Source organism: Gymnoscopelus microlampas (assembly GCF_963454915.1).
Source record: "Gymnoscopelus microlampas genome assembly, chromosome: 8".
Taxonomy (NCBI): domain Eukaryota; kingdom Metazoa; phylum Chordata; class Actinopteri; order Myctophiformes; family Myctophidae; genus Gymnoscopelus; species Gymnoscopelus microlampas.
This window is the reverse complement of record NC_139945.1, coordinates 11,348,515-11,420,603: the sequence shown is the minus strand read 5'-3', so window position 1 is coordinate 11,420,603 and position 72,089 is coordinate 11,348,515. Positions and strand designations below refer to the sequence as shown.

Below are 72,089 nucleotides of genomic sequence, written 5' to 3'. Positions count from 1 at the left end.
GTTTTTTATTTGTTGACAAAATTGTCAATATATTTATCATCGTAGCTTAGTTTTTATTTAGTTTTCGTCGGTGAAAAAAGGTAGTCGACGAACATTTTTCGTCATAGTTTTAGTCGACGAAATCAACACTGGCATGTTGTTATAGGCGGAGATTGAAAACAAAATAGGTCAAACAAGTCAACAAGTACAACAAGTCAATTACCCCCCCCCCCCCCCTCTCCTCCTCCAAAAAAACAAACACTAAAGCTACCTAAAGGAGCTTTGCCCTCATTTAGTATCCCATATCCTATGAATTATGCATTATGTTTGAACCTCCAGAATGTGGTTATCCAATGAGTATCCACCTAGAACATCCAAACAAACACCAAACCCACCGCGACCACGACCAAAACAACAAGCCAGGCACTCCCTCGTTGGGACCCACACTGGTGTTGGGATACGGGGGGAGTGCTTGTTTTGTATCACTGAAGGTCCGTGGCTCTTGACGCGTGACGTCGGAACTTGTCTGATTTGCGTACCCTGCGTCACTCCATGTTTTCAGTGAGTGCTAGTCTGAAGACACATTTAGTTAGTAAAAATATATTAATGCTTTGGAGATATGCATAGTCAAGAAACTACCAGGATTTGTATGGGTAAGCTTGAAAAACTAAACTAGAATTGTTAAGTGGTTAAGCTGTCATAAAACATTTACAGTTGGCAATAATAATGACTAATACAGGAGCATCACAGCACTACAGAGCCCAGGATACTTAAGCCATTCAATCCGGGAACGCAATTTTAGATACAGAAGCAGATCTACAAGCTCATAGCGCGGCACCGAGTGCCACACTATGAGCTTGTAGATCTGCTGTTTTTGAAAATCTGTGCAAATCTTTGAGTTTTATATTTTTTTAAGCGGACACTTTGAACTCAAATCTTTGCTTCTGGAGGTCCCTGGAACAAAAATATTTTCCAAATGTTCACTTTAAAAATATATATACAGATCTACAAGCTCATAGCGTGGCACTCGGTGCCGCGCTATGAGCTTGTAAATCTGCTACAGCCATCTAAGTAAAAAAAAAAAAAAGAAGCTGAGAAGTAACTACGAAGGTGAAAGAGGCTCCATGGGGTTCAGTGCTGCGATGGAACTGTCACACAGAGGTGGCTTGGCCTGGTGTTGGGGCTTCTGTACCCATTACCAGCATTGTGTAGAGGGTGGGGGGCTGGGGGGGCTCTGGTCCCATTACCAGGGCTGTCAGTGGTGCAGTGGAGTGAGACATGGTTACAGGGAGGGGAGGAGGTGTGTTATTAAAGCTGATTAGACACGCCTCACCTGGGCAACAACATTAGAGAGTGTGTGTGTGTGTGGGGTCTGTTAGGACGACACGCACGCACGCACGCACACTGTGATTGTGTTTTGCAAACCAGTTTGTGCATGCTGTTTCTTGTCGCTGTCGGTCGGGTGGAAACCTTGTACTGTATGTCCAAAACTGTTACTTTTAAGGTAATGGAAAAAAAAAGAACCTGTGTTTCATTGGATCCAATGTAGTTATTATTTAGTCATTGGTGAAATATTTATAAGATCCACAGACAGACCTTAACACTTTCAACCAGGCGATACTGTCACACGATAAGTTTAAACTAAATGGATAAAAGCGCTATATAAATGCACCATTTACCATTTTTAAACTAGGTTAAAAGATATGTATATATATTTATATAAAAATGGAGATGCAAGTTTTCCGCCCGGCAGTGACTTTATATTATTGAATATTGAACATTTATTTAGATTAAAAGAACACAATAACCATTAAAAGCGCCAAAATGGATAAAAATCACAAAAAGACGAAGCTTGTTCCCATTGTGGTGTGTGGGTGTATGCACGGTACACATGTGCCTGTTTGGGCACACACACACACACACACACACACACACACACACACACACACACACACACACACACACACACACACACACACACACACACACACACACACACACACACACACACACATTTCACGTGTTTCAGTGTGTCTCAGAGGAAGCTCCGTGTTTAACACCTGTGTGCTTTTGTGAGAGAGGAGATGAGAGTCAGCCACTGGGGAACATCCTCGTTATTTTTGTTTATTCATTTCCGCCTCCACGCCAGTCTCCGCCACGTCCGCTCTACGGAGCGGGCCAAGCCAGGCGGCATCCGCCGCCAGCTGTCAGCCCCCCCCCCCCAAAAAAGCATGCTGGGACACTACAGTCACCACCAGGTGTCTGTGGAAACCCAGCCAGCCCTTCTGATTGGTCTTTTGAGACACCCACCCCCCATCCATCCCATCCAGTCTTTCCTAACTGTAATTATTGCCAGACAGGGGCGAGCCAGCCTGGGTACCAAATATAACACCCTCTCTCTCTCTTTCTCTCTCTCTCTCTCTCTTCCAAAATTACAGTGAAGTGTAGGGAATGATGACTGCTATTCAGCTTGCCCTCCGAAAGCGTTCACTGCCATTGATATTATAATTACCATCTTCAGTAAGAAGATTCTAATCATAAGGCTTGGGAGTGAAACCTGAACATCGGTGCAGCTGAAGAGTAGAGTTCGACCCATGCCAGAGTTTTGGTTCCGATCCTGATTTTGGAGAGTCCTTAGAACACTGACTACCCATGTTTTAGTCTAAAAGTGCAACATCTGTTCTACTCAATTTGAAAAAAAAAAATTTGATTCAGTTTCTATTTGAGAACATTTAACTTATAAGGAAACAAAAAAAAAGAAAAATAAGCAAATAATTTATGAGAGATACAAAATGTACAGATACCTGAAATACATTTTATTTAACCACTTAAGCCCTATACCAATTTTATTTAGATGGTTAGATGCATGTAGGGGAAACACTGTTGTTGGAAGAGGGGCAGCCATGCGTGTTGACATTCATTTTGAGTCTTCCCCCCATCTGCAAGGAAATGCAGGGAACATCTTTGGATATTAGAGTTGTTTAATATTTAATTTAGTCATTTGAGGGGGGCTGTGTGTACCCCTCCCCACCCTGCCTTTAAGCCCTCTGGGTAATTGTCTAAGTGGCTGTCTGTTCTGTTCTGACTAACCTAGTAACCTTTTTGTGCCCTTGCGGTTGTTGTTATCGTGACAGTATGCTAAACATCAAACATAATGACATCAATGTCATTCTGTCCTGTTGGCTGCTGCTATTGATTTGTCCTTAAAGGAGCAATCTGGATTTTTTAAGAATAAAACATTTTAACCAAACTGTATGGCAGAGTGAGTTAATACAATATAAAGCTCCTTTAAAAAAACTATTGCAATAAAAAAAAACTATTGAGATTGTGTTGAAATCATCTTAGAAAAGCTATACAAACATAGCATGTAAAACAAAACATATTCCAGCCAACGGTCGAGCCCCCTAAACCTGTGACCCATAGAAAGGTGTTACCCAAGGGAAGCCGTTTCACACGAGACCCATAGTGAAAATGTGTGGGGGTTTTTTTTGTGTTTTTTTTAACTCATTCAGTGCCAGACTTATTTCTGGCTGTGTTGTCCCAGTGCCACAGCCAAAAATTCTTTATAAAAAAAAAAGTGCTCAGGAGCCGAGATACAGCCTTTTTCAGTAAGAAGTTAAACAAGAAGTGAATGGAGCAGCACATTTTCAAATCATTTTTTCCCAAAGTGTGACGTCTTAGACGCTGTAGTATGATCAAATAGGGCATTAATTAACGAAAAAAGTAATTTAGAAAAATAGATACGATATGCATTGCATATGCTTGGATTCTGTACTTTCATAATCTGTAAAAAACTGAAAAGTGACCATGGCCCCCTTGTGGCACAAAGCATTGTACCCATTCACATCATCATCATCATCATCATCCTATAATTCTACAAAGCTCTGTCTGTCTGTCCCCGTCTGTTTGTTTGTCCCCAAATTCTCTTCTGTCCGGTTCTCCTCAATGGCTGGAGCAATCGATCTGCATTTGCACACAGCCATAGACCATTACCATGTGCACTTTCCCCGAATGTCAGCCGTTTATTAGCGTTTTTGTGTTCGCTGGCTCCCGGGTTGCCAAATCATGTGCGTGCAACAAGCGCCGATGTTGCCACATCCGTGAAACAAGCAGACCATCCGTGAAACAAGCGGACCATGACGCACTTTGGGTGCTCATATCCCCACGGGTATGGTCTAGTATAGTATAATTACTTGAAAGGATTTGAAATGTTATGACATTTTCCGGTTATAATGACATGCCCAAAATAAAGACACCAGGTTGAAAGGTTTCTGATGCTTTCCTCACCGTTTATTTGTTCTGAGTTTGGGGAGTTAACTTATCACACACACACACACACACACACACACACACACACACACACACACACACACACACACACACACAGCCGGTTAATATACAGACTTTTTTTGTGCAGGTGGTACAGTTGCATGTTGGGGAAGAAATGCAGCCTGGCTCCCCTGAAGGAAGAGCTGAGAAAACAAGGGGTGAGTACTGTATGTGCACACTGCCATTATGTTGATGTTCCACGTGTACCTGTTGTGTGTGTGGGTAGCGCAGGGTCCTTCACACTCAAACGGGACACGGCCATTAACCACTTAAACCCTATATGGTTGACCGGAGTCCCTCAGGGCTCTATACTAGTGTTCGCTGAAAATAGCCGATCAACTAGCTATTTTCTGTGAAAGTCTTCCCCACAATAAGGATGCTTGGGTTTAAGTGGTTAAGGGATATGGAGAAGAAATCCATTCAGATATTATAATTTTTTTGTAGTGATTCTTGGGCAGCAGCTATCCATAATTTTTTTTGTGATTATTCTATTGATTACTTTTTCGATGAATGGAATTATCGGGAATCTCTCTCTCTCTCTCTCTCCTCTCTCTCTCTCTCTCCTCTCTCTCCATCTCACAATTTCAATATGAAAGGTAGGCTTCAATGACTGCTACTACTTTGTTTAGGGATGTTCAGCAATACAAATGCAATGCATTCCATGCACATGACAGTGGCCGCCTCCTCTCCCAAAGTTTCACTAAGCATATACTGCAAATACTTTGAGTGCGCACATCCCCGGGTATGGACTAGTTTTTTTTTAAACGATTAAACTGATTACTTTGACTAGATGTCTAGATTTGCGGCCCTCACATCTAGGCCCGATCCGAGATTGGTCCAGACAGAGTCCAAAACTCATCAGATGTCAGGGCCGCTGACACTTGCGCTTGGTGTTTCGGGTCCGACGGCCCAGAGATAGTCTTCTTTTCCGTGGCATGGCTCTGTAAGAGATATTTCTGAACCATGACGGCGACCTGGCCTAATTATAGCTCTGCACACACGTCATGCGAAGTCCGGCCTCTCTGGCCTCTCCTCTCCTCTTGGCTCCTCTCCTCCCCTCTCCTCCCTCCCCGCTTTGCTTTGCGGCCCTAACCTCTAGTCACATCCTCCCAACCATAGACATATAAAGGTAGACGCCTCCTCTGGCTCTGAAGCGTGTGTATCTCGGACGCACTTCCGCTTCCTCTATGCTTGTGGGGGCCAGCTGGAAACTTCCGTGTGCGTCACAGAAGGGGGCGTTCGGTAGGCCAATCAGAGGAAGGTGGGGGCGCGTCTTTTCCCGGAAAAGACGCACTGTGATTGGCCAATAGTCAACGTGCTGTGATTGGCCAGCAGTCAACGCGCTGTGATTGGCCAGTAGTCAACGCGCTGTGATTGGCCAGTGCCCGTTCCCCCCGGAAATGGCGGCCACCATATCAAGCACGTCGCTCCAATGAACTGCAGAGGCCAATGAGGTATCTAGGTTTCTATATCTATGCTCCCAACCTCCCAACCTCGGTCATGTGATAAAGAGGTCAGACTTCCTGTATCTGGTTGCTATGGCAACCTGCCAGATCAGGCTGAGTGTCTGATAGGCGAATCAGAGAATCAGTCAGACCGAGAGTCCGATCGCTGATCGAGGTGGGGTAAGATGCCTAAAACATAGCCATAGCTTTTATCAACAGTCTGTGACGGGTCTTGGTATTCCATACTCGGGCATTGCGACTCATTGCGACCTCATCATGGCGTCAAGAGCGCCAGCGCCTTATAAGCCACCGTGGTCTCTTTTTTTTTTTACTCTGGTAACTGTAGCTTTTCCCATTGATGTCTGTGGGATAGTTTAATTCACTAATTCATTCACTAAGTGATACGTCAGATCCAACTGTTTTGAAATTCCACTTCTGAGAGTCAATAATCCCCAGGAATTTGTCTTCAATAGCCTCCAGTTCTCACCAGAGTAAGCATCCTCCATCCACAGGGTCTTTTAAGTGTAACCTCTCCACACGATCGGTAAGACCCATACACAATATTCTGCTGCCAGTCAACCCATAGCCCATAGGGGGGGTTTCCAGAGCACTGGTAATCAATCATATTGGGAAGATCAAGGTAACCCAACCCATCGGCTTGGCAGATTGGCTAGACTCTGTGTGTCGTTTGTGCTGCTATAACACCATCTGTGTTAGTGTGCTCAATAGCACTCCATTCTTTGACATAGCAGACTTCATCCATCCATCCACAGTGGTGAGACATGTAGCGCTGGGCAGTATATCCGAAGGGACGGCCACAGGGTGTATACCATGCTGCTGTTGCAGTGGGACACAGTGTGTACTCCTTTGGAGATCAGATGGATGTGCAGGTCTTCAACACAGCTACTTTGCGCTGGATGAAGTTGCCCTCAGGAAAATGTCCCCTTGAGGTTCCGTGCATGAGCGGCGGCCATACAGCGGCGCTGATAGAAAGTCTAATCTATATTTGGGGGGGCATGAGTCACTATGCACTTCATGCATTCGATGTTGACACCCACAGATGGTCAAAACTCAAGGTGTCTGGGTCTGCTCCAGGGGTGATGCAGGACCACTCAGCCTGTGTCTTGGGGAAAGTCATGTATATCTATGGAGGTATCAATGGAGGTATCATCAATGGATTTTACACCCATCTGACTGGACCGACTAATAACATGTACAAGTTTGACACCATCACAATGGTCTGGTCGTTAATTAACGCCAGAGGGCCTCTTTACCATCATCGGGGCAAAGATGTTTGTAGTAGGGGGTCAGGGTAGAGGCCTGTTGAACAGACAAATCAGCCTGTTTGACACAGAGACCGACTCCTGGCTGAGCGTGCCTTCTGCACAGCTTCCAGAAGAACACCAGGGTCATTCAGCATTTGTCTGCAACGGAGAGCTGTACATATTTGATACGTTCACTGTCACTTAAGTTATCTGTGGAAATTAAATCCAGAGACCTTCTCATGGAAGAAGGTTAAGGAAACACAGGGACTGACACCCAGCAAAGGCCGTCAGGCTCGGGAATCGAACCTGCGACCTGCTTGCTGTCATGCTGCATTAGAGCCTATATGGTATGCGCCATAACCGTGAGTCCCACGTCGTGTTGTAAGCATGTAGGTCGGCTATTTACAGTATTTTTGTAAAAAGAGAAAAAAAAGGAATTGACCCCCAAAAGGATTTTTCAACACGTATGTATATCTACAGAGGATACCGGGTGACTCAATTGACTAATGACATCTACAAGCTGGACACCATCACAATGGTCTGTTCTTTCATTTACACTAGAGGCAGTGCCTGCTTCATCGGGACAAAGATGTTAGAATATGGGGGCCAAGGTGACCATGACAACTACATCTACATCAGAGTCTTTGACACGGTGACCAACTGCTGGCCGAGCATGCCTTCTACACAGATGAGATAGCTATGCGCCAAGGATTTGGAACTTACTCCCCCTGCATATCAGACAGGCAACCGTGGATGATGGCTTTAAGAGGCAGCTAAAAACCCACTTCTTTCACTGTTTTAATTTGACTCTGGACTAGATTATAACTTATTGCTTGTTGTTTAAACTGTGCTTTTAACTTGAAAGCACTTTGAACTACATTTATGTCTGAAAGGTGCTCTATAAATAAAGATTATTATTACTATTATTATTTCAGTGATCCGTGGAAGAAGGTTTAGCCCAAGGGGAAAGATAAGACCGAAAATCGGTCAGAGTTCTACCAGGGTCTTAGCTGTACAGTGTACATATGTTCTCTCTTGTCTGCTCAGGTTCCCAAGGTGACCCACACAGAGTTCTACCAGGGCCGCACCATGCGCTGGGCTCTGGCCTGGAGCTTCTACGACGACGTCATCGTACCGGTAAGCCTGTCATGCCACTATGCTTTGCTCTGTAGAGCAGGGGTCTTCAGGCCAAGGACCCCTTAGCTGAGAGAGAGATGAGGCAGGGACCCCAGTCCCCTACTACATATTGTATAAAATTGTGTTGCAAAATAAACGTTTTCATAGATTTCATAGATACCTAGCTTCATAGACTTCGTTTGACAGCACTTTCATGTTGGATTCGTGTTTTGTGCAAAATAGACGTTGTGAGCTTGTAGATCTGCTATTTTCGGCTAAAGTTCTCTATGGTTGCTATGGTTCAAGTGGCTAATGCAAAAACATTATCCTACCACACAAAGATTTGGCGTAGTAACTCTGAGGATCCCCTCGGGGTCCCGGACACCCTTTTTGAAGACCCCTGCTGTAGACCAAGCCCCCAGGGCTGCAGGGGATTATTGAAGCTGCCGTGTCCTGGTGGTCAAATCTGGTATTGCAATACCTCCGCATTTAAACCGCTACTCATCGGGCATTCATTTACAGAATAACATAAAAAGTTGTAATTTGGAGATGCAAGGTTTCTTCCTGCCAGCAACATTATACTCCTCATTTCCAGGCCATTCCATTAGACACTCTCATTCCACAGCCACTGGGGGGGGGGGGGGGGGGGGCTTTACGTCCTATTTAATGTGCTCCACTGCCGTATCCAGGCAACAGTTGCCGGGGCAGGAGTTATTACAGATGCACATGGTGCCATGGTGTTCACTGGGAACAAAAAGACAACTGAAGCGATCAGTAAACATGCAAACCGTCATAAAGAAAGAACTCAGTAAACCTTGAAGTGACATTAATGTAGAGCCAAGGGTCGGCAACCTTATTGACATGAAGTGCCATGTTTTTCTTTTCTTGATAGCGTGCCATATCAACATTAAGTTGGATTCTGACACCAAATCAAAATTTAATATTTCCAACAGTCCACATACATAACAACCTTTATTATATTTTTCTTTTTCTTTTGTTATATTTTCTTTTACATCCGGACAATGTAATGATCATTAGACTCACAGTAATGACCCTAACTATGTATCTCCCAGACTCACTCCTCAGAGTTTTTTTTTAATCAATGTAGAGGAGGGGACTTGAATTAATTGACTAAAATTCTCTCTCTCACACTTATGCTAGTGTGCCAGTGATTACCTGTGCCCATGTTGCCACCCGTGCCTAAGTTAGTCTACCCCTGATCTAGAACAGCGATTCCCAAAATATTTAGCAAATCACTAACATTTTATTGATAATTTACAATTAATATAAAAACATTCATGGGAAAAATAAAACCCTGGTCTTTTTCCTTTAAAACCTTGAAAAATTGGCTTTTGTTTTGATGCCAATAAATAGAATGTTAAAGCATACTACGTTAGTTCCATTTGATCCAAGCCGGAACACAGTCGATTGATTGATCATTAAAATAAACATGCTCTGAAAAAAAGCGATTTGGCTGCCGTGGTAAGTGGTCAGATGGGTGAGCCACGAAAGCTTTTAAGATATTCAAGTCGGCCCTGCTCTAGAAAAGGTTGGGAACCAACCACTGATGTAGAGATGGAATACAGGGGGAGATTGGGCTTTGGTTGTTGAAGATGAGGACGGTCACTGTTAGATGGGTTTGGTTGTTGAAGATGAGGACGGTCACTGTTAGATGGGTTTGGTTGTTGAAGATGAGGACGGTCACTGTTAGATGGGTTTGGTTGTTGAATATGTGGGCCGTCACTGTTAGATGATAATAATAATAATGTTTATTGTCCCCGAAGGTCTGAACGTCTTGAAGTCTGTTCAAAAACAACAACAAACTAGAATATTCGCAATTCTGGGAAATTGCAAGTGTGGTTGCACCGACACAAGTCACGGGTTGCGGCCGACGGGACATGACGAACGGTTGGGACTATCAAAATTCTGCGTACATATGTTTATCGCATGGGTCCAGAGATCGTGTGTACCGATTTTTGTGAGATCAGGACAAAAGCTGTAGGAGGAGCAAATAGTGTGTATTGAAGAAAATTCTAAATGGTGGACAATACTGTAGCAAATGGGCGTGGCCTACATGGGGAGTTGCGTCATGATCCAAGGAATCCAGGGGGGAAAACAAATCTACGACCTATGGTTCAAGAGTTCCAGGCCTAAACGTAAAGGGGGCTGTTACAGTGCCACCATGAGGCCGACTGGTGTAATTTCTTTTTTCGAAATTATGGCATTGGACTATGGACCTCCCCTCCGAGTGTTGTATCTGTAGCCCTTACAGTTTCAGAGAGAAAAATACTTGAATGGGAGTTTTCGTATTTCCCATAATAAGTCAACGGGGAAAATGTATTCACTAATACATTAATATCAATTAAACTATACAACATATCTCTTAACAAAATGTTAAAATGAAGCCGGTCGATTTGACATATGGCTCGAGTGTGTGCCGCAATAGTCCCTACTAGAGAGGAGTAGCGGGACAAAATAAAGTTATAGTATCTAGAATAAATAAAGTCAGACAAGTACTATAGTCTGGTTGCCCTGTTAGGGCAACCACACTAAAAAACAACACATAACCATATAGCACAAAACAACATACTGTATCACCAAGACAATACATGATGGGTTTGGTTGTTGAAGATGAGGACCGTCACTGTTAGATGGGTTTGGTTGTTGAAGATGAGGACCGTCACCCGTTTGTGGGATTCCTCCTCTGGTCTCTGTTGCCTTTCAACATGAAAGCAGTTGAGCAGAAACATTGGCCTACATTCTACTGCTGCTTCCTCCCACCACCCCTCCATCCTCTGGGTCTGCAGCGTGCGTGCGTGCTGCCCTCACAAGTATAGTGTTATGAACATGTGTGCGTGCGTTTGTTTGTGTGTGTGTGCATGCAAGAGAGACAATTCTATGGCAATTCTATGCATGACCGAATGCCTAATTCTGCCTCCAGATGTGTACGTGTGTGTGTGTGTGTGTGTGTAGCGGCATTCTTGAATGTTATATATAGTATATGTGACATCCATGCATATGTGGCCTACTTAACCACTTTAACCCCTTGCATGTCATTCTAGGTGAAAATGTACAAAAAATGTTCAAAACATTATTTGAAAATAGAGGATCTACAAGCTCGCATCGCAAGTTTGAAGTCGATAGGTTAGGCAAGGGTTTCTTGTTTGTGACATCAGTCCAGATCTCGATCAGTGAGAGAGGGAGGTTGTCTGTGACGTCAGACCAGAGCTCGATCAGTGGAGAGGGAGGTTGTGTGTGACATCACATCAGAGCTCGATCAGTGAGAGAGGGAGGTTGTGTGTGACATCAGATCAGAGCTCGATCAGTGAGAGCAAGGTCGTACATGACTTCAGATCAGAGCTCGATCAGTGAGAGAGCGAGGTCGTATGTGACTTCAGATCAGAGCTCGATCAGTGAGAGAGCGAGGTCGTATGTGACTTCAGATCAGAGCTTGATCAGTGAGGGAGAGGGAGGTCATATGTGACATCAGACCAGAGCTCGATCAGTGAGGGAGAGGGAGGTCGTATGTGTCATCAGCCCAGAGCTTGATCAGCGAGAGAGAAATGGGGGTGAAAAGAGAAAGAACTAAGAGAAATACCGACACAAAAAGAAACGATGGAGACAAAGGATTAAAATATGGAGGGCTTAAGTGGTTAAACACACGTTTGTCTTGTTGTAATCTGTGCATCTGTGTCTGTCTGATTGAGCGAGCATGATGTGTGTGCCTGCATGTATTCATGATGTGCGTGCATGCGTGCGAACGCGCGCGCGTGTGTGTAAATGAGGGGAGATGGATAATTGAATAATGACATCATATCTGGAGATTTGTCTCCTTGAACCAAGGCTTTTACTGGCCCGTTGGTTTAAAAAATTAGGCCAGGCTTTTAGGGGTTCTCACAAGTGGGCAACTTAGCTGTCACCGTAAAAGGCTGGTGCTCGCGCGTGTGTGTGTGTGTGTGTGTGTGTGTGTGTGTGAGTGAGTGAGTGAGAGAGAGAGAGCAGGCAATGATGAGGTGGTAGGTGAATCATATGAATAATGGAGGAACATGGTACAGAATGGTGTGATTCAGAGGAGAGGACCCAAAGTGTGAAACACAAATCCACACTTTGAGTATTTGAGCTCCTTCCTGTATTACTGTTGTGCTGGTTTGTCTGTGCATGTGTAATCTTGTATGTGTTAAGTTATACGATGTCTATACGACGGCGTCACAATACGAAAATAGCCGATCTATAAGCTCACACCGCATTGCATACGTTGCGTTGTGAGCTTATAGATTGGCTATCGGTACGCGGTGCCGCGGCATGACGCAGCATATATTAGGCATTAGGGTTGTCTAGAGAGTATCAATATTTTGATACTTTTCCAGTACCATGTGTTTAAAATGATACTATTCCATTATTCGACAGTATACAAAGCTCCAAAGCTATTAAAAAACAAATCTAGATTGACGCTGCACAGAATCACAGATCAAACTAAATCAACTGGCCCTCAACCTGTGGTTGAGGCTTTATCTGTGTAGCTTATCTGTGCAATTTTTCTCTTCCTTTTTCGGGCCAATCTTGCCAATGCTAATTCTTTTGTGTCCATCCATTCCGTTGTATGAATTAAATATGTGTTGCTTCAAAGACAAGTATTACATAAACGATATAGTGCTCTATATAACAATTAGACATTTCAATTGTATACAAAAGTAAGAACGATGCCCTCACTTCTAATTATGGACTTGTAGAAAAAATATTTTGTGTACCTTTTCTTTTAACATGGTATCAAAAGAGGTATTGGATATCGTGTGTTTTTTTTTCATATTAGTATTATATCAAGGTTTCAAATTCTGACAATCCTAGTATATTATCTCTGTCGGGTGGAAACCTCATATGTCCAAAATGGACTTTTCAGGATTCAAATTCAAAAGTAACAAAAGTAGCAGATCTCCGAGCTTGTAGATCTGCTACTTTTGATGCATTTGTGTGATGCTATAGTATGATCAAGTAGGTCATTAATTTACGAAAAAGCACACAAAAAACTATTAAACTACTAAACAAAAGATATGGAGATAAGAGGTTTCTGCCCGACAGCAACGACATGTAGGTTATAGGGCCTTTGTCAATCTATATGCATTGTGTGTTTCCATTGTGTTTGTGCATGTACACCTGTGTGTAGCATTGTGTTTGTGCATGTACATATCTGTGTCAAGGATGCACCGTATGGATCGTATTGATTGGTTCTCCTGCTCCTCCTCTCAGCCTGGGGGGGCTTTCAAGCTGCTGCCTGGGAAACCTTAAGAAAACAACAAAGCATTCACACCAGACACACTAGGTCATTGACCACTTCAGCAGACATGACAAGCCATTCATTAAAGAGGGTTCCTATTTTCTTAGTCTTGCGTAGCTAGACATCTATTCCACAATCTCTGAATGCTACTGTATGTAGAGTCTGGAACTACACATCCTGAAAGCCCAGAACGGAAGCTGCTATCTGTTCTAAAATATATTTTAAAACATCTTTACATTTTATTGTAGAATCTCAATGTCTGATAAGCAGCCAGCTATATATGCTTTGATTATTATAAAAAAATAATTCGCAACTGTAAAGACGAAACGGAAGCTGTGGAGGTGTCGCATCCGCTTTATCATTTTCAGAGCTTCCGTTGCTCCAGACTGTACGACGGAACGGAAGCATTTGAAAATTGTCGGAGGCAACAGTCTGGCTCCCGAGACTATTCTTTTCTAAACACCCTTTCACACAAAACACAATTATCATCTTTAACTATTTATTTAACTTTAGCTATTTTATTTATTTATATGGATTTGTGAGGCATCGGAGGACACAGTCTGGGTTTGTAGGTCAGTTGGCCATGCCGTCAACAATGAACTTAGCCCAGTGGTTGATTTTCATGTCAAGGAACCCCCAAAATGATATGTATTTTGCCACAGACCACCATCTGAACAGGTTTTGTGCTAGGGATCCCCAATAAGAGAAGACTTCAAAATGGTCAAAATGGTTCCACCACATTTTACAAAATGTTCCAAGATCAGTCAAAATGATTCTAAAATAGCAGATCTACAAGTGGTCTTGCAGATCGGCTATTTTTGATTAGCCTAAGCATGAAATAGGGTTAAAGTTGCAAAACTGTTATATTAACACAATTTGTTGAGGGACCAACCCCCCGGAACCCCCACCCCTGGAACCCCCCCCCCCCCCCCCCCCCCCCCCCCCCTCTGGGGTGGCCCCACACCCCACCTTGAGGACCAACTCCCTTTTACGGCAGCGTTTGTAGGTCAGTTGGCCACGTTGTCAGCAGTGTCACTGTATACTACGGTTCATCCCCACTGCAGAGTGCAGACCCCCTGTTGTGCTTGTTCCGCTCATTGGAGCCTGTACACGGATCATGTCTCAGCGGAAGAGCAGCTATTATTATGGAACATGGTTAGATAAGGATGTTTTCCGCCATCGAAGCGTGACGCTAGTAACCAGCGGTCAGAAGTGAACATACCACCATGTCCAATGTCAATGCATAGCATAGCATAGCAGGGCAGGGACGGGCGGATGGATGGATGGATGGGGGCTCAAATGGAGTGGAATAGAGCCATCGTGTGGTGTAGTAGTGAAAGTGCAGCCTGTTCTTATACCGTTGCTGTCCGTGGATGACTTGTCCTTCTCTCAATGACTTGTCTTGTCCAGGAAATACGCTGACACCACGTTTTCACTGCCAGTCCTTATTCCAAGGGGCAAACTTAACCCATTAAGACCGAGAAAGAATCTGTCATTTTAGATTTTAACCACTTTAACCATTATCTTATACTTTGGCTATTAAAAAATAGCAGATCTCTGCTATTTTACGCAGTGGAGGAGGCATTTTGGTTGCTATGCCTTCATTAAGGTTATGTTACACATGGCTGTTTGTAGCAGATTACAGTTTTTAGCAAATGTCTTCATTAACCCCTTAAGCCCTATATTTTTTTTGTACGATGTAGCGGAAATAGCCGATCAGCAAGCTCATGCGTTGTGAGCTTGTGTAGATCAGCTATTTTCACAATGTTTGGTGATTTGTGACAGTATAACATGCCCAAAATAGGGACAGACGGCATTAGGGACGCCAAATTTGACTGGTATTAATTCCTCCCCATACACATTTCTGTGTGTTGTCACTGCTGTTGTATCCTGCTGACTCACCTGCCAGCAAGGAACCCCCACCGGGAGGACATAGAGCCTTCGTCCTCCTACTCCTCCCGCCCAACACTCCCGCCCCCAGCCCATAGAGGCCCATAGAGTATGTGCAGTGACAAATATCACCACCTAGCGCCCGGCTTCCCTCCCCAGAACACGGGCCAATTGTGTTCGTATATAGATGCTGGACAAAGCCGGATGCGGTGGATTCGAACCCCCAGACTCTGCGGTGGTGGGTAGCTACTTTAACACTGCACCACCCGAGCGCCTTATTCTTATATTATTACCTTTCCCTTCAAAGAATATAGCGCCGCCTCCTCCCCGTTTCCATTTAATAAATACGTTTTAATCCATTCATCTGTGTCATTTTAGATTTGAGCTATAACCATTATTGTATACTTAAGATATTCAAAAATAGCAGATATACAAGCTCACAGTGCGTCACCGAGACAAAGACATCTAAAATGACACAAATGCGTTCCCGGATTGGATGGGTTAAAGATATTTTTTTAATATATTTGCGTGAACGGAAATTACGAACCAATGACAGCTTCCATTCTCAGCTTTTGGGAGGTGTAGTTCAGACTCTATTTACTCTACTGTTAGCATTCACAGACTGTGGAATAGTTGCCATGGAATGACATTTGGAAAGACAGTGTTCTAAAGACAGTGTTCTAAAGGCAGTGTTCTAAAGACAGTGTTCTAAAGGCAGTGTTCTAAAGACAGTGTTCTAAAGGCAGTGTTCTAAAGGCAGTGTTCTAAAGACAGTGTTCTAAAGGCAGTATTCTAAAGGCAGTGTTGTAAAGGCAGTGTTGTAAAGGCAGTGTTCTAAAGGCAGTGTTCTAAAGGCAGTGTTCTAAAGGCAGTGTTCTAAAGGCAGTGTTGTAAAGGCAGTGTTGTAAAGACAGTGTTCTAAAGGCAGTGTTCTAAAGGCAGTGTTCTAAAGGCAGTGTTGTAAAGACAGTGTTGTAAAGGCAGTGTTCTAAAGACAGTGTTCTAAAGGCAGTGTTCTAAAGGCAGTGTTCTAAAGGCAGTGTTCTAAAGGCAGTGTTGTAAAGGCAGTGTTCTAAAGACAGTGTTCTAAAGGCAGTGTTCTAAAGGCAGTGTTCTAAAGGCAGTGTTGTAAAGGCAGTGTTGTAAAGACAGTCTTCTAAAGGCAGTGTTCTAAAGGCAGTGTTCTAAAGGCAGTGTTCTAAAGGCAGAACGTTGTGGACTGTCCGATGGTACATGGTGTGACTCATCACTGGTGGAATGACAGAGGAGTCATCGCTGGGAATTCATGACTCTCTCCTTCCCTCTCCTCCTCTCTCCGGTTTCTCCCGTGCTCATTACCTCGGTGGTTCTCAAGCATTTTTAATTTCAAGGGACCCCCAGTTAGGATTGATTGATTGAATTGATTAAATACTTTATTAGTCATAAATGTAAACAGCACATGGTACAGTAAGACATTAAAGCTAAAAGGATAACACAAAAAAGTCCTGGGGATTTTTTCCCATTGTATTCAATTCATCAACAGAGCATAATACATGTACACAATAATACATGTCATCAACAAATACAAACTATAAATACAAAAACTATATGTACAAAAGAGAAAATTACGTTTACCTCCCCTTGTGGTCTCCTGATAGATCAGTGATCAGAAATCAGTGTTTCACATCCTTTAATGGATGGTGTCGGGGTATTCCACATTTAGGTGGTAGAATGAGAATTTCCCCCTTTTTGTTCTATATTTGGGAGGTACCAGATCATGGTTCCTCCCTCTAGTGTTGTGGCTGTCGGTGTCACTCACTTTGGGGAAGTAGTTCCACAGGTATGAGGGTCTTAGACCAGTGGTTCCCAAACATTGTGATCTTGTAGATCTGCTACTTTATTTTGTCTAAGCACTAACTTAAGTATATAGGGCATATACTGGTTAAGACCTGAGGCGATTCATAAAAAAATCTAAATCCTAACAGTTTTTGGAAAAAGATCTTAATTTTTTTTCCCAAGATTTTTCAAAAATAGCAGTATGAGCTTGTATATCTGCTATTTTTGAATAGCCAAAGACATCTAAAGTGACACAGATGCGTTCCAGGTATCAATGGGTTAAGCATTTGGGTGATTATAACTGATTATTACATTACGTGTCTGTTTGCACATGTGTGTGTTAGTGATGTTGGGAATGCAAGGTATGCGTTGTGCAGGGGGTGTGTCATCATGGCCACATGTGGGTGCTATGTCATAGTGACAGCTTTGTTTATTATAAGGTCATCTACACATCAAGAGAAACACTAGTACAAAACCAATCCAACCAAAACATTGATGTGCTGCTCTAACTGTACCCTTAAATAACTGTAAATGAAATTAACATTACCAGCTCCTTGTACAATGTCAAGTATTGTCCTTCGCTGCCCTCTATTGGCAGCTTCTTGAACATCATACTTGTGTTACTTCTGGGGGCATAACAGAGACGGTGGTATTATTACCACCAGGGGGACTTAAAAGATCTCATAGCATTAGAAAGTAGCACTTGCACTAGCCTTGACGTCCTTGCAGGCTTATGGCAAAGGTTAAAATGTAATTTAGATGGCATGCTATGTAGACAGATGCCAGGTTCATTTGTTGAACTGGCATTCTATATGTGTATATGTATAGATTTGGAATGCAGTACAAAGTCAAGGAACGGGTTTTACTAATTGCACACGATAAGTAACTATGTTGTACATTGTGCTAATTTGTAGATCTGATATTGTTTTAAATGCTTTAATTTATGCTTTGTCAAGTGGTTAACCACTTGAACTCAGCATCCATAATTCTGGGTGAACATTAGCCATGAATAGATCTATAAGCTCACTCATCTGACCACTTAAAGTGGTCAGATGCTGCATGCATTTTTATGGGCTTTATTTTTATTTTTATGATCAACCAATCGATTGTGTTCCACCTTGGATCAATGGAAATAACGCAGTATACTTTAAGTTCTTATTTATTGATATCACCTTTTAATATTAATGCTCATGATATCGCGCAAGATCTGATTGAATGACAGAGAACAACAGAGATATGCACTAATATTTCAATGAATGCTCTCCTTTTTTTCTTCCTGTTTGGCCTCAGTCTCCCCCCAGCAAGAGACGTAAGGTGGAGAAGTCCAAAAAGCCTCTGTCCTTCACTCTGCCCCAGGCCAGTCTAAAAGAGCTGCAGGCTAAAGCCTCCGCTACGGGCTGTACCTCAGCCTGCCCTGTGGACGCTGTCGCCGCCCTGCTGGAGAAAGCACTCACTGAGCTGAGGGTAAGCATCCGCCTCTGCACTCAGAACAACCTTTTTAGAAGTTGCTTGCAACGTTTAATCAAACGTATCAATGTAATCGATGATATAAAGGAAAAAATATGAATCAAACAATTAGTTAATAATGATCCCTAATTTGGGTATGTCATTATAGGCAAAAATGTTCTAGAAAAATCTAAAACGTAGTGAACAATAATTAAATAAATAGTGAAAATAGCTGATCCACAAGCTCACAGCGCAGAGCTTGAAGATCGTCTATTTTCACTATATTTGATCAATATGGGTTTAGTGGTTAAACTATTTGTTGATCTCGATTATTTAATTAGTTAGAAAAACGAATCGATAGAATAATTGCTAAGAAAAGTATTTATAGTTGCAGCCCTTTTGCTCGCTGTCAACTCTTGTTCCAAACTATAGCAAACAGTATCTCCAAATACAGAGAAATACTGTACACGTCATAGTGGTGTTATTTTTGAAGAGCATGTTCTTTTAAGCCATGACAGTGTTCTCACAGGATTCCACCGTGACCTTGGTAGGCTGCATTGTAAACACAAACACATTACCTCAGACATATCATATGGTACACTTGCTTTGTTGAAATTATTGCAATTAGTTTTATTGATATGTCCCGTACGTTTTTTTTATGTTTATAACAGTAGAAATGTTACATACTAGAAGTTCGGGCCGCTATGCGGCCCGAACGTCTAGCGTGACGCGTCGTTCACTTTGCAGTGCGCCATGTCTGGCGTTGTATCTCCAGCCGTTGTGGCTTTGGTGAAGTTGTCGTCATTGTGGTGGAGAGAGTTCTTGTGGTGGAGAGAGTTCCTTGTATAGATTATTACTATTTATCACTATGGAAGCCGTCGAACTGGTGCGATCTGACGGCATCCTAGAATTTATAGATAGGATGTGATGTCATGTGATGTCATGCTATCGTGAGATTACGTCACACTGGCGTTGTCATCGTGATGTCAGATTACGTCACACCGTCACACTGGCGTCGCATACGGACAACCGACATGGCGCAGGATTCAAATTGTATATATAGATTGCACCTTTTAATAAAAGGTTTTAGTTGAACAAGTAAACACTTGCACCCTCTAGTGCATTACATTGAAATTACATTGCATCTATAACTGCCAATGTCTATATGTTTCAGTTGTAAGTATGAATCAGATTAGTACTTTCATGTGATATCACACTCTCCACCTGGGTCTGCATGTCTGTAGAGAGACACACATTACCTTGACATGAAATTAAAATAAAAAAAATCCCACACTGTATATTAAAATACAATTATGTTTTCTTCCTGTAAAACAAAATATGTGCACTCTCGTAGACTTGAACCAATCAATTGCAACCAATAGTATCATGACATCCAGCCATCAATCAAATTCAATGTCACAGTATGTCACGTAACAGTGTTACGTCAGATGCTCTCGAAATGCCATTTCATCTGCACTTTAATGTTGCAGTTGGAACTGCAGATGCACTCCCAATTTTCCGCCGTAATCTGGCAACTCACCTCTTCAGACTCCACCTTAGCCCGTAGCACTTGACCTAGTTTTAACGACCATGCAGACTTACCCTGGCCATCTGTTCTCATGTTTTTGTTACTTACTTACTTACTTTTTTTTGACCACAAGGTTACATTTTCATTTAGATATCATGTTATTTAGACAGATGCAATGTTCATTGTTTACCTGGTATCCTATGGTTTCAATGTACATATTATTATTTTTATAGTGTATTGTTTAGATTGATGCTAGGTTCTTGGTTTACCTATGATCCTAGTTTACTGAGGTACTACACTGTCTCTCTGCATTTGTATTTGTGTGTGTTTACCTTGCTTAATGTCGCTCTGGATAAGAGCATCTGCTAAATGCCTTAAATGTAATGTGTGTCTCTTTTGTTCCTGGTGTGTTCCTGCAGGTATTACACAAACGACTGCCATGCGGGGCCCAGCAGAGGAATCTGTTCTTGACGGCCGTGGAGAACACCTGGATCCACGGACGACAGAAGCGGCGCGAGCAGAAGCGTCAGTTACGGGAGCTGCCCAGAGCGCCTCCGACAACAATCATCCCTCAAATCGCCGCCGATGAGGCCGGTCCCGGCGTTTCCCAATCCTCCCAGAACCAGCAACCCTCCTCCTCCTCACAGCAAGGCAGCAGCACCCACAGCCAGCCCAATAAGGAGCTAGATGTCCAACAGAGCTCCAATGGAACCTCTGGAAGAACTTCAACCCAGCAAGAACCTCAGAATCAGGAACAAACAGAGGTATTTAGAGCTGGAGGTTTCCCAAACTTTTTCAGCTCGAGGCCCAAAAGAGAATCTGGTGTCTCCCCCGGCCGGGACCCAAACTTACAAAAACACATTATGATATATTTCAAGAGTAGCGAAAATAGCCGATGTACAACCTCACATTGCTACGTGTTGTGAGCTTGAAGATCGGCAATTTTTTCTATATATGAAAATTTTGAAATTTTGAATTTAGTACATTTATACAAAATTCTGAAATATTTTTTGGATAAAATATATATATTAATATTAACACATTGGGTGCCAGAGGTTTATTAAAATGTTATACGTTCGGTGCCTGCATTTCTTCCATCCACTTACGTTGATATGTTTTGTGCTGTAGAAGCCCCGACGCGGAAGTGCAAGCATGTAAACAAGCGTGCGTGCGAGACGGCGGAGGGTCCCGACTAACGCCTGGAACAATAATATTTCCAACGCGATCCTCCATTGCAGCGTGATCGCCGATCGAAAACGGCTCGCTTCCACCACGTTAAAAAGAAATGGAGATATTAAGCTTTTAGTCAAGGAGATAACATTGGAGAGGCCGACCGGAAGGATTTTTGACATGGATCCACATCCAGCCTCTCCTTCTCAGAAACTCCTTGGATGATCCCAAAGTTTCGTTTTAGCGCCCCGCGTGGGCCCCACGTATAAAAATAAAATTGGGTCAAAAACGGTCCGGACCGTTTACGGCACTCCTCGTTTGGATTATGAAAAACGGTCCGGACCGTTTATGGCACTCGATGTGTTAATGATAATTGTTGAATCTTTTCTTATTTTTTCTTTTTTTATTTGGTAGAAAATCAGGAATTTAGGAAAGAACGTATTAGACAACAGCATGGACACAGAGTCTCCCAAGTCTACAGAACCTCCTCAGGCTCAGGCCCAGTCGGACCCGGCCGCAGGAGGGCAGGAGGAGGAGGAGGCACCCGCCAAAGCACAGGAAGCCAAAGGCACCACCTCACAGGACGTAGTGCCAACCAAGCGTCCGCAGAGCCCCGCCTCAGTGGAGCACTTCCTGTTTAAATGTGTCCTGAACGTAATGCTGGAGGAGGACACCAACGTGGGGGTGGAGATCCACTGGGTGGAAGGCCAGAGTAAAGACCTGATGAATCAGCTGTGTACGTATCTGAAGAACACTCTCCTGAAAGCAGTGTCGAGGCCCTAAACCTACTGTATGGACATGAGAAGAACAGTCTTTGAGACCAATAGTGTTAATGGAGGCCAGGTAGAATGTGAGAAATGTATTTTTTAGAGCATAGGTTTGGAAGACTACCAGTGCGAAAGTGTTTTTTTTTTTTTTTTTGTTCTTCACAGTTAGAGGTGTAATTGATTTGTTTTTTGTTTGTTTTTAAGTTGAAGCTCAATATTGTGATAGTAATAATTTGCTGTATAGTGTCTGTTCAGTAACAGGGGTCTCCCCATCTCTCCAGCTCTTTGGTAAACAGAAAATACATTTCCAGTTCAGGATACCAAGTCCAGGAAGGTGAACTTGCATGTTACCTCATTCATATCGGAGGGAGCCCTCATTTTAAAACGGCTCTGTTCCTGTAGAAAGCTGTTGACCACACCTGGGGCGCTTGCCAACTTCAAACGGGTCTCGCCACCTGTCTGTGAGTCTGAGAGATCATGAAGACCGTCTGTCTTTTCTTGTCATTGATCTTTTAATGTTATTTCAATAAATAAACCGTATTTCAGTCAATTCCTTCCCCATTACCAGTCTAATCTGGTGAGAGCACATCATTTTGTCAGCAGTTCCTGTTACAGTTTTTTTCTTTTTGTTTCATCACTTCCAATTTCAGTTGTTTACGAGTTCTCTCTCCTGATTGGATTTTTGGTTTTTGGAATTGGTTTCTCGACCTGAAAATGTGTTTTCTGTTTACTAAACAGCTGGGGAGACGGGTACTGAACAAACACTCCATAGCAACGATTACGAACAATCAGAATATTGTATTTAACACGTATTTTAGCCAAACAAACATCACACCCCCTTGAAGACGATTCTTTTTCTGTTTGTCTGTATGGAATGGAAAGTGCACTTTCCATCTCAACAGTGTTCATAATGTTCCTAGTGACTGTTTTCAAGGTAGCACTGAAGTTTGTATTCTCTCCTGTCAAATTTGTAATAAAATAAAGAACGAAAATGTAATAAATGTACATTTTATTACTCTATGTATTATGATATCTTTCCATATTTTCATTTATTTTGTATCCATATTCTATCTTATCCATACTAGTGGCAAGGTTAAATTCCGACTATCATGACATCTTCATGGATTAAAGTTCTCAGTCTTTTGGATTTCAGTCTTTTGTATTCCAAAGAAGTCAGTATGTCTTTCATGGAAGCATGTTACACACCTAAAATAGGCGATCTACAAGCTTACAATGCGTCGATGCGTTGTAAGCTTGTAGATAGCCTATTTTCGGTTATTAGTTCATTTAAGATGAAAGAGTATGAAGTGGTCAAAATAGCATTAAAATACCTGTTCAATCTTCCAGGAAGCCCTAATGACCTTGGATATAAAAAAAGGAAAAAAACTCAATCTGCAAACTGGTTGGCTGTATGGCTACCAAACCATTATAAATGTTCATATTGTGCTAAATTGTTTATGAAACACAGTGATAGTGTTTAACAAATTGCAGATTCGGCCTAACAAAAAAAACAGTCTGAGATTTCAGTCATGCAATCTTAGATTGCATTTTCTTTAAATGGCCACAAGAGGACCTACAACCATGTGCCTTATTCATATTTGTCATGAGCTGTGTTATCATTGTAAAGCATTTCCAATGACTTTTGTTTTACAAAGAAACGTGTCGGCTAATGGTTGTAGAGTCACACAGGTGAGAGCGGACATTGATTGATTAGGGGCTAATGTGTTTTTTTTCTCACTCAAGCCCAACATACAGGCCATGTAAATGTGCTGCAGGATGTCCCTGCCTAAGACCCCCTACCGTGTTTCCTGTACCTAGAGAGAGTCTGCACTACTTGTACCATTATTAGGTCATGGCTGACATACTTCCATCCTGACTACAGTTGAGTGAATAACAGGAAAGCAGACCCAGAACCATGTGTATGCATGTGATAGTTCATTGTTGGAGACAGGGTTAGACTTGCTGGGGGGCATGGGGGTGTGGGGGGGGGGGGGGAGTCCATGCCTGTGCTTTTGATATACATCCCGGTCATTCATTAGTTATTATGACTGGTGGGGATATGTTTTAATCACTTGCTTCTGGTCAGACTGAATTAAACACATGCATTTCCTTTTGGGAAAATGTAGACTGTCTGATATGTTTGATATTTATGTTTGATAATATCACAATTTAATTAAAAATGTAAAATTAAAAACCCTTGTTTCCCTATTTTGGGTTAGGGTATAAGTATAATCAAATAATGTTTTAATTAGAAATAAAAAATGTGGTTCCGAAATAGCGAAAATAATCAAAATATAGCTCACAATGCAACAGGATGTGACATGATCTTGTAGATCAGCAATTTTTGCTATTTTGTCATAAGACAAAGTATACAGGGCTTAAGCGATTAAGAAATTGTAACCCCCTCCCTGGTTGGAGTGTGTGTGTGTGTGTGTGTGTGTGTGTGTGTGTGTGTGTGTGTGTGTGTGTGTGTGTGTGTGTGTGTGCGCTTGTGCGTGCACGTGCGTGCGTGAGCGCACCCACTGCACGTTCCACAGATTTTATCTTAATATAGACAAGTTTGACTTCCTTCTCGCCGTGTTTTGTGAAGTCAGGACTTTGACTTTCCCATCAGCCTGTTTGTGTGTGAGAATCATGTGATTGGGGGGAGAGACACTGACCCTGGATCTGCAACAAACCAATAGTCCACCAGTGATACAATACTTTAACACTGTTGTAATTCACCACAAAGGACATCAAGCTTGTAACCCAAGATCAATAATTGATTTTTTTTAGCTTACTCACTTAGACTTCCTCAGATGGTGAACAGTCAACAGTCAACACACTGCATTGCGTACACAAGCACAGGAAGTGTCCTTCAACGAGCTGTAGCCTCTCTGTTGGAGACTGTTTATGCAGACAGACTGTCCTCCATTGATGGAAATGCTGGCCTTCACCCCCAGCCCTGTACACTTTGATTTCTTTCACATCTTAAGCCTGATTTATACTTAGTTGTGTGCCGGTGTCGTGCTCCGTAAATAGCGGATCCACAAGCTCACACAGCGTCACGATAGTACCCCCCCCCACCCACCCCCCCAACGACCCCTGAGGGGGGTCCACCTGACCTCACTTTGAGAAACCCTGCTCTAACATGCAATATTGTAGCAGTGTCATTATGAACCAGTATCTGTATTACTAGTGTGCCAGCTCCATAATACCTTGTTGTTCTTTAGGGCAGTGGTCCTCAAAGTGGGGTCTGTCCGGGACCCCCAGGGGTCCTTGAGCCAGGGGTTTCCAGGGGGTCCCCAGCTAAATTATTGATAGGAGCCAAATGAACCCTTGTGGTTCTGTAACTCTGAGAGTGTAACGAATTAAACCAATTTGGTTCCATTTTTTACACTCACAGTTATGGGAGGTACATAGCCTAAATGGGTAACCGGAAGCCCCCATTTTTTGGGCGGAACGCTCACCCCCAGCCGTTCTTGTATTCTTGTATTTGTTTTACTGAGGTCAAGGTTAGGAATACGTTTAGGTTTAGGCATAGTTTTACTGAGACTAAGATTAGGAATAAGGTTAGATTTAGGCATAGTTTTACTGAGGCTAAGATTAGGAATAAGGTTAGGTTTAGGCATAGTTTTACTGAGGCTAAGATTAGGAATAAAGTTAGGTTTAGGCATAGTTTTACTGAGGTCAAGGTTAGGAATAAGTTTAGATTTAGTGTCCTTGACAGTTGAAATGAAAAGGGTTGACCTGTGTTTAGGGTGATTGTAGGCTGCAGGGCACTTGATGTAAGTGTACTGCAGTGCAGTGACTGGTTCATCTGCGGATAGATAGATGGATGGATGGATAGATGGACATAATTATGTATGCCCACTGCCCCATGGCATCATGTCATGGTGGTGGTGACTCATGACATGATGAGGAACCCCTACAATTACGCACAAGACAGAGCTGTCTCGAGATTACATCTGTCTAAAGGTAGCCTTGGATCAAGACTATCATCATCATAGATGTATAGTATCGATTCTAGATACAAAACTAAAAGTCAGACTGGATAAAATACATCTTGATAGTCTTGATCCATCCAAGGCTACTCTAAAGCTAAAGGCAAAAGTGTAAATGAAAGTGTTCCTGTTATCTCTACTCAGTGGTGTAAAGTAACTAAGTATATTATTTTACTCAAGTGCTGTACGTAAATTTAAGTTTTACATTTTGAGGTATTTTTGCTTTACTGGAGTATTTCCAATTTTCAATACTTTTACTCCACTCCACTACTCTACATCTCAGAGACAAATATTGTACTCTTTACTCCAGTACAATTATTTGAAAACTTTAGTTACTAGTTACTTTGTTGATTATTTTGATTATTATTACAAAACATACACTTGGAAATAGCCGATCTACAAGCTCACAATGATCACAATGCAATGCATTGTGAGCTTGTAGATCTGCTATTTTCAAGGATTTCTTATTCATTTTAAAAGTTGTGACATGGGACATTCTGTATGAGTCCTTTCTACTTTTGGTACCTTAAGTACATTTTGATAACAATACTTTTGTACTTACTCAAGTACATTTTTAATTCCGGACTTTAACTTGTAACAGAGTACTTTTACATAGCAGTATTTAATTAAGTAAAAAAATCTAGTACTTTTTCCACCACTGTCTCTGCTCCAGTCCACGTTTTGCTTCTGCCCCAACCACCCACCCCAGTGCACATGGAAGAGTGTGTGTGTGTGTGTGTGTGTGTGTGTGTGTGTGTGTGTGTGTGTGTGTGTGTGTGTGTGTGTGTGTGTGTGTGTGTGTGTGTGTGTGTGTGTGTTGTGTAGTCTACGTGTGGGCGGTCACATTGTGCTAAAGCTCATTTGCTTCCTTTACTACTCAGTCTCATCGCCATCTTGTTGCAACTCTTCTGTCTGTGGAAGAGTTTGTGTTCAGAGAGAGAGAGAGAGAGAGAGAGGGGTGTCAGATTACACCTCTCTCACACACACACACACACACACACACACACACACACACACACACACACACACACAGGGACCTCACCCTACAGTCCAGATCTCAGTCAGTCTGCTGCTGAACAGACAACATGAGCATCGAGACGCTGCTGGAAGCCGCCAAGTTTTTGGAATTGCAAGCCCAGCAACAACAGAAAGCACGTGGTAAGTGGTTAGGATTTACACATAAAAAATGGTGTATGTGTGTGTGGGTTCTAGAAGACTGGACAACTGTTGTTGAATGTTGTACAAATCAAGAGGAGAAAGCCCATTAACACTGTGTGTGTGGAATCTGTGGATACGATGTGTCAAACAGACAGCCGTTTCTATCGCATTGCCCCTACAACGTTATTTGATGTGTAGCCTACTCATTGTATTGCTGTTTTATTCCATTAATAGTCATAGAAACCGTGAGATCATTTCGGTTTCGCCCACATGATGTTGGTTTAGTTTTACTTTCTTTCTCGGCTGCAGAATATTCGGACATGGAACCTTATCCATAATGTATTGCACCTTCTGATCTATAATCTATCTGCTGCAGCTCTGGAGGTGATTATGACATGGTTTATAATATCTGATGGTGACCGCATTGACCTAAACGAATCTAGATAGATGGATCTATAAATCTATCCGCTGCAGCTCTAGTCTGGAGGTGATGATGACTGTCTACTAGCCTAATAACGTTCAGATCAGAATAATAATGTAGGCTCTACAAATATCAAGTTTTAACATGATAACCACCAACAAACCGCCGCATTTGGACAGGAATGTCCCATCATAATGGCACTGCTCTACAGTTTATTTTAAAAAAACACTACATTTCTTGTGACGCGCAAATAATAAGGGCGGTGGCGGCGGGAATGTTTTGCATAATAATGTGACACAGCCTGAGCCGCGGGATCAAATGACGCCAAATCATCATCAGGCGTCAGTCTCTCATGTCATCTCGGGGAACTTTCTGCTGTTACTGCTGGATGAATGTAGGCCTGCCTGCTTATAGAAACCTACAATGTAGGATACAACAACCGAGACACACACACACGATGACATAGAACCTACACGCGGTGTTTAGTCACCCAACAATCCATTGAGCGTCTGCATGTTGGTGACGTATGCAGGGGGAGCCACGCCCCGCCGCCAGTAAACGCCCCCGTTCACCACGTGTGTGCTGGGTGGCACCACACACACACACACACACACACACACACACACACACACACACACACACACACACACACACACACACACACACACACACACACACACACACACACACGCACATTCAATTCAATGGGCTTTCTTGGCATGAGAAAACATACGTTTACATTGCCAAAGCACAATAATACAATACACACACACACACTCTCTCACAGATCCTCCTCCTGTCCGACTCCATGCATTATGCGCTGGTTCTCTTTAAGTTCGAGGGTCCTTGAGGGGGTTCCAGGGGGTCCCTCTCCCTCGCTCCACCCCTTATAAGCTCTATTTTTTTTTTTTTTGCAATTTAAAATGAATAAATATAAGCGACACATCTCCTCTTATATTTTCAGATGGGGGGGAGGGTCCACTCTTGGGTGGACACCAAATCAAATAGGGCGTTAATTACAAAATAACACAAAAAGTTAAAATCTGGAGATAAGAGGGTTCTGCCCGACGTTATCAATTTGGGGGCCTGTGTGACCTGAAAATAGTAGAGAACCATTGACATAGGAAGAAGATGGAGCCCCACCCCCCTTTACTCCTGCTGCCCTACTGCATGCATATAGGGAGAGCCCCCCCCTCCCCCCGTTACTCCTCTAGGAGGAGGTCAGTGTGTGGTATAAATGTAGGCCAGTGTTTTCTCCTCCTAGCCTGGTCTCTCTGTACTGCTGTAGTTATATAACGGCAGGCTTTTAATCCCCCCTGTTTTTGTCAATGTTTCGAATTTCACGCTGTTGGCTCTGTAGGAGTCTAGCCGTCTAGAAGAGGGTGTGTGTGTGTGTGTGTGTGTGTGTGTGTGTGTGTGTGTGTGTGTGTGTTGGAGGTAATCTCACAATCAGCTGGACAGATCAGCACCACATGTCTTGTGCACACTGCCAGTAGGCTGCAGAAGTGCCTAAGAAAAATAAATCCACAGATGTTTTATAATTTTTCAAAATAGGCTACTGTGTTGTTTTTACATTAGAGTTTGTATTTGTTAACCACTTTCAAGCTGGCGTCATGTCATAATTATAGGCAAACATTTTCAAGCTCAAATAGCTTGTAGATCTGCTTTTTTTTGTGGGGGCGTAAATAGCAAAAATAAATAGCAGATCTACAAGCTCACCGAGCTGAAATTTTTAAGTATATAGACCAGGGCTTAAGTTGTACTTTATTCACTTTTCGTCACAAGTTTGATTCTATACACATTGAGCAAATCACGTGGGGACATATGCTCATTTAAGCTCTCTGTTGAGTTTCTTTAAGGTGAGTGACCTGACAGGGCTTTAGCTTACCCATTAATGTACACTGTGATGATAAATAGCTGCCAGGCTTATACATGAGGACATGTTTTGGTATGTGTATTTAAAACCACCAGCTGCCTCCATTCATACCACCTCATGTGCACTTTGTTTTGACCTGAATTAATCTCTGCAGCAGCACACAGTGAGAGCAGTGTTTAGGTTGGTGGGAGGAGCAGCATCATGGTTCTTCTTCTAGTACAGGGGTCCTCAAAACTGATTTTCATGGAAGAATGTCATGAAAATCAGTGACAATGAGTTGCTGGTATATGGGAACCCCTTGGAACCTCTGGGCCTCTGGGGTCTTTTAACTATATATATATATATATATATATATATATAGCAACATAAGTTTTTCTGAAAACTCAGTGGGGGGGGGGTCAACTCAGATGGGGGTCCTTGGCGCAAAAAAGTTTGAGAACTACTGATTTAGAAAGCATTGTAGAATCGGCCTCAGGTCTAAATGGGTTGAACTTGAAGTCTGCTCCAAGGAAAAGAACCTTTTGTGCTGAAATGTCTCTTGGCTCCTTCTGCCCACGTTGCAAGTAAAATAAGATCGCTCCCTTGTAACTGACAGATCTAACATTACTGCTGCCATAGCAACAGGACGACCCCTTCCCCCAGCATCCACACATATAGAGTGAAGAGAGGAGGGGGGAGAAGCATGTGCTGTTGGAAAGGGGGGGGGTGCTCTTGTATCGTGATTGGATATCACAGCGTTGATTCCCCCCCCCCCCCCCCCCCGCCCTCTTTATTCAAAAGACACCCAGGCATTATGAAGTGCATTCCTTTGTTTCCAGCATATCCAGGCAATTAGCCAGGATTTCTTCCCCTCCCTATTAACCACTTAAACCCTACATACATGACCGGGGGTCCCCCAGGGCTCTGTTGAACTTGGACCCCCTCCCTTTTGCCCCCCTCTACAGTACACCAAATGTATTTGCCGAAAATAGCCGCTCTACCAGCTCGTATAAGCTTTTAGTTTGACTATTTTCGACCGAACATTCGAATATATATCATAACATGCCCAGTATAGGGGTTCATGTGGTTATGGCAATTTTTGAAATATTTTTTCAGATGGTTGAGTAAAAGGTAACGTGTAATGTTGTGATTACCAAGGCTTTAATTTCCAAGGAGACTCGGAGGTTATTCCATGCTCATAAAATGCTCAAACGTGATTGATGGCACAGAATCTGTCGCATCTTTCACACAATCAATTAGCCTCCCTGCTGTGTAGAGATGTACCAATCCCATTTTTTTCCTTTCCGATACCGGTGTGTCAATTAAAAACAATCTAGGAAGGTGGTTCTCAAAGCGCGGTCCAGGGACTCTCAGAGTTCCTTGAACGGGTTCCAAAATGAACCCTCACAGGTCTGTAACTCTGAGAGTGTACAAATGGAACCAAATGGACCTGTGAGGGTCCATTTGGTTCCATTTGTACACTCTCAGAGTTATTGGGGTCCTTGAAATTAAAATATGGTTGAGAACCACTGATCTAGGACTAAATAATAAAGTGCAGCTACAAGTTAGTAAAATAATAATTAAATAGTACAGTGAGTGTAAAACAGTAGTGCAACATCAACTGAAGCAATGAAAATATATTACTATTAAAGGGATATTTCATTTTCATATTTTTTTTAGTGATTTTATCATCTACACAAGCCTTTGTGAGCCCCCCAGCCAGTTTTTAAGTTGCTCGATTCAGTATTTAGATATTTGATATTCATTTTATCAGACACGCCCCCTTCCTATACAAACCCAACTTCAAACTCCATTTTAACCATGTTAGATTCATCAAAAACACCCGTCCTTGGTTCTGGTGACTCACCCTGCCCTCCTAATGCGTGAGGGGGCCATGTTTTTTCGAGATTTATTTTCATTTATTTTATTAAATTTTTTTTATTGTATTTTATCTTTTTAATTTTCCCCAATTTTTTTTTTAAATAAATGAAAAAAGTAATTGAAAAAACACGGCCCCCTCGCGTATTAGGGGGGCGGTATGAGTCATCAGAACCAAGGACGGGTGTTTTTGATGAATCTAACATGTTAAAAATGGAGTTTGAAGTTACAATGGGTTTGTATAGGAAGGGGGCGTGTCTGATAAAATGAATATCTAAATATTGAATCAAGCAACTTAAAACGGTCTCGGGGGCTCACAAAAGCCTGAGTAGACGATAAAATCACCAAAAGTTTTTTTGAAAGTGAAATATCCCTTTAAATATGAAATATCATCATGTGATAAGTGACGCGGTATCGGATCGGCATAGACTGGCATACTCACCGATACCAGCATTTTAGGCAGTATCGGCAGCTTTTCCCATACTGGTTTCGGTATAAGAGAACTCTACTGCTGTGTGAGTGGGACTTGTTTTTTTCTCTACGGTATGCATCAAATGATGTCCTTTTACAAACCCAGAATATAGGTAATTGACGAGGGACTTAAAGGATCTTTTCCTAGCCCTATTTACTACAGGCTGACGAATATTCTCCTTCCAGAAAGAGGCTTTGTCTGTGGCATTACAGAGCAAACGGAGCTACGTCTTTCTTGTGGCCCATTCCTTGTCCTTGAGTACACTTTGGAGCTGAAAAGACTCCACTCCCCTCAGCTTGGCAGGCTGTGTGTGTCTGGTGCCAAGCTCACCGCCCATCTGTACTAGCGGATCCCAGAGTGTTTCCAAGTTCATAGAATGTTTGTGTGGCAGCCAACTCCATATATCAAGACAGGCCCCACCACTGATAGGACTTCCCATTTTGACACAAAAGGTTTCTTGTTGTGTTGCGTGTGCTGTATCTCTATCTCTACACTGTGCTAACGGGTGTATTTTTGGTGTCTTAGACTCGGCCACAAATGACCCAAGAACCTGAGGTAAATGCTGCTCTGTCTGTCCTGCCGCATACTGCTGATAAGGGAAATGTTATGTTGTGGTGCGATCTGTTCCTAAAACAACTTTCTGTAGCTCCACGTTTGTGCCGATTCCCCCAGAGTGACATGGACTAATGCAGTGGTTCTCAACCTGTGCGTCGGGACCCCCAGGGGTGTCCCCAAAAGATTTTTCTTTGGGGGGGGGGGGGGGGGGGGGGGGTGATTAGCTTAATGTGCAATATTGTTTTCTCACTCAACAGTAAACAAACCAACATACAGTATAAGTGTATACAGGGCTGCACATTTCTAAAGTGACAAGGTCTTTTAAGACATTTTTAACACCTGAAATGAATGCGTCAAAAGTAATCAACAAACTTTAAAAAATGATGATCAAACATTTGCCAAATTGTCAAATATTACCTAAGAAAGAGGCAAAAAGGCATTGTAAGCATGTAGATCAGCTATTTTATTTTCACAATCTTTATGCCTCAACTCCTACAATTCCAAGTGCTTGTCAGGGTGGGGTGTCCACAGTTCAAATATGATTATTTTGGGGGGTCCACAGTTCAAATATGATTATTCTGGGGGTCGCGGCCTGAAAAGGTTGAGAATCCAAGTAATGAAAGACCAGTCAGTCGGTGACGAGTTGAACACAATGTGCAGAACATTGCAGCTCATCATTTGAGGTCGGCGGTTGTTGTGCATTATGCATCGCTTCTTGACAATCATCAGAGGCTGGATGGAGCAAAGTCTGCATCTCTGGATGTAGTTTTATGGGGGTGGGTGGCGGTTCCCAGGAGTCGAGTTTCCTTTCAGACCTTTACAACGGGACAGTAACTCAAGCCGGTGTGCATGGTGGTATTATTGTGAGCCCTGCAAGAGTATACTGCTGCTTTTCTGTCTTTTGGTCTTTCAGCTGTAGTATCCATTGTGAATTATGTCACTAGACCTTAATCCTTGTATCTTGCTCTCACATTAGCCAGTCAGTGACTGCAGCAATTACTGCTGTCTTTACTCTATAAAGATCATCATTTTTCAAGCTTTAGGTGTCTCTTTATTTTTTTATTTAGATGCATAAAAGTTTAAATTCTACCCCATGAACTGACTATTTCCCTCCTATAAAGAAATAATCAGCATTATTAACCACTTAAGCTGTATTTTATACTTTGTCGTATGACAGTTTTGCGCAGCTGATCTAACAAGCTCACTTCAAACTGTGAGTTTGTAGATCAGCTATTTTTGAAAATATATTATCTGTACATTTTCACCTAATAACATGCCCAAAATGGGGACGCCAGCCAGGGTCAGTGGCCCTCATTTATCAAGCTTGCGGCAACCGAAAAACGGATGTACGCCGAGATCACAGTCACTTTCAGGATGTATCAATCTATTGTGACTTTGACATGAGCGTACGGCCCGCTCAAATCTCACGTCTGGTTTCAGGTCGTGTCTGTATCCACTCCAAAATGTATATCTAACACACTAATTAACACATCGGGTGCCAAACACGGTCTGAACCGTGTTTTCACAGAGTAGCGCTTTGGTGCCGAACACGGTCTGAACCGTGTTTTCAGTCTTTTTGTTTTTTCCACACGGGAGGGGCTGCAGCAGCTCTGGAATCACCCATGGTGATTCTGAGAAGGAAAGGACAGATGGATCACCGTGTCAAAAAACATGGCTCCCATCCGCCTCTGTTCTATCTCCTTCTCTAAAACCCCTATAACTCCGAAACTTTTTACGCTGGGGAAAACGACTCATTTTGTATGCACGATCGCTCCGCCATTGTTACTCGCGTGAGAGATGTTATCGTTCCAGGCGTTAGCCAGGACCATCGTGCAAAATGAACGCATGCTTTGTTTCACATGGATTTCTCGTCTTGGAGTCTACAGCTCAAACAGCGCCGGGCAGCTTAACGGTGAGATTTCTGGCACCGAACGTAATCTGTTATTATAAAATTCTGGCACCCAATGTGTTAACTCTCTCACTGCCAGACTTATTTCTGGCAGCGTTTGCCCACTGCCAGCGATTTTTCGATTTTCTTACCTTTTTCAAGTAGTCACAGAATATTTATCTCCAGTGTGATCGATCCCCTGATGGTTGCTAATCACAGTGGGTTTCACTTCCGCAAAAAAAAAAAAAATGTCGGCATTATAGAAGTGAATGGAGCAGCAAATCTTGGGATCACGATATCTTGGGTTCTGAACATTTTTCTCAAAAAAATAATATATATATATATATATATATATTTATTTATTTTTTCCAAAAAGTCGTCATAAGTCGTTCTTGACAGCCAGGGCGTTATGGCGATGTCTCATCATAAGTCGTTCTTGGCAGTAAGAGAGTGCCCAGCGCAGGTGATCTTCACGCTGTGGGTTTGGGCCACCGGGGCCTCAGCGGGAGATTGGAGATATAACCATCCCAGCAAACACCAGCCTTCATCCATTAATGTTTATTATGCATTCATCAATCACACCATAAATGTTCAGATTATGACTGCCTCAGTCAATCTCTTATAAACGTGGTATCACGGCGGTCAGTGACTCACAGGGAATACATGGCTGCTTTATTTTAGTCTACCTCGACCGCGCACTGCTCGGTAATGAGTTAACTTAATATACAAAACGTATTCCATTCATGACGATGTGATTGGTGTCGTGTGTGTGTGTGTGTGTGTGTGTGTGTGTGTGTGTGTGTGTGTGTGTGTGTGTGTGTGTGTGTGTGTGTGTGTGTGTGTGTGTGTGTGTGTGTGTGTGTGTGAGAGAGAGAGAGAGAAAGTTGCTCTTTCTTATTGGCTTTCCATACTTTGTTTGGTTGTATTCCGGTTCTTCATGTCATAAAACCGTGGCGTTTTGAGAAAGTCCATGTAATTTAAATGAAGGTCTGTTTCAGCCGTCAGATTTATCAAGCCCCATTTGTACACTGGAAGTGGCTGCATATGATAAATGCTTGATAAATCACACGTGGACATGGTCGTAAGCTGATTCCTGGGCTTGAATTTAAGCTGGTTTCTATGTTCCATTGATAAATGAGGGCTAGTGTGTTTAACAAAGTTTATACAAGAGGGTAATAGTCATGTGTTTATACTATTGCCCTCTGTGTGGCGCTGTCCTGATCACAACTTGGTCTTTTCCACAGAGGAGAATGAGTTGAGGGATAAGCTGCGTCTGGAGCAGCTGGCGGAGCACAGCATCAGCTACTCGTCACAGCCGCTGCACTACACCAACCATGTGTTCAAAGCAGAGGAGGAGCCCCACAGCCAGCATCACCGGCCGGCCCCCATCCTGCCGTCGGTGCCTCCCCCCGCCGTACCCATCACCGTCATCCCCATGATCCCCATGGTCACCTCCTCCAACCACACAGGCTTACTCTCCCCACATCATCACCCTGTGGCGCCGCTCCTAGCCTCCCCCAAGCGGGAGCCCCACTCCCCTCAGAACCACCAGAGCGCCACCGCCGCCACCGCGTCCTCTCTGCCCCTCTCTCCGCCACGTCAGGCCGACCTCTCGCCCTCGCCGTTGAACCACAAGCAGCCACAGAACCTCCACCAGCACCACCTGCAGCTGGTGGCTGCTCCATCCGCCAACGCTAAACCACAACAAACACAACAGCAGCCGTCCCAGCAGCTGGTTCAGCAGCGTTACCCCGGAACCATTGTTTCCGCCCCCCAGCCGCACGCCTTAGTCGCCAAGTTCCCCCAGGCCCCTCCCCCACAGACCAGCCCCGTCAGCCGGGGGAGTCCGCCTGACGACGGGCGCCACCTGGACAGCAAGAAGAGGCCAGGAGGGTAAGTGTTTTGTTTTCTCTCAGCCATGTTTAATTAGGATGGTAGTAGTACAGTACGCCATCTGTCTAGTGTGTAACCGCTGAAGTTCATGGCAGGTAATTGGATGCAGAGGCGAGGTGACAAGCTGCTGTAGCGTCAGTCAGAAGCCTTACACCGTCAGTAGGCATTTAGTTGCCCATGAATAAAAAGCTAATTAGAATAATGAAAAGAATCAGATAGATCTTAAACCCCTATAGTTGACCGGAGTCCCCCAGGGTTCTATACTTGGTCCACCCACTTGGTCCTCCACACCAAAGCTCTTTGCTGAAGATAGCCCCCACAGAATAGGGTTGCTAGGGTTCATATTTTGATTTGACAGTTTGATTGCCGTTCTTGTTTGGATAAATTGGATATTAGATTTCTTAATGTGCACCAATCTGTGCTTTTACAGGGCGGGCACAAGAGAAGTACATAACAAGCTTGAGAAGAACAGGTGGGTGCAGCCTCTCTCCTGTGTCACCTTTACTTTAAAGGTAGGGTAAGTGATATATTTTGGTTAAAACAAACATTTTGTTAAAAGGTTAAAGCGCTATATTTTGATCATTGCTATAGAGTGTTTGTTCAGTAACAGGGGTCTCCCCGTTTCTCCAGCTCTTTAATAAACAGAAAATACGTCTCTTCAGCCCTTTTAATACATAGAAAATACATTTTCATAGGTCCGGTATTTGTAGTGCGCCCCCCCCCCCCCCCCCCCCACATCCAGTTAAAGAAGACTAGACTAGGACAACAAGAACTCAGTCACACTGTCAGTCAGTCACAACAGGAGGGAGTAGAGGCTAAACACACCATTTTCAGGTGGGTTGACAAATTCCAGCCAATCACGAGAGAGTACCCATTTATCAGCTTCAATTTTATAGTGTTCCAGTTCCAATTTATGTCTGCTCATTTCTTTGTGTCATCACTTCCAATTTCACTTGTTTAATCTGTGTCCTGTGTGAGTTCTCTCCCCTGATTGGATAACGTTTTTATCCTCCTGACCTGAAAATGCATTTTCTGTTTAATAAAGAGCTGGAGGGACATGGTCCTGTTACTGAACATACACTCTATAGCAATGAGTACTATCAGAATATAGAGCTATTTAACCCTTAATTCAACCAAACAAATATCACTTACCCTACCTTTTTAAGTGGAGATCTGATCGTTTTGCACAGAGCAGTTAAAATGAGATTAAGTGAACATGTTCTCTTTCATATAGAGCAGATTCCCTGTCAAATTGGCTGGACTGTACAGTTGTCTTGATTTTATTTGTTTATTTTTGATAGATCTCATAACTCCACTCTTCTAAGGTTAAATAGTGGATGGTCAGAACATGTCCAATATAAATAGTGGGTGGTCAGAACATGTCCAATATTAAAGAAATATAATTTAAAGTATGTGTGCATGTAAACATTGATCTCTCATACACAGCATCATGATGTTAAACCCAGAGAAGCTGTTCATAGACACTGTATTTATGTATTTTTAAACACAATTTGTGCATAATGTACTGTCTCGGTTTTCTTTTGTTTACATCAAACATTTTTTGGATTGATTTAATGCTTTATTAGTCAGAAATGTAAACAGCACGTGGTACAGTAAGACATTTAGGCTAAAGAGACTTTTTTTCCATTGAATTCCATGTTTTTTCAGGACAGTTTTGAAAGAAACCAGTGTTTCACATCCTTTAATGGATGATGTCAGGGCAATACATACCGTACTGTAGCGTAGGTACATTTCATATTTTTATCTGGCTGTATGAAAAGGATCTATTCAGGCGGGCTCTGACCTGGAGTGGGCGACGGTACAAAACCAGATACAAAGCCATTATTTTGTACTCAAGAATACATTTTTTTCCAACTGCGTACTTGAATCGGGGGCTTTTATTTAAATCTAGTTCAAATCAAGTTCACCCAGCTTCAAGTTAGCACACATCAACTGAATACAGAGAGGAAGGACACGCAAGCTAGGCTAGATAAGGGAACCCCATGGTCATCGGTTCTTGTTTTTCTGTTGGAACAGACAGTGAAGATGGATATCCCTGAGGGGACAATAAAGAGTTATTATCATTATTATTATTATTAACCTACGCCTAATAAATACAATGTTGTTGTATTTGTAGTTGTAAGTTGACACAGCATGGCTGTAGCTATTGTCGCGGTCTAAAAAAATAAATTAATGCTCTCTTTTTGTATTTATCGCGATGCGTTGAGCTTGTAGATCTGCTATTTTCACGTATTTATTTAAATGTTATACAATCGATCATTCATTGTAATCGAGGCGAAAGTTTGAAATAACCCGTGATATTGATTGGAAGCCATATCGCCCACCTAGTACAGATCCACATATGGACCCTTGTGTGCCTTGTTGTTCCGTAGGCGAGCTCACCTGAAGGAGTGCTTCGATACGCTGAAGAAGAACATCCCCAACGTGGATGAGAAGAAGACCTCCAACCTGAGCGTGTTGAGGAGCGCCCTCAGATACATCCAGGTAAACACTCAGTTTATTTTTGAGGCTGTTCACACTGCTGTTAGAGTGCAATAACAGTTTACCAGACCCGCTCAAACGACTGGCTTACACTAAAGGTTCCACATGTTCAGTCTGAACTGGGAAAAGTACTCGGCAAAGTACCTCTATTACTGTACAAAGTTTCAGTGTGAAACTAGGACATTATCCATAACTTGCAACGGCGAGACAGAAATGTGTTTTTAGAGTTTATCAGGGGTTAAAAGGTTGACCTGAAACTCATTGTCATATCTTTTGACCAAACTCTAATCGAGATGTTGGTTGGAATTTAGGGTGCAGATGAGCATTGAAGATTGCACAAAACTAATATGATACAGTGCCGTATTGAAATAACCACAGACACGCAGAGTTGCCAAACTAGATTGCTAGGTCGAGTTCCGCCCCACACTACTAGTCTCAACTCTTGTGACTGGGGTGAGCTGCTTGCCAATAAGGTCACTGACCTTGGGGTTAGGAAGACCCATCTACAGTGCACTCTGTTGAATGATGTGGGTTCATTCGAGTTTCTGTCTTTACAATGTGTTTTTGGAACTGAGAAAACAGCCAACACACAATAAATGTCCTTTTCACAGTTTTATTTACCTCTCCACGGACCGAGCAATGGATGCGTTTCAACCTAACGGGTCGTCCTCAGCGTGGTCTTTCTCAGTTTCATGACATTGTGAGCCTTGTACCTTGAGACTTTTGTTTAAGTAGTATTGGTGGCATTCTGCTTTTGCAATGCTTTCACGAGGTGTTTTTGTAACCTGATACCCCCATAAATTTTATGCCGATTTCCTATTTTCCTATTTTCCCCCACAATATTTCCTTCCTTTTTGTGTCATCCTGCTCCACTTCCCTGCACACCTGTAAATCTGTCATTCTTCATTAGCGGGACTGTTTTTAAAGTGACTAGAGGCACATATGTTTGCTTCCATTACAGTGTTTTGGCAACATTTTGAATGTGTGCATGTGTCTGTGAGTAATGACTCATTTGATGGATCACGTCACTGTAAAAACCACTTAGTCTAGTAAACTGTTGGTACAAAGGTCCGTCATTGGCCTGATTTAACACCTCCAGTGATGTAGTGTAGTTACGTTCAACTGAATACATGAATGTATTCTGAGGTATTTTAATCCATTCAGACCGGTAAAGCATCTGTGTCATTTTAAGATTTCATTGGCTATTTAAAAAATAGCAGGTATACAAGCTCATACATATCTAAAAATGTTTTCTAAATCCTAACAGTATGTTGCTATATCAGTTGTGTCCAACTTTTTCATGTCGAGGACCCCCAATGGCCGCGGACCCCCATCTGAAAATATTTTGTTACAGCCCCCTTGGCCAATCAAGGCTTTATGTGGACCTGAGTAACTCTGTTGTCTCTTGTTTTATGTTGCTGAAATCAATATTTCATGCCAGATTATATGGCAATTCTTGTACATAAATGACCATGTAATAAGTTGGGTACTGTACAGTGAGCCGGACTTAATTGGGAAAATAACTGATCGTGTTTATTTTAAAATAATGACCGGCTCACTGTAGACAATCCCTCACATACTGTAGGTCCAAAACTGTTACTTTTCAGCATTCAAATTCAAAAAGGCAAAAGTAGCAAAGTAGACGGAACTGCTGCTTTTGATGCTTTTGTGTGATTCTGTAGTATGATCAAGTAGGGCGTTAATTTACGAAAAAACACTAAAAGTAAAAAATATGGAGATGAGAGGTTTCTGTGCCCGACAGCGACGATATACTGAACATGGACATAAGCTGCCTAGACAAACACATTGCTTAATGCTTCGTTGGGGATTCTGGTGTCATAATCTTTATAGCCTACTACAACACAAGGGACATTCAAATAAATAAAGTTGACATGCAGCGGGGATATCATTATAGGCAGCTGTGCATAATTGATCAAATAAGCAACACATTGAACACAAGCCCATGATTCCAGGAGGAGAGACGGGAGAGATTTTCCGTCTACAGGTCGGCCCGCACCTCACTACCGCACGTTCAATAATATGACCTAAAATAGAAACAAGTACAGTATATGCCAGGTTTGAAGTGGACTCTGTACACTGCTGATTTGATCTCGTCAGAGAGAGTAGGAGTGGTGTGGTATGTTATCCCAGTGCGCGCGGGCGCCAAGAGGAAACTAGGACAGCATGGGTGCACACACACAGCTCCTGCCCAACCCCCCCCCCCCCTCGCTCCCTCTGTGGGTGATTAAGGAACGCCGGGTTCAGTGTGTCGTGATCGAATGGCAGGCTGACCCGCCTCAGCCCAGCCCCACTACATCAACAGCTGACTCGAGCTGAGCAGGACTTAAGTGTATTTAAAGCACATCGGCTGGGAATCAAACAACTAAACCAACCAAACCAAACAGGCCCAGGTGCCATTTGTTTCTGTCCTCGTGTCTTTTTGACACACTGACTTATTTGTCAAATTAGCCTTCTTGATTTTGGGAGATAAACAATTACCTCAAGAACAGACATACAATGTGTGTAATATCACTTACATGCCGATAACCCATTTGGCTGACCAATTGAAACACTTTTAAACCCTTTTATCTGTTAAAATATTTGCGTAGTTAGTTACTGCACGTAGTTAGTTACTTTGGCTTTGTAGGGCAGTATGGTACAATTGAATAGAACAGGGCAGGTTTGTGGGAAACATTGTGATTAGAAGTGAATTGGGACAACCAGGATCTGGTTCACTGTGTGTGTGTACCGTGTTTCTCGGCCAGTGGTCTTCTAGCTCCTTGGCAACGGCTTTAGTGTTGAGATCACATGTTTAACGTGTGTGTCACATGTCTTGACTCCCATGTTGCCTCCGTATAGTGGTCAGCCTGATGCTTGTGACACTACTGTGAGAGAGGCAGCGTTTTGAGGAAAGAGGAACGCAGAAGCACATCCTGTTCTGTTCTGCTCTGTGGTCCTGGGCTGACGCGCGCACACACACACACACACACACACACACACACACACACACACACACACACACACACACACACACACACACACACACACACACACACACACACACACACACACACACACACACATCTCCTCCCTTAAATATTTGAGGGGTCGGGGGGATCATGGTCTATGCACACAGTGGACCTGTGAGCAAAGGAGAGGCTTGAACAAGCAGCATTATGCTGAGCGTGACATTTCATTTTATTTGATTTGTCCTACCCAAAGTTCTGTGCTCTGCTGGGAGCGAGGAGAGGGTCTCTGAGTACACCCGCCGAGCTCATGGGAAATCCTGGATTCTATCAGTCCCCCACCCAGAGAGAACCCATGCTTCGGCCAAGCGGCCACGTGTTTTTTTTAAAAAGTCCCGTTTCCTTGTTTTATTCCTTCCTGGTTTCGTGGAAGGGAATGACTCAGCGAATTCTTCACTCGGGCTACACTGCAAACCACACACACGACAAACCAGAATGGAACATGTTTACATGTCTAGTCTTCAGGAATCACTCTCACACACACCACTTAAGCCCTATTCAAATATGGAGCTTGTAGATCGGCTATTGTTGAAAGATTTTTAAAGGTTACAAATCGGGAGGGACGTCTTCAGCGTAATTGCCGATACTGATGTCATCAAAAATGTCAAATAATGGCCAACAGATCAGTCTCCAGGGCTCTAAAGTATTTTTCGAACCTGCAAGGTTTTTATTTATTTATGTATATTTTACTACAGACGGGCTCCTCCGTGGCTCATGTTCTCTTTGAGCGTGCAGGACAAAGCTGAGGCCATGCTGTAAGCCCCGTTGTACCAGAGCTCCTCCTCCCCCTACCCCTCCTCCTCCTGTCTCTCTCCCTCGCGCCGCCAAGCGAGCGAGCTCCCCGGGCCACATGAGCAGCAAGCACATGGCTAGCCTGAGCCGCGTGACGTCATCCCCCCCTCCCCTCCACCCTCCAGCTCTCAGCCCCCTGGGCAGACTGAGACTGAGGCAGGGCTGGCCGTGTTGCCAGATTTCCCGAGAGAAATAAGCAACCCAGGTCTATGAAAAACAAAGCCCAAAAGAAGCGACTATTATATGCCGCGTGAGCACTTTAAACCTATATGCATCGGCTATTTTAAAATATCGCAACGCGTTATGAGCTTCTGGATCTGGTATTTAAAACAAACATTTTAACAACACAAAACTTGTATGTGGGTGGGGGGGGGGGGGTGTCCCTGGTAGTAGCCTTGTGCTGGGCTGGGCTGGGCTGCCAACAGGCGGGGAGTGAGCGGACACGCAGTGGTAAACACGAGGCTCCATTTCCCCTTGAACCCAGACGGAGCCAACTGAACTGAACCACTTTCTCCAGCGCTGTGGCTCAACACTGCCTCCTATGTGGAGAGAGAGAGACCCAACCAGCACAGTCAGAGATGCTGTGTTGTTGTTGATGTTTGTTCGATGCTTTCTACTAGCTCAATCCTTATGCCCCCCCCCCCCCCCCGCCTCTAAATTAACCCATTAGGACCTGAGGCCGATTCTACAAATGCCTTCTAAATCAGTAGTAATTTCAAGATTTTTACAAGCTTGCAGCGCAGCACTAAGTGACGCACTGTGAGCTGCTATTTTTGAATAGCCAACGCTAAGCTCTAAAATGACACAGATTCTTTCCCGGTCTTAATTGGTTAAAGGTGCTGAAGTGATATTTGCTGTTGTTTAAAATAAGTGTTAAATAGCTCTATATTCTGTTGCTATACAGTAGTGTGTTTGTTCAGTAACAGGGGTCTCCCCGTCTCTCTAGCTCTTTAGTAAACTGTGAAAATACATTTTCAGGTCGGGATACCAATTTCATCCAATCAGGAGAGATGACTCAAAATTGGAACAGAAACACCACAACATTGAAACTGATAAATGGGTTTTTTATCTTGGATAAAATTGGTATCCCGACCTGAACATTTATTTTCTGTTTACTAAAGAGCTGGAGAGATGGGGAGACCCCCATTACTGAACAAACTCTCTAAAGCAATGATTACTATCATAATATAGATAGAGCGTAGCCTTTTTACCTTTTTTTTTTACCACCAGAAATATCACTTTCGCCACATTTTTAAAGCCCTATTTTATTGTTTGTATACAGAAGAAGATTTTGGATTATTTTCACCTTTAATGATTAGTTTATTCTGTAAACTAAACCATTTTCACCAGTATCAATAAAATCACATACATCAACATAAGCAAACTGTTTCATAGACAATGACACACTCAAAATAGGGGAGGCCAGTTTGAAAAAATAACTATATTCTGTAACCCAAGAGATTTTGATCATTGCGTCTGGTTGAAAAGTGTTAATGTCCCAAGTGGCCTGGTTTCCCTGAACACAAAATTACACTTTGTGTAATGTCAGCTTCACGTTTTCTGACATTCAGTCTGAAAGGGGGAAAAAAAGGAAATCTTTCCTTTTCAAATGGGAAATGAAGGGTGATTGGAGGGTTATACAACATAATGCTTTGGGAATCAGGGTCGTGACAACACTTTGTAAGGGTTTTGAATCCCCGGTAGGAAAGCTGGGAAGTAAGTGGGTCATCTTGTTTAGTGGAAAGTAATTTCCTCGTGTTCGAGGCCAGAATTACAGAATTCATAACGTGTGTGTGTGTGTGTGTGTGTGTGTGTGTGTGTGTGTGTGTGTGTGTGTGTGTGTGTGTGTGTGTGTGTGTGTGTGTGTGTGTGTGTGTGTGTGTGTGTGTGTGTGTGTGTGTGTGTGTGTGTGTGTGTGTGTGTGTGTGTGTGTGTGTGAGATATATCTAGTGGGTTAATAACAACAGTATTAACCAGCCCTGACATACTACTAATAGTATTGACTCTTAATAGTCTTGCTGTTGATTTTTAGAAATGTATGATACAAGAGTCTTACATCTTGTGTGTTTACGAGAACACAAGTATACTTATTTTGTTATGGTTCCTCAGACATAGTTGCATCAATGATAATAAACAAGTAAACAATTATAAATAAATTAAAGGAATAATAGTAATGGGACAGGGATAATGATCCTGTACCACACTGGAGGCAGTTAAAGGTGCTGTGTGCAAGGTGATGCATCATGTAGTTGCAAATAGTTTGAGGTGATGATTGTTTGTTTGTTGTTCAAACATGAACAGAGCTTGGCCTGTATCAGCAAATAAATTGGCAATCAGTGCAATATTCCAAAACAAATTGCATTAGAGTGAGATAACAGTATGTGCACTTTGGAGGACTCTCAAAAGTCAGTCTTTTAAGAGATAACTGTGTTTTACCCGTTTTAAACAGTTTTTTGCAGTTATTGCTAGCTTAAGCCATAAGCATTTATTTTATTTGTGTGTGTGTGTGCGCACGTAAGGAGCAAACTTGCATAACTCTGAGAATGTATGAAAATAAAATGGAATCCTACTGCACCAGAGGGATGGGATCACATCAAATGGTATGATTGAAAGAGTTTTGCCAAATAGAATGTTTCTAGGGACTCATAGATAGCAACATCCAGACCAAAGGGGCTTTAGGATCACTATCAAGAACACATAATTGGGGAAACTAATGAGGACATGTTCACACATGACCCCAAAACGGTTTAATAAAAAGTTTTTTTGTGGCTTTTTCCACGGACAAATATTTTATTGTTGAGTCAGGTGCCACGTTGAAGTTCTCTGTTGCAGCTCGAAGGCACAGTAATACAAGGGTTTATGGTTAGCAGCAGTCACAAGACGTGCATGCAGCCAGTCGACCGGTCGGGCAGGCAGAATAGCATGATGGCTGCTGTGGGCCTGAAGTGAGTTTCAAGCTCTTGCCTGATGCTTGAATCATTTTGTCTGTAAGGTCGAAAAAACACAAAAAGTTACAATATGGAGATAAGAGGTTTCTGCCCGACAGCGATGATATGTAAATTGTATTTGCTTATTTTATTTATTTATTTTGCTGTTTTTTTATGTTTTATCTGAATCAACTTCAGATGAATTGTGTAAAAGAGTGGCTGATTTTTTTTGTGTGTGTGAGTTCTCAAGATTGCAGTTACAGGAAGAGAATAGAATTGGGAAAGAGAGAATAGAGAAGAACGGAACAACAGGCAACAGTCAAATCAGATACAAAGTATTAAGGCCATAACTATTGTTACAAGGTGCATTGAAAATGTGCAATGGATAGATGGCACCATAGAAGGCAGAATTGCTTCTTGTGCAGATTTAAGACATTATAGTGTTATACCGTAATATACCGAACCGAACTGAATGACCCCGTACCGAACGATCCGTACAGAACCGAACGACCCGTACCAAACGACCCTGTACTGAACTGAACGACCCTGTACCGAACTGAACGACCCCGTACCGAACTGAACGACCCCGTACCGAACTGAACGACCTGATTTTTTTTTGTTTTTTAATGTGGAACTATATATCACACGAACATATTAAGCTGGTGCACCATTCACAACACCACCACTCCACGTTCAGTGGAGTGTTTGGGATGAGGAGCGCTTGTTTTTCTTACCTCAACGTCCTTAATAGTGAACAGTGAAATAGCTTTTACAGTTTTTTTTTACCCATTTTGAACAGAATGTGCAACAAATATGTTAGATTTAGACAAAATGTTTGTGTTAAAAGGTTAAAGCGTAGTAGTATGTCAATGAGAGCCTTGTCTAGGTCGTACGGTGTATGTTACGTGATTGTGACCTGTACTTCTAACGTGTAAGAAAGGGAAGAAAACAATATGATTCACCCCAAGGGAGGGCGGGAAGGGGGGCTACCCTGCAATGCATTTCCAAATGTCTGCAACGTGGCTTTTTGGGTGCCGCCGGCCCTTTAAGAAAGCCCCCGCCTAGCGCAGTGTGTCTCTGGCTGCTGCAATAGTGAGTCAGTGAGTACAGCATGTACAGGCTGCTCCCCCCTCCCTCCCCCTCTCTGCGGGGCCATGTGCTCAGCACTCGCATTGCTTGTGATGGTGCCTGAACAGTGTTTACCTTCCACACACACACACACACACACAGGTTTGTGTTACTATACATGTGAGGACTGCAACGTTTGAGGACGCCAAATTTATGAATGCCATTTTTACCTTTTTATTTATTTAATTATTTTTAGTTTTCTTTTGCATTTGAAAGCATAACTCTGAAGCCGAAAACAGCTGATCTACAAGCTCACAACGCATTGCGTTTTGATGCGTTGTGAGCTTGTAAGATCGGCTGTTTTCGGTGTGCATTTAATGCAAATGAGCATTAAATCAAGTATGAATCCTTAAATAGTGTGACCATGAAATTTGTCCTCGCAATGTCTTTATTTCTCAAATTCTACTATAGGCTATTTGTGGTGTTCATTTGGTCCTCACTAGTATAGTAACACACATACACACACACACACACACACACACACACACACACACACACACACACGCACACGCACACGCACACACACACGATGCAGTCTGTGTTTGACAAGAAGTAGAGCAGTGCAGGAGGACAAACCGGGTCTAGGCGGGGCCTCCTCACCTCTCCTCCATGAATACGAGGAGGAGGAAACAAAAGGTAATTGGAGCCCTGCCTCGTTACCTGCTATGACATGACTTCCCTGTGTTGTTCTCGGGTCGTACAAAACAACGTGTCAGCTGATCCGCTGTACATAACGTCCCCCCCCTGTCTGCCCTCATTCACCTGGTCATCCACTGGTTCACACAGTTTATCATCCCCTTCTTGCTTATTTGGGGAAAGACTAGCCTGATCTAGATTGGTGTTACCAGGGTTACCGTATTGTCAAACATCCAAACCTAGGACCCTTAACTACTGTGGAAATAACTACCCCATTTCTACAATTCGTTGTTGTCAGACAGAAACCTCCCATCTTCAACTTTTTGTGTTTTTCCCCCATAAATTAACGCCCATACTACAGCGTCACACAAAAGCATCAAAAGTAGCAGATCTGCAAGTATTGAGCTTGTAGATCTGCTGCTGCTTTTGCTGGTTTTGAAAATCTGCCATTTTTGCATTATTTTATACCAATGAGTACTATCAGAATATAAGCCCCGCCCGGGGCTTTCATCAGGATGGGGAGCAGTTACTTTAATACTTAGAATGCAACTTTCACCAGAACACACAACATGATACTGTACATGTAACACACTCAAACACATGGTGAAAACGGGAACAATTAGCTAGTGAATGTTGGAAAACGGCTCAATTATTTTGTGTTTTACATGTATTTGTAGGGACTTGAGGATGCCCAGCTTGACCGTGTTTAGTGTTTTACAGGTATTTTGAAAACGGGGACAGTCCCCCTGGCCTAAAGCAGAGACGTCGGGTCATCTCAAACCCTGCAGCATGCCACTGTATGTGTGTGTGTGTGAGATGACTCATAGTCGGTGACATTCACAGCTGTGCACAATGCCACACTGCCTGCTGTTCCTTGTGGGCAGGAGAGTGAAGGCATTCAGCCCCTTGTTTCTGTATCATGAACCCACAATGGTTCTTGCATTTTAATTACTGGTTCTTTACGTGAGATGTGTGTGTGTGTGTCATGACAAGGCTGGTGGAGCCATAATATACAAGTATGTAAGGCCTGATTAAATACTTAGTTGTGTGCGATCAGAACGGCTTTTTTCCGATGGACGACGCAACAACAAACAAGTATAAATAGAGTAAGTGAAACTAGTTCATAATTAACTTGGTAAAAAACAAAACATGCCATACTATGAACATGTACTGTACATTACACATCATCATACTATGAACATGTACTGTACATACACATCATCATACTATGAACATGTACTGTACATACACATCATCATACTATGAACATATACTGTACATACACATCATCATACTATGAACATATACTGTACATACACATCATCCATCATACTATGAACATATACTGTACATACACATCATCATACTATGAACATATACTGTACATACACATCATCATACTATGAACATGTACTGTACATTACACATCATCATACTATGAACATGTACTGTACATACACATCATCATACTATGAACATATACTGTACATTACACATCATCATACTATGAACATATACTGTACATTACACATCATCATACTATGAACATATACTGTACATACACATCATCATACTATGAACATATACTGTACATACACATCATCATACTATGAACATGTACTGTACATTACACATCATCATACTATGAACATGTACTGTACATACACATCATCATACTATGAACATATACTGTACATTACACATCATCATACTATGAACATATACTGTACATTACACATCATCATACTATGAACATGTACTGTACATACACATCATCATACTATGAACATGTACTGTACATACACATCATCATCAGAGCCGATTGGCTCTGAGGTTACCAGGGGTTTTCAGCTGTTGCCATAGCAACAAAGAAAAGTGCCACTTGAGTACCTAATTTGCCGAAACAAAAAAAAAAGCTTTTTGGCACGTTGGAGACAGAAGTGTTGGCCTCCTGGTTTCTGGTTGGATAAAATATCTACACTTTCCATCTGTTGCATGTTCCTGTCCAATGGGATGAGTCAGAAGCCCAGTGTGCTGATGGTGCTAATGAGTACATTGTGACGAGCACATGTGACTCATTAGTCAGTGAAGCATGTGATGTTTTTTTTCTCTCTTTTTCTTTTTAGATAAGATAGTGAAAGTGATTGCATGTCAGTAGTATTAAACTTGTGTGTGTGTGGTTTCTTTGGAACAAAGCTGTAGTTTGTTTGTTATTCTCAATTTGGATGCTAGCGACTTTGAGTTCCAAGAAAATCGCTATATAAAGTGGATGTATTATTAGTGTAGCTCACAGGTTTTCAAAGTGGGAGCCTGCAGCTCCAGCAGGGTCTATTGAAAAGGAGAGGAAAAAAAATAAAAATAAAAAAAAATATATATATATATATATATATAATCTTAATTTCAATTTATTAAATTATTTTGCCAGTTCAACCACTTTCAGTTCACACACACTCCCTGGATGCCAATTCAGAACCTCTGGCTCAAATTTTTCACACGGGCCTGTTATAGCGCCACCAGGAGGCCGATTTGTGCAAAACCCATTTTTTTCACATTACTCCTACAGTTTTTAACCAAACGTCATACAAATCGGTACACAGTATCTCTATAGTCATGTGATCAACCCTGATCTGTCCGATTTCCCATATTCCATCCTCATTGGTTAAGGTTGCCATCCAAAGTTTGCAGGATTGGTCCGTTTTGAACAAACTGCCTCAAACCATGAACGCAGCTTGTGATTTCCGTGAAATTTCACACACACATTCCCACTAGGCCGAGGAAGAAATGCCACCCTTTTCACATTGGCCTGTTATAGCGCCACCAGTAGGTCTAATTTAGCAAAACACATTTTTGGAACAAAATGCCTCAAATCATGAATGCTGTGTCTGATTGCCGTGAAAGACCTAAGAATAAATGCCACCATTTTCACATTGGCCTATTATAGCGCCACCAGGAGGCCAGAATAATGTACCTGACCTGGCGGAGACCTGTGCTCCGAGGAGCACTTTTTATAGTTTAAAATTATTTTTTATGCCTTTATTGATAGGATTGTAGGTTGACAGGAAATGGAGAGAGAGATGGGGAGTGACGTGTAGCAAAGGCCGTCGGGATCGGGACTCAAACCCACGACGCGCTGTCAGGCTACTTTGGAGCCTAGGTGCCCAGACCGCTACACCAGCGGTCCGGGCCGACATTGTTTTCATACTATAACATTCATATTTGAAAAATAAGGGTTTACTTTTTTTATTCTGCAAATTTTCAGAAAATTGTTAGGATTTAGAAGACATTTTGTAGCATCGGAACCTCAGGCCTTAATGGGTGGATGCAAATCATTGCTGTCGGGTGGAAACCTCATATGTCCAAAACTGGTACTTTTCAGGAAATGTAAGAAATGACCTGTGTTCCATGGTTATTATGTTCCAATGTAGTTATAGGTAGGTAGTCATAAGCTCTATTTAATACTTTTCATTGGCTCAATATTTATAAAACCCACAGACACATTTAACTACTTTCAGTTTCACCCAAAAAATAAGAAAAAGCCAACATAGCAGATCTACAAGCTCAAAACGCTTCGAGCTTGTAGATCAGCTACTTTTGTGGGACACTGTAGTGTTCAAATACGGACCTGCTCGACAGCAACGAGATATCATAAACCTGTGGAGTACGTAGTGTTTGCATGGTTTGGTGACTGACTGCTCTCCCAGTGGGAAGCAGTCCAGGGCTAACCGTGCTCTAATCCTGGATCAGGGCTGCAAACAGGTGCTGAATGAGGCAGGTCCAGCCTTTTGTTCCTTATAGCTATTTATACATTGTCGGTGTGGGGCCGAAATCTTTAATCTCTATATTTTTAAAATATTTATTCGTAGATTAATAACCTGCTTTGTCGTGTTAGGCAAAAACAAGCTTGTAGATCGGCTTTTTTCGTAAATGTGTTTTTGCGTAAATTAACACCCTACTTGATCATATTATAGTGTCACACAAAAGAAAATGTGGCGCGTTTTGAGCTTGTAGATCTGCTACTTTTGCTGTTTTGGAATTTGAATCCTGAAAAGTACGTTTTGGAGGGTTCCACCCGACAGAGATAATATTCTGCAGTAGACACACATGTATACCAAGGACAGACTGACATGCTGAAGCAACACGTCCACACACACACACACACACACACACACACACACACACACACACACACACACACACACACACACACACACACACACACACACACACACACACACACACACACACACACACACAGCAACAGGTCTCTCTCTCTCACAAATAGAACTTATCTCGCACACAAATGGCTCCATGTGTGACACTACTCCCACACTCTGGTTCATCTGACCATGAATTCTCAACAGGAAGTCCAGCTTTCAGATAAATGCCTTTTTATTATGGCTTATATGAGTCATTCAGCTGCCCGGAAACAGAGCTTGAGCAATGATTTCACACATTATTACAGCCTTGTACTAGAGACGGACAGTGTTCTGATTTCAAGGACGGGTTGTATTGAAGGGATTCTTTCTAAAACTCAAATCTGTAAAAGGTTCAGAATCCTGATAGTGTTGGGGGAAGAAAGACGCTCTTAATCCAGAGCGATTTACAGTAAGCAAGGTAAACACAAGGTAATACATCAAATGCATATAAATAGTAATCTAGGACCATAGGTAAACCAAGAACCTATTATCAGTCTAAACAATAAATAATCTGTACATTGCAACTATACCCACTAGGATGCCAGGTCTACACATGAACCTGGCATCTGTGTCTACATAACATGCTATCTATGATTTCACAATGTTTTGAACGGTCCGTTCTGTTGAGTTTCCTAAATGTTTTGGACTGCATTTCCCATGCTTTGCTGCAGTCTGCTGGTACAGGGGGAGTTCCACACGACACACACACACTCACACACACACACCAGTTTGTTTGGATCTCCTGTATCAGCTGACCTCTTACGGGAAACTGGGTCACAGAGAGCTGTTGCCTGGAAGGACCGCCCACTTTCCATGTTTGACTCCTCCCCCCTGCCTTCCTCCTCCTCCTCCTCCCCTCATCATGTGGAGTTTACTCTGAGCCTGTTGTTTTCCTCCAGTCAATCGGGGCTTTTGTAGCAAAACGTTCCTGTTTAGTTTATCAGTCAGAAACATAACCATTTCATAACGTCAGGGTTTTGGTGTTCGTTGCCGCCGTGCGGAAACCTCTTATCTCCATATTTTAACTTGTTTTCTTTTGTAAATTAACACCCTACTTGATCATTCTACAGCGTCACACAAAAGCATCAAAAGTAACAGATCGGGGGTGACCACTGGCCTAGCGGTCCAGGCACATACCGCATTAGGATCTAATGCCTGACGGCGCGTCGCGGGTTCGATTCTCGATCCCACCGACCTTTGAGGTTTCCACCCGACAGAGACGTGTTGCTCCTTCTGCCTTCCAGTGGTCTAATGATCAGTTTAAACCTGTAATCCATAACTTTGAGAGAGTGGTGAACAAACATTTTATTTTGACCAATCTTGTATGTTAATGTAATATAACTAACACAACTGCAGTGGTTGTATTTGGTCTCCCTGCTCTTTTATTTATTGATGAATACATTTAGATCATGTGGTCTGTTAAGGACCACTACTGGTTGACAATGGCTATAACCATTATGTTATACTTTGGGCTATTAAAACATAGCAGATCTACAAGCTCATAGCGCGGCACCGATTTGTGCAAATCTTTGAATGTATGTATGTTTTTTAAAGCGAACATTTGTAACTCAAATCTTTGCTTCATGGTGGTCCTTGGAACAAAACATTTTGAGATGGGGGTCCGGCCCACTGCCAAATACGTATCTAAAAATGTTTTCTGAATCCTAACAGTATATTGTTGTTGTATTGGTGCTCCAACTTTTCCATATCAAGGACCCACAAAATGATATTTATTTGGCCGTGGACCCCCATCTCAAAATATGTTGTTCCAGGGACCCCCAAAAGCACCGATCGGAGTTAAAAATGTTCGCTTTAAAACAGATATATATTTTAAAAAGTGCATGTTTCAAAGAATAGCAGATCTGCAAGCTCATAGCGCGACACTTGCTCTATGAGCTTGTAGATCTGCTATTTTTGAATAGCCAAAAGAAATCTAAAAATGGCACAGATGCTTTTCCGGTCTTAATGTGTTAAGTCAAGTGGTAGGAATGTCGGCCCTTGCGCAGGGGACCCGGGTTAGAATCCTGGGTAGGACGAAGTTACGGACTCCAGCTTGAACTTCCACTGAACATTAAGTGTGTCTGAGAATTATGATCGTCAGCAAAAAAACTGAATCCATTGTTCAAATGATGATGAAGCTCTGGTCTGTGAGACCTGAAGCCCATTCTACAAAATGTCTTCTAAATCCTAACAGTTTTCTGAAAAAACGTATGTTGCTACAGTATATCAGTGGTTCTCAAACCTTTTCATGTCAGGACCCCCAACATGATATGTATTTTGCCGCGGACCCCCATCTCAAAATATGTTGTTCCAGGGACCCCCAGATGCAAAGATTTGAATGTTCGCTTTAAAACAATATATATTCCAAGATTTGCACACATTTTCACGATTTCTCAAAAAATAGCAGATCTACAAGCTCGAGTGCCGCGCTACAAGCTTGTAGATCTGCTATTTTTGAAAAGCCAAAGTGTAAAATAATGCTTTTTAGCTCAAATAAAAAAATGACAGATGCGTTCCAGGTCTCAATGGGTTAATAACAAAATTATATTGTCCCTATCCTATTCTAAATGTTTTGTGTTTTTTTTGGTAATTTAACACCCTACTTGATCACACTACAGCGTCATACAAAAGCATCAAAAAGTAGCAGGAGCTTGTAGATCTGCTAGTTTTGATACTTTTTTATTTGAATCCTGAGAAGTACGTTTTGGACATTATGAGGTTTCCACCCCGACAGAGACTACATAAAGAGCTGTGGTCTCCATCGAGGGTGTTGTTATGAGAATATGTTTACATGGTGTCATGGCTGTTGGGACATGGATATTTTTAAGCGGATTATTATGGATTCACGAAATAGGATAGAAAAATACACATTAAACACACATTTGCCCAACAAGAAGTGAATGGAGGAAGAAAGGCATTTCAGAGCCACTGATGGTGCTTAGAGTCCTCTTGGCTGGCTGATGGCTTTCATAAGGGCTTAAGCTTTAATTCATAGTCAAAAGGGAGGATCATGAATGACATCTGGTTGGAGCGTAGCAGAGGAGAGAGCCACTCACCATGTTCTTATGGACTTTATTAAGGGAGATGTCATGAGAGACGATGACAAGAGAGAAGATTAAATCCTCCTCCACTGACCTGACAAGAACCCCCCCCCCCTCCCCCCTCCCTAAAAAAAACAAAAAACAATCCTGGCAAGCAAAGGATTTAGTTGTGGTTCTCAAAATGGGGTCTAGGGGGTCCTTGATGGGGTTCCAGGGGGTCCCCATACGTTTGTTAACATAGCATTCAAAATCAATTTAACCACTTTAACCCTATTTAATACTTCGGCTAATAGAAAATAGCCGGTCTACAAGCTCACAACGACCTGTTTTGAGGTTATAGAAAAATGGGGCGTTGCGGCCAAATACATATCGATCCTTGACATGAAAAGTTTGAGAAGCTCTGGGTTAAGGCCATAGAACTAAAAATAATAGAGAGGGCTTGCATTGAGTTGCTCACCCAGCACATGAAGCGAATTCACCCCTTCTTCCGGGTTAAAAAGTGTGATGGGCGTAGCCTATTTGGGGCCACTGTGATACGTTCTGAGTCACAGAAGTGACGCGTTTTACGTCACAGAGGTGCGCGGCCCCGTGCGCAAGCTCGTGAGTCAAGGCCATTGGTCGAAACCGTTTTCGCTAGTACATTGTGCAGTGGCCCCGTCCGTTTAAGCTGCAGTACCTACGAATGGCCAGCATGTCCATTTTGCTTCAATCCAACCACTGCCGACCCGCATCTGAAAATATTTAATTAAGAAAATATTCAAAGATTTGCACAAACCTTCCCGATTTTTGAATAGCCAAAACGTTCATGTGCCTGTCAGAACGTTTCCTCTATTCTTGTGTTTTACAGACCTTAAAGCGCAAGGAGAAGGAGTACGAGCACGAGATGGAGCGCCTGGCTCGGGAGAAGATCGCCACGCAGCAGCGCCTGGCCGAGCTGAAGAACGAGCTGAGCCAGTGGATGGACGTGATGGAGATGGACCGCGTGCTGCGCCAGACGGTGCAGCCCGAGGAGGACCAGGCCTCCACCTCCACCGCCTCAGGTATACCTTCTACCTCACCGGAACCTTCTACAGACAGTGCTTCTCAAAGTGGTGGTCCTTGAGGGGGGGGGGGGCCAGAGTAGGGGTCCCCACATTATTTTGGGGGGGTCCCCTGAGGATTAGCTTAATGTGCAACATTGTTTTCTCACTAATTTCTCACTAATTTCTCACTCACTCAACGCCTCGCAGTGTGTAGCTTGCGTTGTGAGCTTGCAATACCAGCTATTTTCCACATTATTTTTCTGTGGAACTAATATATCAACTAAATGTGATGCCTACAATTCCAAGTGCTTGTTAGGGTAGGTGGTCCCCAGTTAATATATGATTATTTTGGGGGGTCTGAATAGTTTGGGAACCCTTGGTCCAGAGGAAAATGATGAATAGTTTATTGTGATGCAACATGAGCTTGCAGGTCTGTTTTTGCACATTTTGAATTAGTTTCTACATGAGTGACCATTTCATCCTTTTTACAATTTCTTCCTATAATGAAATGCCCTAAAAACAAGGACGCTAGGTTGAATGTCTTCATAGTTTGACTGTAGTTTCACCGGCTAGAAGAGAGAATGTGTAAGAATTATCTCCAGACAGAGGTGTAGAATTCTGTACTAAATTTAATCTAACAACATATATCTTCTCTTACGGGAGTCCCTGGAAAATCTGTTCAAATGCGGGTCCGTGGCCAAATACGTATCCATTCATGTACTTGAAATAAACTGTATGTCCTTGATATTTTCATGTCAAGGACCTCCGGTTAGGTATGAATTAGGCTATGGACCACCAGAACTCCGAGAGTGTGTACAAATGGGTCCACCCGTTTGTACACTCTCTGAATATACAGAACTTTAAGGGTCCATTTGGTTCCTAACTTTCAATTGTTTAGCTGGGGACCACCTGGAAACCCCTAATTTAGAACCACTGTTCTACAGCAAGGCTTTATGTGTTTAAAAAAAAAAAATGTATCCCTCAATTTTGCAACCCTTTTTTCACCCGGTGCCAATTTGCTAAGTGATCCTGGGCACTACACTCCCCCCACCAGCCTAGGGAGGCCAGGGCCGAGCTCATGCCTCCTTCAATGCATGAGAGCCAACTGGCCTTGTCACCTGACAGGGGGGAGTTTCCCTGGTTGGACGTAGCGCGTGGAAGGAACACGTTATTCCAACCAGTTCCCTTCCCCTCCATCAGGCGCCCCGGCTGACCAGGGGGAGGCAGTATAGTGTACCAGGATTACTACATGTTTTTGTGAGGGTATTAACTACCCTAGGCGACACGGGGAGAACATGCAAACTCCACACAGAGTAGGGCTTTATGTGTTTAAAACACAAACTATCGTGAACTGACATTACTACAGATCATGCATCATTTGTCATTGTTGCTGCTGTCGTCCTGCAGAAGGTGAAGACATCATGGACGATGACCTGGACGATGACACCGCCCCCAGAGTGCCGCCCCCCGCACCCGGCACCACCGCTGCCTTACCCACAGCCACGCCTCAAGCCTTGCAGCCCGAGGTCCACCCGACTGTGACCCCCACCCTGATGTCCACCCCACCCACCACCACCACCACCCTGGTCACACAGCGCATCTCCATCCAGCACCAACCTCTTCAGCCTCCTCAGTTCCAGCCTGTGACTCTCTCCCCCCAGCAGCCCCTGTCCAATAAGCCCACGGCTCCATACACCCCCAGCGTTGCAGCCCTCTCCTCCTCCTCCACCCCAGCACCCATCCAGGCCCTTCTCCCCACCCACACCTGCCTGCAGCCCACCGTCATCGCCCACGCTGCCGCCTCCCACGCCTCGGTCATCCAAGCGGTCAACCACGTCATCCAGGTATGGGCTGTCAATAATCCATTGTTCCCCTAAGCAGAGGTTCTATGTCCAGTCCTTTTTTTTCGATGAATAGTATAATTGAGAATCCTCAAGAGGCCTCAAAACACTCCCAGCACAACCTCCAAATCTCACGCACGCGCGTGTACACACACACACACACACACACTCACACACTCACACACTCACTCACTCACTCACTCACTCACTCTGGCATAGAATAAAAAGGATGGCAAAAAGAATGGTTAAAGCTCACATTTTTGTTAATGTCAATATCAGGGGCATTTTTAGGGTCAGACCTTTAGGGGTGCTTAGCCCCTAATGAGTAATTCATGATGCGATTGGTTCTTTTTGACAGTGTCATACGTCCAAGTATAAATTGGGCTTATGCATATAGTGCCTTGAACATTTTTTATATGCTGACATGCTGACATTATACAAATGTATTTAATATTGGGTTGTTGTGGGCAATGCACTCAGGTAACATCATTTTGACCTTACTCTCTCACCTGAACCTGGCTTTTTTCTTGAAAATGTTAATTGAATATCCATCTATATAGAAAAACAAATTATCAGTAAGAGATTATTGGATTCATTGTCCATAAATGAGCTGTAAATATACCATAAAGCCCACTTTACTTTTTTTCTTTTACTCCTCTGCATTTCTAAGACAAATATTATACTTTTGACTCCACTACCTTGTCATTACTTTTAAGTATAGTATCAGCTATCAGCTGATACTCCAAAAGTGTACTTACTGTGACTGCCCAACACTGCAAGTTTGAATAATTTGACCAGGCTGATCATTCTCACCTGTCATTGTGAGTAAGGGTTCAGGCTAATTGAGAATTTTTTCAGGTAGAACTGTAGGATCACACTTTTTGATTGCCTGCGAGTTTGGCCTTTCTTCCTGCTCCTACAGAAACCATAGAAACCTCGACCACATCATTACAGAGTTTGATGCCCAATTCTTCCCTATGAGTCATCCCCTCAACCCTGCTTGGGCTAGTTCCCTCTGTCTAGTCCCAGGAAGGCGTAAGAGCAGACATCTTCATTGGAAAATGAATAAAGCTGATCACCAGAAATGACTGAGCAGGAGCAGATGTCACAGGAAGAAAGAAAGGCCTATAGCTTTCTCAAGAAGTGTGATCTTCCGAGGTGCCAACGTTCACAGGTTTCTCAATTAGTCTGAACAATTTCTGTGACTGTGATAGGCTCCCCGGCCCGTTAGAGGTTGTGGCCCTAAGCAACCTCATAGACTGCTTATGCCATTACATTACACAATGACCTGACGAAGATATAATAGACATAGAACTGTTGCGTTCCTGCCTTGCAGCCTGTTCTATTAAAGAAAAAGGCTCCAATCATCCGAGTTACTCCAGCGCCTTCATTATTCAGCTATTCCTGAGATGCATCGGACCAGCTTGATTTAGGCTTGAGGCTTGGTGGAACCTCCCTTTATTTAGTTTTTTAAGATTTTGGTGTATAATAATTATGTCCAAAATACGGATTGATTATTTTATTAAATGATCGATTATCGATGATCTTTCACCCCTACATCCAGGCCGGGGGTCCCAAACACATCGCCCATCTGGTGCCTTCTACCACCGCCGTTGGCCCGGTGCAGCTGACTGCCGGGCACCACCACCACCACCACCAGCCCATCAGCCACATCACGGTGCACCCCGTGCCGGTAGCCCACCTCAGCCAGCATCTCCCCGCCCTGTACCCGCAGCCCATGGCGGCCTCGCAGCCGGCCATGGTGGGCCACATCACGCACACCCTCACCCACGCCCACGCACAAGTGAACGGCACAGCGCCCGGCCAGCCCACGGCCACCATCGTGGGCAAGCAGACGGCGGTGGGTGCCCAGGTGGTGGCCCACCACCACCCACAGCTGGTGGGTCAGACTATGACTATGGTGACCATGCCCTCCTTCCCCGTCAGCACCCTGAAGCTGGCCTGAAACCCCGGCTTGTCAGAACCAGGCCGCAGGCGGGCCGAAGAGGCGCCCGGTTAAGAGCCCCACCTCCAGGTCGTGGGGGAAAACCGCAAGGCCCCTCAGACCAAGCTGGCCACCGAGCCCTACGGAGAGGGGGGGGGGTTGGGAGCTGGAGGGGAGACACGCCGATCCGCAGAACTGCATTACAACTCGGAAAGCGTTAAAAACCGCCATTGAAGATAAACTCGGAACATTCCAAAAGGACACACATAAACCAGTTTCCGTAACGTTTGTGCCCCCGTGGTTTCTCTGACAGGTGAATGCAACTCTCGATAACAAAGTATAGAGGGTGTCTGCAAGACCGATGGCATGCGCTGGTCGTGTGATCACGTGGATTAGCTTGTGTCAGGATGCATGGCAGTAGAGACTCCAGGTCATGTGCCCCATCTCACTTCCCACGTACGACTGCAGATACTGGAGCAGTGGTTTATAATGATGAGGAGAGCGATTCAGAGCTCCATTTTTATTGAGGATGGCTAGCACCACCGCTGGCCTTGTGACAAGTTCTGAACAAAAGCCACTCAGTAATATATTCAATGATTGCCACTGTTCATGCATTTTCTAAACCACTTAAGCCCTGTAAAATATCAGAAAATAGCCAATCTACAAATTCCAATTTACCTTGTTCAATAAATCTGCCCAGCATATGGATGCCAGGTGTTAATGTGGTTAACATAAACTTAAATTATGATATTATCAAACATAAATATCAAACATAAGTCTACATTTCCCAAAAGGAAATGCATGTATTGAATTCAGTCTGACCAGATTAAGCAGGGATAAAACATTATCCCCACTGGCCATCAAAAGCCGGGATATCAAAAGCAGAGGTATGGACTTGCATGACATTATCCGTTTAGGTACCAGTGAGTTGGCACAGATCCTGTGTGTGTGTGTGTGTGTGTGTGTGTGTGTGTGTGTGTGTGTGTGTGTGTGTGTGTGTGTGTGTGTGTGTGTGTGTGTGTGTGTGTGTGTGTGTGTGTGTGTGTGTGTGTGTGTGTGTGTGTGTGTGTGTGTGTGTGTGTGTGATTCAGTAGTAGCGTCTGTCTGTACACTGGTCTTGTACCTAGTTGTGCACTGGTGTCATGCACTGAAAATATCCGATATACAAGCTCACAACGTTGTGATCAGATATTTTCAGTGTGCAACACGGAGCGCAACCAAGTGTAAATTAAGCGTTTGTGTGACAGCAGCATAGAATCAGGGGGTCCATGGCGCCATAACAGAGCACACTGAAAATGTGATCACAAGCACCTCCTCCTCTCACGTGGCCGGCGGGTGCGAACGAAATCCTGGGCCTGGATTGTAACAACCCCCCCCCCCCCACACCACCCTCTCTCTCTTGCTCTCTCTTTCTCTCTATCTCTCTGACTCCTGCTGTGGTGTAGACAGTATACCGCAGTAATGCTGCATGCAGTACTTTTGCACCCCCTGCTGTGCAAATGCGGTAATGGCCTAAGAAAAAAAACGAGGAGGAAAATGAATGTAGACGTTTCTTTTTTCTGCTCATACTTATTTGAAGTTGAAGTTCACCACGTTTGTTTTGAGATATGATTAGAATTGCTCCGTGAACTTAGATGTACATTACATTAGTGGTTCTCAAAGTGGGGTTCAGGGGGTACCCAGCGAAATGATTGATGGTTAGGAATTTATTAATCTGAGAATGTACAAATGGAACCAAATGGACCGTTAACGGGTGCATTTGGTTCCATTTGTGCCCTCTCCGAGTTATGGGGGTACGTACATTCTTTTTTAACCAAATTAGGGTTCTTAAAATGAAAAAGGTTTGATGAGAACCACTGTTTTACGTTACATTGAATTTGATTTAATCTGCGTCCAGATACGGAGACTATTGATAACTGATGATCTGTTTTGTGGACACGTACAGTCGTACACTATGAAGTTCCATATCAAGTCTAGTCAGGTGGCGTCACAACCCTACACTTTTTGAAATATAATTTATTAAAAAGAAGACTCTTTGCTGGCTGTTCACTAAAACTAAAAATTGGCCAGTGCAAGTCAGTTATTTACTAGTTAGGGTTGGCTAGTTACGCTTAAAGGACAATCATGCCATTATAAAGTGAATTCCTCATTTCTGACATAACAAAACAAAATCTGTTTTTATACTTGTCCACATGACGTCTGCTGTCCTATACTTGTAGATGTCAAATGTCCAAGAGGCACTATGTCACTGTCACTAGTATGTCACTATGTTGGTGTGGTTCATCTTTGCACATCAGCTATTGATGTTGCTTACATTGTGTTTATCAGATGGTGAGGTTACAGGGTTGCCAACATTTCGTCTCTGTTGTTGGGAAGAAACCTTGTATCTCCATGTTTTATACAGGTAAAATTATGCTGAGATACAACATCTATTTTACGAGGGAGCCGTGTCCAAAGTAGTAGCAGTGCAAAAGTTTCAACAACAAACAACATATAAAGCCAAAAAAAATACATTAACATAAACATAAAAAATTGTATTAAAAAAAAAGGTTTTATAAATATTGAACCAATGGAAAGTATTAACAAGAGAGCTTATGACTATAACTGCATTGGATCCATTGGAACGCAGGTTATTTTTTCTTTCTTTTTTTTTTACATTAACTGAAAAGTTACCGTTTTGGACATACAAGGTTTCTGGACTGGGGACCACCAGGGGGTCCAAATGGACCCTCATGGGTCTCTAACACTCTCAGAGTTAAATGAACTCTGGAGGATTTTTCAGTGTAGATTGGGGGTTCTAGAGATTTAAGAAAAAGTATCAAATGGGGCTTTGTGGAATAATGCATATCAAACAGGGGATCCTTGAAATTAAAAAAGGTTGGGAATCACGGAAATAAAACTACTGGAACTCCCATCTACACTGTAAAATCATCAGTGCTTATTTAACTCTTGACAGTGTACAAATGGAGCCTGTTCCATTGTGTACAGAGTCGCAGACCCGTACGGGTCCATTTTTGGACCCCAGGTAGTCCCCGGACTTGACGTTGAAATCCAGTGTGTGTCTAAGTGAAACAGCTGGCAGAGAGCAACATCGTTACTGTTGGGCAGAAATCTCCATATTTCAACTTTTTATATATTTCCATAAATTAATACAAGTCATCATACAAGTGTTGAGCAAAGGTAGTGAAAATAGCAGATCTACAAGCTTGTGAGCTTATAGATATATTTTATATCATTTTTCCAAATGGTTACAAACGTAACCCTGGTTATTTGAGTATTACAAGCGAGATGTCTCGCTTATGTGATCACGCCAGGGGGCGCTCTCCTATAAGCGAGACATTGAGTGAGTAATATGAAAAATAACCATGTGGGTGTTTGAGATTAACTTTGCAATTCTAGCACTGTGATACTTAAGGAATTGAAAGCCCCCTTTTGAGTATTCTAAACGGGTTTAAAACAACACATGCACACACACACACACACGTGTTTTCCAACCAGTAAGCGAAATTAAGCCCTATATATATATATAGATATATATATACCTCTTGTACGACAAATAGCGGAAATAGCTGATCTATGCGTCGCAGCGTGTTGTGAGCTTGTAGATTGGCTATCTCCACTCTTTTTAAACGTTTAATACAACAAACACATTTACATCCTGTGTTCCGATAGGACATCTACTGATTGACAAGTGGTATTGCGTGAAACTCAATTACATTTTTCAAGTGTATATCCACATTTTTCTTTTTTTTGGATCATCTAAAAATATTTATGAAAATGGCCAGTCTACAAGCTCACAATGCGTCTCATTGTCACAGTGTGTCACATTGTGATGCGTTTGTGAGCTTGTAGATCTGCTATCACAAAAGGTTTTGCCTACGATGACAAAATGGGGACGTCAGGTTTGGAAGTGGTCGATTAGAATGTATCAAATCTGTGACTGAATACAAAAAGAGCACTCGTCTGTTGCTTTTCCTTTTTTTTGTGTGTAAAGCGTACCACTTAAACCCCATATGGTTGAGCGGAGTCCCTCAGGGCTCTATGCTAGTGTCTTTTCTGTGGTGTTATTGTGGGGAAAGCCTTTTCTGATAATAGCTGATTGACAAGCTCACAACGCGTCGCAGTGTTGTCGATCGGCTATTTTTCCTTTGTCCACAATAAGGATGCTGGGGTTTAAGTGGTTAACATTTAAATGTTTTTTTTTTTTTTTTTTTTACAATCATCGTTGCCTGTTTCACCTGCATATGGACTAGTTTTCCCTGTGTATTTCTTTTTTTTCCTATAGCTTTCTGGGACCATGTATAGTACTGTATATATGGGTTAACTATGACAGATCTCTTTCCACATTGATATCACTGTCATTTAGGAAAGTATTCCAACCCCCTTATTTTTTTATTATTGTTTTCTGTACATTTTGCTGTGCTACTAAGTTATTAAAACAGGCACTTCATGATTTTTTAAATTTTATTTTATTTTAGATATGTGCAAAGTATTTCAACCGCAAATTCGTGGAAGAATCTGAATTCACGTAATTTTTTGGGGGGGAATTTAATATTTTGGATAGATCTAAAGCAAAACAGCCTTTGCGGAAACGATGGTAATTAATTATGTAGCAAAACAAAATGTTTTATTAACGGGGCTACATACTCACTGAAGTGACTATATTTATAATAATTATGTTTTTCCCTATGGAGAAAGTTGTATATTGCCTGTAAATTCTGGCCTGGATTTAGATTAATTGTTCACTATGTAAAAAGCTAGGGGGGGGGGCATAAAAAGAATGAACATGAAAAATACTGAATATACTTAATGAATAAATTGTATTGTTTATAAATGTCTTGAGCCTTTACTTTGTTATTCGTTTAAACCAGGGGTCTTCTCCTCAATACGGGGTCCTCAGTCAGTTACTACAGGGGGGCTGCCAAATCTTTGTTTGATAGAATATTAGTTTTTACATTGACCACTTGAACCCCAGCATCCCTATTCTGTGGGAAACTTAAGCCAAAAAAAGCAGATCTACAAGCTCGCAACGCCTAGGCTATTTCTGGCAAAGAGGGTCAAAAGAGCAGACCAAGAACAGAGTGAAAGGTCAAGTTTACTAAGTATTGACGGTGTGGTTAAATGTCTGAAAATAAACATGAATCCAACACAACACTGATGATAGTGCTGTCAAACAAGTCTATGAAGCTATCTATGAAATCTTTAACATTTTTAAATCTGCAACACAATTGTATACAACTAGAGGTGCGGGTCGCTACGCGACCCTTCCGTATAGTCGCTGGCGCGAGGCTCTCGTGTGGCATGGTGTGTGTATTTGTTGCAACCTTTATTGTGAAGGAACCACCAGAAGTGCTAAGCTATTCATTCCATTCCGTGTTACATAACACTCTGAGATGCTACATCGTGACTATAGTGTCACAGAAACCCACAAAAGTCACCAAAATAACACTGTTCAACGGGCTACTTAGTTAGCATTGATGACATTGACCACACTAACGTTCATACAGGTTGTTGATAAGATGTTTAACGTAGCCGTTTGAGTGACGACAGCAGCGTTGGTTAACATTAGCGTTAGTGTTAGGCGCATGCTAACGCTATCGCCGGTCCGCCGACATCCGTCGGGCGGCCCGGCGATGTCACTACCAGCCGAGGCTTATTCTTGCGCATTAGGCCGCGATTTCCGTAGGGCCACTGCCTCGTGTCCTGCGTGTCTATTGACATTTGTAATGGTCAGAAATCTAAGTTGGGCTTATTTGTGTGAGAATATTTCCACATATTGGTTCGAAATGTGTGCTTATTTGAGCATTGAGGAGTTAACTGTGCAGGAGCTGTGTGGAGCGAGCGAGATGGTGTTCACCCGAAGTCATGAGGCTAATGCGGGTGCAGTACGTTAGTCCGACAGCGCATTCCTCCGATGTTTCCAATACTAAACCCGAACCAAACCCGCACCCTAACCCTAACCGCACGCGGATGCCACATAGTCGGAGAAAAGGTCTGTCGGATTAACGCATGCCTCCCGGCTAATGCTGCATGCCATGAGTGTAAAGTGGTATTTTCCTTAAACTTAATTCAGCTAATCAAAAGAGGAGCTGTGGTTGTAATAGAGCACTGTTTGAGAAACTAGTTGAAAACGTGATAGCCATAATTGTTTTAATGCAACAGTCAGTGAACAGCAAATGTACTTACACTTTTTGGTTAATTAAAACTGATATAGTTTTGATTATCTGAAACTAAGAAATTAATATATGATGACAAAGAGGGTATGAATTATAATACATTACTTGGGCTAAAAATAAATGCTTTCAATGAAAGAGTAAATCTGGATTCAGTAAAAATGTTCAGATGGTTTTAAACGATAACCTAAATGTCAGTTCATGATGAACCCTGATCATCAGTGGGTATATCTCAGATACTATACACACACACACACACACACACACACACACACACACACACACACACACACACACACACACACACACACACACACACACACACACACACACAGTGGTGACGCAATGGGGGGGGGGGGGGGGGGGGCAGAGACAAAAGGAGTTGGAGAGGCCCTGAAGGCCTCGTGCCAGATTTGTTTTCCCTCCGGCCATGCGGTGAGGCCCCAAATACTAACTGATGAGCGGTGACAGTGATTTTAGGTGTCATCGTTTTTGTGGAATAAAGAGAGTCTGATGACTTGTTAATGGTTAATAATTAAGGGGGCATTGTGTGCTATAGTAGGCTACAGCATGGTGTCCATTGTTGTCTTATAGGACGATAATGGACATATTATGTCCATTTTGGTGACATACTGCTTCATACTGCTAAATGCCTACTAGGAAGTAGGCATTTAAATTTCAGATGGCGTGTTAAAGGACCACCGATAAAGTTGGTCCTCATTATGCTCATTATAAGATTGGACCATTTCTGTCGTGCCAAAAATCCTGAAGGAGGCGTCAACAAGTGTCTTTTGGCAGCGGCGGACATCTTTGAGGGGTAAAAACCAGGTTGACTTAACATTGCCCAATGCCACGCCCAATGCCACGCCCCCTGTGGTGACGACACGTTGGCACGCTCTATACTTTCGTCTTAGACAGAGGGCTGTGGACAGTTCAGAGAGAGAGAGCGAGAGAGAGAGAGCACAAGAGCGCAAGCGCTCATGATGCGTTTCATGAACCATTAGTTGAGAGTTAGAGCATCATGATATTCAGCCCAAATTGAGGGAGATGGCATGTAATGGACGAACTGCACTCAAAACTCATGTTGTTTTTGAATGAAGAATTGTTGTCTGACTTATAAAGACACGAATTGGAGAAGCTCTTGACATTTAAGGCGGAAGGATCCTTGAGATTTTCTAATCAAAAATATTATGAGAGAGGGAACAGAGCCAGCCGCCTTCTGGCATTTCAGCTAGGTAAGGAGCAAGCCAACCGTGTGGTTTCCAAGGTTTTTCACCCTGCCCTACTAAAGAAATTAGTAGTTAAACCAAGAGAAATAGCAGGAGCATTTGCATCATCATTTTACGAAGAGCTATATGACTCTCCAGTAGTAATAGATAAAGAGGAAAAGATAAATTCTTTCATTTCAAAATTGTGTGTGTGTGTGGGGGGGGGGGGGGGGGGGGGCTCTCCACATTGTAGCCACCAGAGGAATGTTGGGGGGGGGGGGTCCAAATTAATCCATTAATTTGGACCCCCCCCCATTAATCCATTAATGTGAACACGGCATAATCCATATTCGATCCATTTAGAGCGAGGGAAATACAATTTATTCTGTCTCCATTCCCTCCAATCTGGTTCTCAACAAAGTCACTTCGCAGAGCGGTGAGTCTCTCCGCGATGACGTCCAATGTGCGATCCTTATCTGAGATGTTATCCGCAACAAACTTCAAGTCAGAGATCGATGCCAGGATGTTGTCCAGCTTGTGATCCTTCTCGAGGATGGTATTCATGCCACGCTTCAGTTCAGTAATCACAACAGTCTGAGTCGCCACCGCTCTGCCCAACTCTAATATCATATCAACACCTCAGGGCTCCGTCTAGAGCTGCTGTCTAGGGCTCTTACCAATTTTCCGATACACCAGTGCAATGCTCGATTCAATCAGCAAATGACCTGCTATCATAAGGCCGAATAGGTAGACGTCTTATATATCTTCCACAGATAGGACAGCCAGGCAGACGACCCTCCACTCCAGTATATGATGGACTCTGCCTACTATGATAAGTGGAGGGCCTCCACTTATCATAGTAGGCAGAGTCCATCATACTGTATACCCAGCCACAAATGTCCCGTCCGGGCAGTTCGGTTCCTCCGGTCCCGTTTTCCTTGTTGAGAAAATTGTGTCAATTGCGTTGAGAGACCAGCTAACAATTTCCATGTTTACTCCCGGTACTTTTTCGAGGAGACAGTGTAGAGAGGCGAGGGAAAGAGATAAGGGTAGGGAGGAATACCAGTCATTTCGCCCATTTCGCAGTTCGCCCAAAAAGTCGGACATTTCGCCCTGACAATTTCGCCCATTTCGCGGACATTTCGCCCGCTACAGTTAATAATATATAGTGAAGCTAGCTGGCCGTTTGTGTGAGAGAATGAGAGAGGGTGACGGTGCGTTTTAACAGCGGGCAACTCTCGGGCGATGCCGGGCAACATCGCCCAAAAGATAATGAAAGTCTATGAGAGCCGGCGATCGGGCGAAGTGGGCGGGGGGGCGATGAAAGATGGATTTTCTTTATCTTTTTGGACGATGTCGCCCAGTATCGCCCGCTGTTAAAACGCACCGTCAGAGAGAGACGCAGTCAGTGGGGCAAACGCAGTCCCCACGAAAAATATTTACGATTCTGTTCCTATCGGTACATAACTCGGACGGCGCGTAGTCGACTAGCAGACCTTGAGGCTGAGGAGTTGCGCCCGAGCGCCTCCAGGCGCGAGTGCCCGCAGCGACCAGCTGATGGTCGGCGCGCCTCCGTCATGGTCCAAAACTATAGGCTACTTTATCGGCGAAAAAAAGTAGTCCGCGGATGACTGAAAATTCCCCTCTTAAATAAAGCCATTTATAATGAATCTCGCACAACTGATTGATTATATATTTATAATGAATGTCGGGCGAAATGTCTGGGCGAAATGTCTGGGGGTGGGCGAAACGTCTGGGGGTGGGTGAAATGTCCGCTCAAAACACGGGCGAAATGGATTTAGGGCGAAATGTCTGGTTACCGTAGGGAATGAAGAAAAAAAGTGTGACCGCCTTCACTGAGAGCAAGCAAAAACTGTGGTTTATAAAGTTGGTTTAAATGTATGGATTTAAATGTATGGATGACTGGTGATGTTCGAATAATGATCTTTGATTGCCTGTGTCTGTGATGCCTTTGTAAGTTTTTCTTTGATGTGTCTGATGATGTTGAATGTGTGATGCAATTTTTATTTTATTTTTGTTTTTGTCTGTTTTTGTTTTGTATATGTACCTATGTCCATATAATGTGATTACAAAATGTATACAAATGGAAATAAAAGTCAAGTGCTAAAAAAAAAAACTGTTGTTTTTGTCAAGCTAACCAGCTAAGTAGCTGAACTACTTAAAGCTAATTCTGAAAGTAGGCTATCTAGCCACAAGCTACTTGGAAATGTAAGCTAGACACACTGATGTGTGAGATCATTCACCTGAAAGAATGGTGCCAGTCTCTTTATTGCTTTAACATTTTCAAAAAGTTAAAATCAGTTAATTATAAAGCGAGGAGAGAAACAAAAAACACATTTCTGGCTGTTTTGTTTCTTTGTACTATGAAAAACATGATATTTGTCCTTTTACTTTAGATTATTGTACTTTTTCTTTTGATTCTTAACTACATTTTAACATCAGAGCAGATACTTTTCTTACGTACGTTTTGACCCAAGTGATTTTCTTAAGGGTGAATTTCACTTTTACTAAAGTAAAAATATATTTAAAGTAAGATATCTGTTCTCTTACTCAAGTATGGCTCTCAAGTACTTTATAAACCACAGTTTATTTATCTATGTATAACTTGCAAGGCAGAATTGGGCAGCAGTCATGGCGGCTGGACAGCTACCTCCAGGCGTCACTTTAGGGGGGAAAGTACCACAAAATAAATAAAATAATAACATAATAAATGAACCGTTTAACCAACCAGTTACATATTTCTTAACGGTTTCCGGTTAAACCATGAACCTTTTTTGTTTGTTTGTCTTGTGACCCCCAACTCTAGTTGAATACCCCTGTTGTAGACCACTTTAGGATGTCATGTTGACACCTGCCTTTATAGTCCAGCCTTTTCAGGCAAAAATCGTGCACTTTTGCGATAAAAGCATGAAATTTGACACACAGTTAGGGCATGCCATAAGGAACATTTTTGGCTATAGGGCCATTGCAGATTTGTCCTGTGGTAACCATGAGAGACATTTTCCAAAATGGCCTCCATCTGCTGTTATTTTACCAATAACTCAGGTGCTAGACCACCTAGGATCTTGATTCTGGTGACTAATACTACATTTTCAAGGATGAGGAATACAGTGGTACTATTTACAACGTGCTACTTCCTAACTACATATATCTGGCATTCAGTTAATTAAATAATAGTAAACCCATCAAAATATGTAATGATGTAGTACTGTACATGTTTTCAAACTGTGACACGTGAGAGTCAAGAATGCAGTACTTCACTGTTTCTTTTATTTGTAGTAGTATTGCATAATTATTTTCAATGGACTATAAGGGTCGGGGGATCTTAGTATAATCTCACATTCAATTCCAATTCACTTCTGAGACAATTATTTGACTGATTTTACTTTCAGAACCCAAATAAAACATTGCTTCATTTTTCAAATAGTCACTTCCAAATTGAAGCTCAGATTATACTAAGATCCCATAGGCACTTTGAGGTGTGGGGGTGTCTTAGTATAATCTGAGATTCAATTCGAATTCACTTCTGAAAAGTCTATTTTACTGATTTTCGTTTCAGAACCTAAATAAAACATTGCTTCATTTTTCCAATTTTCTAGCCCACCAAAAAATCAGGAAAATGCTCCATTTTTCTGATATTCTGATTAGTATTTTGGCATCTTTTGATTTGGGACTGACACTGAAAAAAGCTCTTAAAAACGACTTTTGCCATTTTTTCATCCGAGAACAAAAATCAAAGAATGGCTTCAATTTTCCAAATTTTTAGCCTACCCAAAAATCAGGAAAATGCTCCATTTTTCGGATATTCTGATTAGTATTTTGGCATATTTTGATTTGGGACTGACAAAGGAAAATATCTTTATTACGGGGCCAGGCTTCCAGCATGGACCCGTTTTGTATTTGGCATTATTCCATTTCTTCCGCCACTTTTGGCAGTTCTGGCTGAACCGTGCTGTCGCTTTTTACGAAACTCGGCCATATGATAGATGGGCATGAAAAACTATCAAGAAATAAATCTCACAATCTTTCGTCAAAAGGTGGCGCTATAGCACTCAATTGAAAATGCCAACTTTGAACAGGTACAACTCATGCCCTGTTTGACCTACAGCCATGAAACTTCGATACACATATGCGTCTCCTCATGCTGAACAACTTTCACCCCTGACTTTTGACCTCTGACCTTTAGATCTCCCACCATTTTGAATTATATGAAAAACAGTTAAAACCTATCTCCTCCTGGGATTTTTGAGTAATCTGCATTAAACACATTTTCACATGAACTTTGGACCTACAGTATGCCGACTCAACGATGCAGCGGATTTTCCATAAGTGAAAAAATGAAGCTTTAATGAGCCAATGAATATTGCAGTTTTATGACAATTATTCATCTGCCCCTAACATATACATGCAGACTCTGCCTTTGAAACTTTGCAGAAATGTAAAGGGTCATTCCAAATATCACTAAAACCAATCTTACTCCAATTGGTCAAACGGGGGCGCTATAGCAATTTTTTTTAAATGCAAACTTTAAACAGGCAAAAGTCATGCCTCGTTTGGCCGACAGCCATTAGACCTGCTTACACATGTGCCTTGACTAATGAGGAACACATCTATCACGTTGACCAGTAAGCACCACCCTTAGATTGTCCGCAATCTTGACCAGTTTGAAAAACACTTAAACCCAGGATTTTTCAGCTATCTGTGTGAAACTGTATCATCAGTGTGATCTCTTTTTTTTAGGGTTTCACGTCTGTTGGTCCAATAGCTTCCCGGTTAAGTGTGTCTCACAACCTCAAAGTTGCCAGTTCAAGCCTCACTTGGTGCAGACTTCATTTAAGTTGCATTTCACACAACATGACTGTATCAATGAATACATCTGCAATTGTTAAAGATAACATGAAATGCTTATTTGAGAGTGAGTTTTTTCAATGTATGACATACTTCATTGTGAAAATAGCTGATCTACAATCTCACAACTATTCAGATAGCAACAAGAGTATGTTTTTTCAATGTATAACATACTTCATTGTGAAAATAGCCGATCTACAATCTCACAACCTTTAATGGTTTGTGAGCTTGTAGATCGGCTACTTTCACTAGTTTTGGTTCTGAGGAGATGTACAATTTCTTCATTGGTAAATGGTTTGTGAACGAGTGATCTTAGTGTTAGTGAAACAGGGGCTTGGTTCATGACGGAAGGCAAGAGTTTATGATCTTCAACAGACAATATCAGCCTGGACAAAGCTATAGCACTATAGGTAGTGTTGCAGCCTATTAGTCCGAAGGTTGAGAGTTCAAATCTTGTTAATGGCAATAGGTTGAGATGTCCAATCAAACCATTCTGTTTCCATTTCTCTCTCTCATCAATCTATTCCGTGTCCATGTCTCTCTCTCTCTTCAATCTATTCCGTTAACATGTCTCTCTCGCTCTCTCTTCAATCTATTCTGTTTCCATGTCTCTCTCTCTCTCTCTCTCTCTCTCTGCCTCTCTCTCATCATCATGTAG

General features: G+C 42.6%; 2 protein-coding genes across 3 annotated transcripts in view; both read left to right on the top strand.

Annotated features, from left to right (window-relative positions):
- The window catches only part of mettl16 (methyltransferase 16, N6-methyladenosine), a 40,813-nt gene extending 17,770 nt beyond the window's left edge, over positions 1–23,043 (top strand). Inside the window, exons 7-11 of the mRNA XM_084065056.1 lie at positions 4,397–4,466; positions 8,066–8,155; positions 18,402–18,575; positions 20,505–20,849; positions 21,670–23,043. Coding sequence (XP_083921182.1) covers positions 4,397–4,466; positions 8,066–8,155; positions 18,402–18,575; positions 20,505–20,849; positions 21,670–22,038 — 1,048 coding nt within the window. The 3' untranslated portion in view covers positions 22,039–23,043. The remainder of the gene's footprint in view (positions 1–4,396; positions 4,467–8,065; positions 8,156–18,401; positions 18,576–20,504; positions 20,850–21,669) is intronic.
- Positions 23,044–27,017: 3,974 nt separating this feature from the next.
- mnta (MAX network transcriptional repressor a) lies at positions 27,018–63,946 on the top strand. 2 transcript variants are annotated; one of them, XM_084064904.1, is made up of 7 exons: positions 27,018–27,163; positions 35,477–36,125; positions 36,556–36,597; positions 38,519–38,630; positions 55,221–55,413; positions 56,803–57,239; positions 58,801–63,946. In XM_084064904.1, the coding sequence occupies exons 1-7, from the start codon at positions 27,091–27,093 to the stop codon at positions 59,200–59,202; spliced, it is 1,908 nt and encodes a 635-aa protein (XP_083921030.1). In that variant the 5' UTR covers positions 27,018–27,090; the 3' UTR covers positions 59,203–63,946. The 2 variants fall into 2 exon arrangements, with proteins under 2 accessions (XP_083921030.1, XP_083921031.1); XM_084064905.1 differs by lacking the exon at positions 36,556–36,597.
- The last annotated feature ends 8,143 nt before the right edge of the window (positions 63,947–72,089 follow it).

What these genes read in the sequence shown, in the direction of transcription:
- mnta (XM_084064904.1), top strand. Translation starts at nt 27,091, where the DNA reads ATGAGCATCGAGACGCTGCTGGAAGCCGCCAAGTTTTTGGAATTGCAA. An exon ending in AGCAAGAAGAGGCCAGGAGG is followed by an intron (nt 36,126 to 36,555) that starts GTAAGTGTTTTG and finishes GTGCTTTTACAG; the next exon opens with GGCGGGCACAAGAGAAGTAC. An exon ending in CGGTCAACCACGTCATCCAG is followed by an intron (nt 57,240 to 58,800) that starts GTATGGGCTGTC and finishes CCCTACATCCAG; the next exon opens with GCCGGGGGTCCCAAACACAT.